Source organism: Phragmites australis, chromosome 18, assembly GCF_958298935.1.
Source record: "Phragmites australis chromosome 18, lpPhrAust1.1, whole genome shotgun sequence".
Classification (NCBI taxonomy): domain Eukaryota; kingdom Viridiplantae; phylum Streptophyta; class Magnoliopsida; order Poales; family Poaceae; genus Phragmites; species Phragmites australis.
In genome coordinates this window covers 21,150,610-21,222,698 of record NC_084938.1, presented here as the reverse complement: position 1 = coordinate 21,222,698, position 72,089 = coordinate 21,150,610, and the positions used below count along the sequence as shown (strand labels likewise).

Here is a 72,089-nt window from a genome sequence, read left to right as displayed (position 1 = left end):
AAACCACATCAGATTTCCAAACTAATTGACTCGATACCTATCACAGGTAACAACCCACCAACCGACCAATCCGAACCAAACCCATCCAACTAATCATGTGAGGATCCAAGTCTCTTATAACCGTGAGCATGACTGATATATCAGATTTTACACTTTGCAAAGATTGTCTAGCTTTCCCCATGAGTCATGATTTTCATGTTGCCGTGTTTGCAAGACACTTTACACACGCCTATGGTTTTTCACCCGAAAAATCACTACAAGGCCGCTGCAAAGCATCCTCCCAACAAGAATAAGCCCGCTAAGGTTTCACCACCGTCAAAGTGGTGTCACACCACATAGAAGCCCCCTTTTGCACCTTGTAGCTCTAGAAAGTTTCATTCTTCCCTTCCACTACACTACTAGTGGCTCATTCTATGCTGAGGATCCGCTAATTAATAGGCCAGGCTTGTCCTATAGCAGGATTCATGATTGATATGATACTTTTTGTGTTGTCACTCCATGAACAGGTCCTTACTTAGATCACTTAAGAAAATGTCAGATCAACAACATAACTATAACCACCATCATCAACACCTCTTTAGGTCATTAGTCCTGTTTAACCAACAACCCATCCAAACTCTTGTGCAAAGCTAAGCATAAGCTACCCATCATAACCACTACTGGCAACTAGGCGACATGGAACATATGGAAGATGGTTCTATAAGTAAATGGGATTCAAAATTAACATAATGCATGTTTGACATAAAAAATGCATTTGAAAATTGGGATCAAAATGTTCAAGGACACTTTTCTCTTCCAACTTGCTGCTCAGACTCTTCAAAAACTTAGTCCTGTAGATTCTCGAACTGCTCCTCGTTTGCTCTCGAAACACACCACACATAACAAAACTAACTAAGAACAATACACCAAATAATAGCTAATCTCTTTGAATAAGGTACTAAAAGATGGTACACGCTGCTACGAACGCGAGAGCGTGAAAATCATCTAAATCGGAGCTAGAACGAGAAAGTTACGCTAAAAACTAGATTAGGGTTAAACCTGAAAAAGACCTATTTTGAATAAAACAAAAATAGCATGGGCCTTTTATAAAAATAGAGGGACCTATTTGTAAATTTGAGAAAGTTTAATTACTGAACTATAAATATAGGAAAGTTCAGGGGCTAGAGTGCAAGATCGCCAATTTTCCCGAACTATAAATCGAAATGACTAGGAAAAAGCTTTGTTGTCGTGGTTGCTGATTGGGCTTGACATGTCGGCTCATCTGCTGACGTGGCCGATGAAGTGGACGATGACCTGGTGATGATGTGGCTCTGACTGGGATTATGAAGGGGACATATGGCGTCAAGCGATTGGGTGGCGAAGGGGTATTCTAGATCTAATCTGGATCGTGGCTTTTTGATCCCACAACCGAGATGCAACCGGGTTTCTTGTTTGGTTACGGCGACAGAGAACGGCGATGGCCGAAGGGGAACAATGGCGGCGAACTCACCGGCCCACAGACAAACCTCGTCACCGACGTCGGGATTCAATGGCAAGTGACAAAAAATGATGTTGAGGCTACGGAAAATCCATTTGAGGGTTTACCTTGGGTAGTGTGGCATGGGAAGGAGATCAGTGGCAAGAGGGTCGACGATGGCTCTCAGTTGTCGTTACCGACAGTGATGCTCCAATGACTGAGACGCGAAGACTAGGGCACCCAAGCACTTAGCCAGCGGCGGCGAACCTTGTAGGTGGGTCGCCGGTGGCAAATAGGCAACGGATCAGCGTGGCATCGAGCTCAGCATGATTAAGCATTCATTATTATCATGGAATTATGTTTATTCATATTCATTTGATAACTTGAGTTTAAACATGTTTCAAAAGTATTTGGAGATAGTTTAGTGCCCTTTAGGAAAAGGCTAATTGCCTTGGAGATGAAGAAGAATAGAAAAGGGGAATAGAATCAAGTTTTCAGCACAAGACCTCCCTCGCGGTCTGACAGGGATTCCCCATGGTATGACCGTCAGGGGGCAGCCACGTAGGCTTGCCACATGGGCTTTTTGTGGTCTGGTCGACACTTCCCGCGGTCTAATTGCCACAATGCAGATGCTCCACTTAAGCAAGTCAGCCAACTCTCTCTCACACTCTCATTCTCACTCACTCCTTCACCCACACCAAGAGAGCGAAAGACCACCTCGACGCCTACGATGATAGGAGATCGATGGAGGGGACTTCCTTGAGCTGCTCGAAGGCTTCCTCAAGCCCATCCCCTTCACCCTTATCGTCAGTGAAGTTTTCATGCGAGTTCATCCACCTCAAGCCCCAAACCACCCCGGAGCCCGATCTCAAAATCAGAGCTTCCCCGGAGTGATCATCTCCAATATAAGGCTTCCCTACACTAAGGTGAGCCATCCCCTACCAATTCTCCGTCATTCCCAAGCTCAATTTGATCCCCATGTCATTTAGACCCAAGCTTAACCCTAGCTTTGGGCTTGTCCGTGAAGTTTTCCAAGTTTGGCTCGGTGAAAATTATCCAAACCACTCTAGAAGCACTCCACTAGTTCCATAGAGTATTTTGGTGCCCTTCATGGTCGAAGGCCTTGTTGGAGCCTTCGGCGATGACCTCACCAAGGTGCTGCCAGTAAGGTCTCACGGTCTGACCACCGAATAGACCGGTCTGACCGCCGATTAAGAAAATCAAAACCTAGTCGAACCCATAGTCAAGAGTCAAACTGTCATTGGCTGGTCTGACCATAGAACCTCATGGTTTGATCACCGGCCCGGTCCGATCTGATCACCAGATGCCAAAACCTTCTGCACGCCGATGGTTTGACCGCCACTTCAACACTGGTCTGACCGCTGGCCACTTAAAGCTATATGCACTTATGTTTCCTCATCTGGGGTTTCAAACTTCGAAACCCTAATCATTTGGTGGTCTTTTGCAAATGTTTTTGAAATGCGACGCTATATTAATTTTTAAGCATGCATCATGTGCATACTTTTCTATCATTTGATTATTTTTGCAACGCATTCTTGATTCGTTTAGAGAGCATTACGCTGACAGTCCAAATGAGTGAAGGCAACACCAATCTACCGGAGTTCTATGAGTGTTGTGCCGGGAGTATCAGGCAACCGCCAGAGTAGCAAGGTAAGCATCTAAGCATACTCAAACTACTACTTTGGATCTCATATTGTATAACTTGATAAATTATGCTTTACGTATGTTTGCATTAGTAGTGAGTCCATTGTTGGGTTTAGATGGGTAGAACCTATGTTGATGAATTGCATTATCTCTACCTTGAGTTGTTGATTATCCATATCCTTGTAGCCTTGATAACATTGTTGATGTCTAACTTACAAGTTTGTTCGATAGGCTTAGCAATGCTTAGGTAATCGGTAGAAGTCGAGCAATGGTTCAACCATTGTTCGCGAACTTAGGACTTACTTATTGTTTATAAACACAATGACAATAATGTGGGTTGTATGAAATGTGAGGATGAGACGAAATATGGGCAGTGCTAGGGGCAGGTCGGGAGAGGAGCTCGGATGCCATAGATCGCTTGCATTGTTCAAGCACTGTCCATGATGCCATTTTTCTTTAGCACTTTTTGTATAACCACATATTCGAATAATAGACAAATGAGCTGAGTATCATACGTTGTACTGATGCTTGCCTTGTGGCCCTATGATGCGTAAGAAAAATAAAGGAGAAGCAAGGTGGCAGGGAGTCGGGTATGAGAAAGGTTGTCTCGGGGGCCAAGAGGATGGACTCGGATTGTGTGGGTAAAGTTATATCTCTACAGGGTGTAAGAACAATTCGAATTGCTACGCTCTCGATCATGAGCATGCTTCTGTCCATCCGCAATGATCGTAGTGTCGCGAATGTGGGATGTTGTGGTATGGCATGTTGGGTTATGGTTGAGATGGTTCTATTTACATATATGCTTATTATAGTTCTAGTTACATAGGTTCATGTAATAATTATGGGATAGAATGATACCTATGGTTAAATATAGAAGCTCACATGTGTATGTCAAGATGCATTTCGCTTATGAAATTTACTTGACCATGTGATCTATTCCTTGCTAATACCTCAATGCATTCTCCTTGGAGTCGGGCTATTATATGTACCCATTATGGATTAGGTCTTGCGAGTACCTTCGTACTCACGCTGCTCTTTCAGGTTCTACCGGTGAGGTGGAGTTCTTATTTGGCTACTTCGCGCTCGCCGATGTAGGTGGCGTGAATGAGTAGTGCCAACTACTCATGTGGCGTGCTTTTAGGTGGAGCCTAAGGGCGTATGGCTTCACCTAACTTTTGGTGTTGATAGATGTTACTTTTTCACTGTGTAGTTTCTCTAATATTTTGTTGTAAATGGTTGAATGCTTAGGAACTTGTAATATAATTTAATTACTCGCTCTTTCTTAAGATTTATTGTGATGTTATATGTTGAAAATGCATGTATTCTGACCTTGGGCATAAAACACGTGACGAGACTACCAAGATGATATTCCAGTTAATGATCGGTTGAGAAAATGATTGTCATGATGATTAATTAGAATACTATTTAGACGGTTCCTCACACTGGCCCAAGCGGGTGGCAGGGGAAGGAGGGAAGAGAAACGGACTCAGCCTAGGAGGGAAAGAGGGAGCATGCCAAAAAAGAAAAAGAAAAAGGGGATGGGAAGGGAAACTCGGCACAATGAGAGAAAAAAGATTTTGCTTTTATGGAAAATAATTTCAAACCTTTCCAAAATGCTAAACGATGCTCCGTGTGTTTTCAAAACAATTTTTTCACACCATAAAACCCTAATACCTAGTTTCAGCATGAATGCACTTCAACCAAGATATAACCTATGTCAATATTAAATTTATTTTAGAAAAATATGTTTTAACCTATTCTATTTATTTAAACTCTAATTAAATTATAGTTAAATTTTAGGAAATTATAAAAACAAGGGTGTTACAAACCTACACCCTTAGAATGAATCTCGCCCTTGAGATTTGGAAGGATCGGAAAAGAGGTGCAGAAACTCGACTTTCATATCTGATTCTCTTTCCTATGTCGCTTCTTCTTTAGAATGGCGTCCCCACTGCACCTTGCACATATGGATCCTTCGATTCCTGGTGATTCGCTCTGACGTCTCTAGAATCTTGATAGGATACTCCATGTTGGTGAAATCCTCTCCAACTGCTATTTCCTCTAGGGGCATCAACTCCTTGGGAAGTCATAGATATTTCTTCAATTATGACACGTGAAAAACATCACGAACATCTGCTAGCTGAGACATTAGCTCCAATTGATATGCTACTTCTCCACATTTTTCCAACACCTTAATAGATCCTATAAACCCGAGTGCAAGTTTCCCTTTGACTTTAAATCTATGAAAACATCTGATCGGTGAAACTCGTAGATATACGAATTCACCTGCTTCAAAAGTCAACTCATGACGTCAATGATCAGTATAACTCTTCTGTCATGATTGAGTTGTCTCAAGTTTTTCCTGATCTGCTGTACTTGCCTTTTTGCTTCTCTCAGAATTTCTGGGCCAAATACTTGACTTTCTCCAGTCTCATTCCAGTTCAATGGTGTTCTACATTTCCATCCATACAAAGCTTTAAACGGTGACATCTTCAAACTAGTCTGATAGCTATTGTTGTAGGAGAACTCTGCATACGGAATATTTTTATCCCAACTAGTCTTGTTTTTCAAGGCACAAGCTCTCAACATATCTTATAGAATTTCATTTACCCTCTCGGTCTAACAATCGGTTTACGGATGATAGGTTGAACTAAAGTTTAATCGGGTGTCCAATGACTCATGTAGCTTTTGCTAAAATTTGGAGATGAATTGGCATTTTCTATCAGACAATATGATATGAACAAGGGTTCCCGATCTTCCGAAAGGTTCTGGTAACTCTCGATTTGGTGGAAACGAGACACAAGTCGATCCGGCTTCCGAACAACACGATCCGAAACCCCGCAATCGCAGCACCACGTCTCCTCTGGTTATCAACCGGCGTTGCACGGTTGACCTCGCCAAGAAGGCTAAAATCCTTGCCTGCGAATCGAAGAACACAAGCAAGAACAAGGAAGAATGCAACCAAATTGCAGATGAATGATTAATCTCATGAGTTGGGGTCTCACAAACCGACGAAACGGCGAAACTGTTCTTGACAGAATAATCTAAGCAAAACCCAACCCTAATTAGGGCGGCGGCTACTGTATATAAAGGATTAGGGTCGGCCAAGGACCCCTGGACGTGTCCCTAATGGACTCCAACACGATACTTGGCCCAACGGACCAAAAACGGTGACGCAGCACCGGGACAGATTCTGGACGCTGACTTGTTTCGACGTTTCCCGTTGACTCAGAAGGAATTTGGACCTCAAACCAATGCCATTGGTTTCCTTATGAAATTATCTTTCCAACCATATGTGAATCGTCAAAAACGGAGTCCGGATGCGTCCTGGACGTCCGTTTTACTGCTCGCTGGTCCTGGAGGTCGAGGCTGATTCGGACTCGAGTTGGACTGGACCTCCTGCTGTTGTTGGACGTCCTAGCTGCTCCTCCACGCCTCCAAGCCTTTCTCTATGTGTCTCCTTGTCCTCTCCATGATTCCTAACCAACACATAATCATTAGGTAGTAATCTATTCTCAAAATTATATAAAGAGTTGCTTAGGAACGAGCTCACCTCTAAATTTAATTATCGTGCGCGAGCTCTTGTGATTGGACCTTGAAAGTTCAATGGAGGATCATTGTATGTATCCGAGGGAGTGATGTCCTCATCATCCTCCCCCTCTTGAATTGGAGTCGTCCTCGACTCAAGCTCATCATCGGCTCCCAAGTAAGGTTTCAAATCTGCAATGTTAAAAGAAGGACTAACCCCGAACTCGGGTGGCAACTCAAGTTTATATGCATTATCATTTATTTTCTCAATTATCTTATAAGGACCAGCAGCTCTTGGCATTAATTTAGACTTACGCAGCTCTGGAAACCTATGTTTTCTTAAATGTAACCACACTAAATCACCTGGTTCAAGTTTGACTTCTTTCCTACCTTCACTACCAGCAATTCTATACTTTTCATTCATCTTTTCGATATTTATTTTAGTTGTTTCATGCAACTTACGAATAAAATCAGCACGTGCACTAGCATCACTATGTGTTCTTTCAGTGGTAGGTAAAGGCAAAAGATCAATAGGAGCGCGAGGGGTAAAACCATACACTACCTGAAAAGGACTTACCTTGGTGGTAGAATGTGTTGCCCGATTATAAGCAAACTCCACGTGGGGCAAACATTCTTCCCACATCTTCAAATTTTTCTTCAAAATAGCTCTCAACATGGTACCCAAAGTGCGGTTCACTACCTCCGTTTGGCCATCAGTTTGTGGGTGGCAAGTAGTAGAAAACAATAGTTTTGTACCCAACTTATTCCATAGAGTGCGCCAAAAGTGACTCAAAAATTTAGCGTCGCGATCTGAAACAATAGTAGAAGGCATACCATGCAAGCGAACAATCTCTTTGAAAAAGAGGTCAGCAATATAAACGGCATCATCACTTTTATGACAAGGTATAAAATGTGCCATCTTAGAAAAACGATCCACAACAACAAAAATGCTATCCGTCCCTCTCTTAGTCCTAGGCAATCCCAAAACAAAGTCCATCGAAATATCTGCCCAAGGAATAGAAGGAACAGGAAGAGGCATATACAAACCATGTGGATTCAAGCGAGACTTAGCCTTTTGACATGTGGTACAGCGTGCCACGAACCGCTCAACATCTCTCCTCATCTTTGGCCAAAAGAAATGTGTGGCCAACATAGCCTCCATCTTCTTAGCACCAAAATGTCCCATCAATCCTCCTCCATGTGCTTCCTGCAACAACAAAAGACGAACGGAACTAACTGGAATGCATAGACGGTTAGCTCTAAACACAAATCCATCATTGATCACAAACTTGTTCCATGTACGTCCCTCTTTACAGTTCAGCAATACATCTTTAAAATCAGGATCAAGCACATATTGTTCTTTTGTTGAGTCAAGTCCAAAAATTCTATAATCAAGTTGGGACAACAAAGCATATCGTCTAGACAAAGCATCAGCAATTATATTATCCTTCCCTTTCTTGTGTTTGATAACATAAGGAAAAGATTCAATAAATTCAACCCACTTAGCATGTCTACGATTCAGATTATTTTGAGAACGAAGATACTTAAGCGATTCATGATCTGAATGTATAACAAATTCTTTAGGCCACAAATAATGACGCCACGTCTCTAAAGAACGTACAAGTGCATACAATTCCTTATCATACGTAGAGTAATTAAGAACAGGGCCATGCAATTTTTTGCTAAAGTATGCAACGGGCTTACCTTCTTGCATCAAAACACCTCCAATGCCAACTCCACTAGCATCACATTCTAGCTCAAAGGTCTTACCAAAATTTGGAAGTTGCAGCAATGGCGCGTGCGTAAGCTTGTCCTTCAAAGTGTCAAAGGATTCCTCTTGTGCCTTACCCCAATGGAACACCACACCTTTCTTTGTCAACTCGTGTAAGGGGGCAGCAATGGCGCTGAAATCCTTCACGAAACGACGATAAAAATCTGCAAGTCCAAGAAAACTTCTCACTTGTTTGATGTTTTGGGGCACCGGCCAACTCTTTATGGCTTCAATTTTCATCTCATCCACCTCAATTCCCTGTGGAGTAATAACATAGCCAAGAAAAGAGACTCGATCCGTGCAAAAGATGCACTTCTCAAGGTTACCAAATAAACGTGCATCACGTAAAGCATTAAAAACAGCACGTAAGTGATCCATATGTTCATCCAAAGACTTGCTATAAATCAATATGTCATCAAAGTAAACCACCACAAATCGTCCAATAAAAGTTCTTAAAACCTCATTCATCAAACGCATGAAAGTGCTAGGTGCATTAGTTAAACCAAAAGGCATTACTAACCACTCATATAATCCGAATTTAGTTTTGAAAGCTGTTTTCCATTCATCTCCAAGTTTCATTCTAATTTGGTGGTAACCACTACGCAAGTCGATCTTTGTAAAAATTACAGAGCCACACAACTCATCAAGCATATCATCAAGTCTAGGAATAGGATGGCGATATCGAATAGTAATGTTATTGATGGCTCTACAATCAACACACATACGCCAAGTACCATCTTTCTTAGGAACCAAAATCACAGGAACAGCACAAGGACTAAGGCTCTCACGTACATACCCGCGGTCCAAAAGCTCTTGGACTTGCCGCTGAATTTCCTTAGTCTCCTCGGGATTGGCTCGATACGCAGCACGATTTGGCAATGTTGCTCCCGGGATCAAATCGATTTGATGCTCTATCCCTCTCATAGGTGGCAGTCCCGGGGGTATCTCATCTGGGAAAACATCCTCATACTCCTGCAAAAGGTTAGTGACAGCAGGAGGTATCGAACTAATAACATCATCAAGCGAATACAAAACTCGTTTGCAAACCAAGGTGTAGCAAATATCATTATTAGAAATTTCAGCAAAGTCACTTTTTAGTGCAAGCATAACACCACCCTTCAATTTTATGCCATGTACCTTAGAACTAGGTGCAGACGTATCCTTTTTAGGTGGGTAAAGAGAATTAGCAACTTGCTGATTTTCAGATTTAGTATCACGCAAATTAGCAGCTCGTTCTTTATCAGCTTGTACAATTTCAGCAGGGGTCATAGGAACCAAAGTAATTTTCTTTTCTTTATGCATAAAAGTATATGTATTACTTCTACCATGGTGTATAGCATCATTATCAAATTCCCAAGGTCGACCCAATAAAAGTGAGCAAGCTTCCATAGGTACCACATCACAGTCAACATAATCAACATAGGAACCAATGGAAAAAGAAACTCTGCAAGTTTGTGTTACCTTAGCTTTTCCAGCATCATTAAACCACTGAAGATTATATGGATGGGGGTGTTGGCGTGTGGTCAAGCCAAGCTTCTTGACCAAATCTGAACTCACCAAATTATTACAACTACCTCCATCGATGATGACACGTGCTCGCCGATTTTGGATGACGAAGAAAATCTGGAACAAGTTATGGCGTTGCAGCTTCTCTGGTTGTTGTACCTTTGTGCTGAGCGCCCGCTGCACAATGATGCTCCTATAGGTCGCTGTGTCATCACTGCCCAAGATTTCGTTGCTCTCCTCAACAACTGGTTCTTCTTCTTCTTCAATGTCAGAGGCGCTGATGTACCCATCTTCCGTTGCAATGTATGCCCGCTGACTTGGGCAATCCTTCTGCACATGACCGAATCCATGGCAGCGACGGCATTGAATGCCAGAGGTGCGTCCCGTTGATGTAACAGAGGAAGCACTCTTGGAAGGTCCCTGCAAAACAGAATTTTTACCTGAGCCCGAAGGTCGTGTAGTGACAGGATTTGGTGTCGTAGCTGCTTGTTGCTTGCTCGCTGGTGAGGAAACCCTGTAAGTGGATGGTTTGGACAGCCCAAATGATGGTCCTGTGCGCGGCGTGTATGTGGTGCTGGCCTTGTACTTGCCCTGCTGCTCACGCCCCTGCAACTCCTTCTCTGCAAGCATAGCAAACTGAAACAACTGGTTGACATTGTTAAATTCTTTATAATCAATAATATCCTGGATTTCACGTTTCAAACCCGAATAAAATCGACAAATAGAATCTTCGTTTCCCTCTACTATGCCACCACGCATTAAGCCCTTTTGAAGCTCACCATAATAATCCTGCACAGATTTATCTCCCTGTTCTAAGCGCATCAATTTCTTACGCAAGTCTCTATGATAAGATGGGGGAACAAATCTATCACGCATAGCAACCTTAAGCTCTTCCCATGTACGAGGTGTGGCACCATCTGCAGCTAAACCAGTCCACCAAATAATAGCAAAATCTTTAAACTCACTAGTGGCTTGTCTAACTCTATGTTGTTCAGGTACTTGATGGGCACTAAATTTTTGCTCTACTGTCATCTCCCAATCAAGATATCCCTCAGCATCATAATGTCCCGAAAAAGAAGGTATAGTAAATTTAACCTTAGCATAAGGATCTTCAGGAGCTCGATTATACATACCTCGATGGTGGTGGTGATGTGGAACGCCACCCATACCTGTGGTGTTAGTGCGAAGACGACGCCGTAATCTGTTTTGCAATGTCGCCGCTGGATCAACATTAACATCGTCATCATACAACTCATCACCGGTGTTGCTTCCATTCACATCTTCGTTGTGCACAGGACGGTTTTCCAAAGCATTTACCCTGTCGGTGAGCTCGGATAACCGTTTGTCCACCCGCTCAACCGCGTTTGCGAGTTTCATCTCAATTATCGCTTCAGTGACAGCCTTGATGACTGTCTCCCTCATCTCCTTCTGAGCATTGTCTACAACAGCTTGTAGCTGCTCTTGGCTGACACACTCCTTGAAGTCCTTTGGCGTTTTATCTCCTTCAACTGACATTGTGGAAACAAACACAACAACAAACAGTGAAGGTTATCCCTAATAATCGTACTACAAAGATGGAGTGGTGCCTCTCAATCAAGATCAGCAAAGGTAGACACCTTACCAAGCTCTTACCAGGGTTCTTACCAGCAAAGCAAAGGATACCTGGAAGGCGTGCGAGCGATTGCAGGGATGCAAACCAGTGCTGTTGAGAAGAATCTGTGGGGCTTGGAAGGCACACAAAGAGAACAAATATGTATATGTGGAACTCAAATCAGAAACAGATAGTAATGCTGAATTATAGTCCCAAGTACTTGTTCTCGTTGCTGGCCTAAAGTGTTGCAAGTACCAAGTATGTGTGTTAAACAAGGTGGAGAAACAAGTATGATGGATAGCAAGAGCAACAGAAATAAAGAACTAAACAGCACACGCTAACACAGCTCACTTTGCCCTTCTCTATGTGCTCCTCTAGATATTGTTCCTCTTTTGCCCCTCTCTTTTTTCTATTTTTTTGGGTTGTCGTTGTTTTTTTGGGAAAATTCGACTTTTTATTTTTATTTTTTTGATATTTTTTTTTCACTTAGGAGCACACAAGAGGGAACCACAGAAAATTTGAGCTTAAACAAGTGAAAGACGTGACCTATAGAATTTTCTGAAGTTCAGCCGTAAAATGAGAAAAATATTTGGAAATTGAAAACTCAAACTTCGGAGGCGAATTTGGGAATTCTGATTTCGCCGAACCCGGCAAGGCGGGGACGAACGGATCCAAAACGCTGTTTCGATGCGAAAAACTCTATGACTTTTCTGAAAACGGAGTTCGTATGCGAAAGTTATGCCCGATTTGAGAAACGACTCCGAATTAGAGGACAAAACGGGAAGAAAGTGGGGAAAATATGCGACGGAGGCTAGGGTTTGATGGAAACGGTGGGGGAAAACACACGAACTGGACTGTAACACGACCTAACCAGCAACAAGACCTTGACCAGGACACAAACTCAACACGACGAACTCTGAAACTGAAATATGCAAAAGCTAAAGGCGCGGAAGGGTTGTAGGACAGGAAAAAAAAACGATATGGCAGTGGACTATGGAACGAAGGCGAAAACACTCGAAACTAAGGGTAGATATGAACCTGACGGTATACCTGAAGCTCTGAATACCACTTGATATGAACAAGGGTTCCCGATCTTCCGAAAGGTTCTGGTAACTCTCGATTTGGTGGAAACGAGACACAAGTCGATCCGGCTTCCGAACAACACGATCCGAAACCCCGCAATCGCAGCACCACGTCTCCTCTGGTTATCAACCGGCGTTGCACGGTTGACCTCGCCAAGAAGGCTAAAATCCTTGCCTGCGAATCGAAGAACACAAGCAAGAACAAGGAAGAATGCAACCAAATTGCAGATGAATGATTAATCTCACGAGTTGGGGTCTCACAAACCGACGAAACGGCGAAACTGTTCTTGACAGAATAATCTAAGCAAAACCCAACCCTAATTAGGGCGGCAGCTACTGTATATAAAGGATTAGGGTCGGCCAAGGACCCCTGGACGTGTCCCTAATGGACTCCAACACGATACTTGGCCCAACGGACCAAAAACGGTGACGCAGCACCGGGACAGATTCTGGACGCTGACTTGTTTCGACGTTTCCCGTTGACTCAGAAGGAATTTGGACCTCAAACCAACGCCATTGGTTTCCTTATGAAATTATCTTTCCAACCATATGTGAATCGTCGAAAACGGAGTCCGGATGCGTCCTGGACGTCCGTTTTACTGCTCGCTGGTCCTGGAGGTCGAGGCTGATTCGGACTCGAGTTGGACTGGACCTCCTGCTGTTGTTGGACGTCCTAGCTGCTCCTCCACGCCTCCAAGCCTTCCTCTATGTGTCTCCTTGTCCTCTCCATGATTCCTAACCAACACATAATCATTAGGTAGTAATCTATTCTTAAAATTATATAAAGAGTTGCTTAGGAACGAGCTCACCTCTAAATTTAATTGTCGTGCGCGAGCTCTTGTGATTGGACCTTGAAAGTTCAATAGAGGATCATTGTATGTATCCGAGGGAGTGATGTCCTCATCACAATATCCTCTTGCGTACTCCATGCAAACATACAATTATGATGATATACAACTCAGCAAGTTTAGGTCATGTGTATGTGGTTTTGACGAGAATAAAATGAGCAACATTTGTTAATCGATCCACAATAACCCAAATAGAATCATATCCAGATTGAGTTTGGGGTAATCCAACGATAAAATCCATACTAATTTCCTCCTATTTCTAATTTGGTATCTTCAAAGGTTGAAGCAGTCCAGCGGATCTCTAATGTTCAGCTTTGACTCTCTAACATATATCACATATTGCTACATACTCCACAATCTCTATCTTCATACCGTACCACCAATATCGATCATTCAGATCCTGATACATCTTGGTGCTACCGAGATGAATAGAGTACGCCGACTCATGCTTCCTGAAGTATAGTTTACTTGATAGATTTGATATCTAGGACACAGATACGCTTCTCAAACCATACCGTTTTATTCTCATCCTTGGTAATACCTGGGGCTTTACCCTCCTTAATACGCTGTTTGATTTCCAAAATCTTCTCACCCTCGAGTTGTCCTTTATGAATTTCTTGTTCCAAAGTCAAATCAACTACCATTACCACAGCTTCTGCATTGTTTGCCAATCTGAGATTGAGTCTTTCAATCTCTTTGCATAACCCGGGTCATCTGTCTTTCACGGTCATTATTATGAGATGAGTCTTTCTGCCCAAAGCATTAGCAACTACATTATCCTTTTCGGGATGATAATTAATTCCCAAATCATAATCCCTGATAAGCTCTAACCATTTTTGTTGCCTAAGGTTGAGATCTGGCTGAGTAAAGATATACTTCATACTCTTATGATCCCAATATATCTCACACCTTGTTTTCAATCAAGTAGTGTCTCCATATCTTGAGTGCATGTACCACGGCGGCGAACTCTAAATCATGTGTAGGGTAGTGTTCCTCATGGTTCCTCAATTGCCTTGATGCATAGGCTACAACATGGCCTTCTTGCATAAGAACACATCCTAATCCTTGATGAAAGGTGTCACGATAGATGCAGAACGACTTTTGTGTGTCCAGGCATGACTAATACTGGCGTAGATATTAGTCTTTTCTTCAACTCTTTAAAATTTACCTCACAATTTGTGGTCCATTTAAACATTTTACCCTTATCAAGTAACTCTATGATGGGCTTTGCAATCTTAGAGAAACCTTCTATGAATCAACGGTAGTAACATGCTAATCAAAGGAAACTATGGATCTCGAAGACATTCTAGGGAGGTTTCCAATTCAAAACATCTTCCACTTTTCTTCGATCAACTGCTATCCTCTGGGGGAGATGATATGACTGAGGAAAGAAACTTGGTCTAGCCAAAACTCACATTTTCTCAACTTAGCATACAACTCATTATCCCTAAGCTTCTGTAGAACCAATCTCAGATGTTCTACATACTAGGATGTCATTGATAAAGATTACTATAAACTTATCCAGGTACTCCATGAATACCTTGTTCATCAAATACATGAAGTAGGCATGGGCATTGGTCAATCCAAAAGACATGACCGTATACTCATATAGTTCATAACGGGTGATAAAAGCGGTTTTAGGGATGTCTGATGTTCGAATCTTCAACTGATGATATCCCGAGCGAAGATCGATCTTGGAGAACACACATGAACCTCTAAGCAGATCAAATAAGTGATCGACCCTGGGAAGAGGGTATTTGTTCTTGATGCTTATCTCATTCAAGGCTCAATAATCTATACACATCATTTGGGTACCATCCTTCTTGGGTACAAAAATTACTGGTGCACCCCATGGTGATGAACTAGGTTGGATTAAACTTTGCCTAACAACTCTTGTAATTGTTCTTTTAGTTCCGCTAACTGATTAGTAGCCATTCTATATGGCATTTTAGAAATAGGAGCCGTACCAGGTACTAGTTCTGTAACAAACTCAATGTCATGATTAGGTGGTATACCTGGTAAATCTTCTAGGAATACATCCGGATATTCGCGAACAACTTGAATGCTCTTTATTAGATTTTTGTCAGCTTGATTGATTGTCCCTCTGGCTATTGGCGGTACTGGCAACGTATTCCACTTCATTTCTTTCTTAAGAAATCAGTCGAATGTCTCTTCTTGCACAGTCGATAATTCTATTGAATTTGGTTAACCAATCCATTCCTAGTATGGTATCTATTCTTTTGGATTCCAAAACGATAAGGTTTATAGGAAATTATAACCTCCTTATTCTAGTACTAAGGTTAGGGCATGCATGTCTTGTTTTCATTTCTCCACCTGAGGAGCTAACAATCATTCTATGCTTCATAAGAGATATAAGTGAATTGTATCTTGCCACATACTTAGTCGATATAAAAGAATGCGATGCTCCAGAATCAAATAACAATGTAGTGAGGTTGGAGTTGATAAGATATATACTGATCATGACATTTGATGCATCCTGAGCTACATCAACTGTCACATGGTTCACACGGCCTCTAGCAACACTATGCTTTGCTTGATTCTAGGGTTGATTCCCATTGCGGTTCTACTGGTTTGCTACTTAGGCGGGTGGCTAACTTTGACGTCTCTAAAGATATTGGTAGGCAAAGTGTCCCTCTGCTCCACACTGGAAACAAGGTTTTCCTTTGGTGGAGGCTTGAGTGTTGATGCTAGTGTTGTTGTTTGTTTGAGGGGTCTGACTTGAAGTATAGGGCGCTTGAAAGTTGGAACGTTGGTACTGTCCTGCATTCCTGAAGGAGCTTTGATTTGTAGACTAGGTCCTGGGCTGACTGTATTAGTGACCAGAATAATTCATAGATCCAGACTGAGAGGAGTCATAACAGGGCCTGGTGTTGCTGCCTAACTGACCAGGGTGGTCCATTTTGTGCTTACGCTCAATCTTGTTTATCTTATGCTCCAAGATAAGAGAATGATCTACAAGGGCCTAGAAGTTCTTTAAATCATGAGAAGCCAGATAATACTGCAGTCCATCATTCAGTCCTTTCAAGAAACAGTCTTGCTTCTTCTCATCGGTATCCACATCTTCTGGTGCATACCGGGATAACTAAGTGAATCTAGTGACATAGCAATCATTCCTCCTTGCTTGAGCCTTTCTCTTGATTTTGATAGCTCCTTGGGGTACATGATGAGCATGAAAAGCATTCTTGAACTCCTGCCAGTTAATGATGTCAGGTTCTTCATGAGCAGTGCATAGCCATCCCACCAGTCTACGACAAGTCCCATCAGCTAGTGTGAACTTAACAAAACTTTCTTCTTGATGTTGCACTGAGCGACTGAAAGCTTCTTCTCAATGACCTTGAGCTAATCATTGGCATCCATAGGTTCAATAGCAGATGAGAAGGTAGGTGGCTTAGTCCTTTGGAATTCTCTGAGCTTATCATGGGGTTGTTGTGGCGGTACAACGGTGGCGGCAAGGGGATTTTGCTGCATATGGGCTATTGACTGGGCCACTCCTTATAGAATCTATGTTTGCACTGCTAGAAGCTGCTCAAGGGAAGGCTGTGGTGGTGGAGGCGGATTTCCATTGCCTTGTCCATCACAAGCATTGCCATTAGCGTTAGCGCAATTTGTTAGGTTCACCATCTAACATAGAGATGACAAGATGAGGAGAAGGGGGAAAAGGTAGAACAACAACAGCAAGAACAGACAAAGATAAATAGAGATAGATACCCAAACTAACTAATATATTACTATTATTATAAGGATGCATTCATGAAGAAGCTCTTCACAACACATCACACACTCAAACAAAGATCCAAATCATTACATAGCATACCACCAAACTCAATCAGCTCCCTAACTAACTCTATAGAAGCCTCATGGTGCTGGTGCTGGGAAACGATTGGCCCGGAGGCGGGGCGGAGAACATGGAGTCTGCTCCTTACACTCAAATTCAGAAGAAGAAGATGACCAACAGTCTGGGTGGTGGCGCTTCTTGTAGTATAGCTCACTCTGTGCCTGAGCTAGATTGCCTCTAACATACTGCAACTCCTTGGTAGTATGGTCCAGCTCACGACTCAGCTCCAATGCCAGGGAAGTCTGGTCTCCAAGCTTGGTAGTGCCTTCTGCATTGATGGGATGGGCAGTGATGTCAGTGAAGCTACTGATGTGCTGAGGGTAGTGGGTGAACTGAGTGAAGATCTGGTCGCCGTTGTAGCAGTGGTAGAGGACCAGAAGGGCTTGGCATGTGGCGTTGCGGATTCCAGCCTCAATGGTAGCTCTTGGTGATATGGCATGGTGGATGCTCGTCACCTCGTAGGCTCCACGCTCTGGTAGCGAACCACAGATCACCCCTTCAACTTTCCACTCAGCAGGAGCATCGGTGTACTCAGTTCTTACTCCTGCATACTCTGGTGCCTTCTCGGATCCCAAACTATAAAGTATCACCCAAAGCTTGGTGGGGAACACCCTGCACGGGGTCCATTGAAGTGGTAGACGTGGCTCCAATTCTGAACATGAGGCAGTTGTGGTCTTGCAAAAACCATAGCACGTGTCGGGGTCAACAATCGAGTAGGGAGATGACCACCTGTGTTCTTTCGTTCAATCTGACGGGTACGGGCCATCTAAAAAAATTTGGTTAGAGGAGGAAAAGGGTCAGTAATAGGGTTTAAATAGAATAAGCTAAGGAAAGCAAAGAAAAGATAAGGCAGAGTTTTTAAAAATAGTTTTCTTATCACATTAATCCTTAAAACTTGACCATTCTAACTAGGCTCACATCCTACGGCCAACAGGGCTCTGATACCACCTCTATCGCACCCAGTTAATAAAGGAATAAAACCAAATGTAAACCATATGTATGTCAAGATCAAGTTTCATACATGCAATGACTTCATCAGTTTATCACACATAATGTCATTATTGCAATATTTAACTTAAACAAGATAGAAAGACCCTAAAGTCTTTAATTAAAGTACACAAGCAAAACACAGCGAAGCTCCCATCTTCCATAGGCAATTGACTAGAGGTCCACCAGCTTAGCAATCTTCATCTTCATTGATGTAGTAGTCTAGTTCTCCTTCATTGTCTGAGCAATGTTTAATGTATATTTGGATAGATATAGCAAGTGTAAGTACATGTCATACTCCATAAATGTGGGAAATAAATGACATGCAATCTTAAATAAAGGAACATGCTATAACAGCTTAAATTTGCATAAATACCAATTGTGTTAACATAGAGATATAAAGCATCCTATTTAACTATGTGATTCATGACTAGACTTTAATCTCTTGGAAACATCTCCGTATGTTTAACAATTATCTGAAAACCACATTTGGTTCCTAAACCAACCAACTTGATACCTATCACAGGTAACAACCCACCAACCCACCAAACCAAACCGAACTCATCCAACTAATCATGCGAGGATCTAAGTCTCTCATAACCGTGAGCACGACTAATATATCAGATTTTACACTCTGCAGAGGTTGTCTAGCTTTCCCTACAAGTCACGATTTTCATCTTGCCGTGTTTGCAAGACACTTAACAAACACCTATAGTGTATCGCTCGAAAAATCACTACAAGGTCGTTACAAAGCATCCTCCCAACAAGAATAAACCCGCTAAGGTTTCACCGTCATCGAAGTGGCGTCACACCACATAGAAGCCCCCTCTTGCGCCTTGTAGCTTCAGAAAGTTTCATTCTTCCCTTCCACTACACCACCAGTGGCTCATTCTATGCTGAGGATCCACTAATTAATAGGCCAGGTCTCTCTCAAACTAGGCCTTGTAGTTGGTACGATACTTCCGAGGTTGTTGCTCTACGAACCGGTCCTTACTTAGATCACTTGAGCAAATGCTAGATCAAGAACATAACTATAACCACCATCACCAACACCTCTTTGCTCGAGAACAAAGGTTCCATGTTCCTATACCATTACCAGAATTTTCCAACTCATAGTTGCATAGTTCATTAGTCATGTTTAACCAACAACCCATCCATACTCTTGTGCAAGGCTTAGCTTAAGCTACCCATCATAACCACTATTGATAACTAGGCGACAAGGAATATATGGAACATGGTGCTATAAGTAAATGGGATTCAAAATTAACAGCATGCATGTTTGAAAAAAGAACGCATTTGAAAAACTGGGATCAGAATTTTCAAGGACACTTGCCACTTCTAACTTGCCACTCAAACTCTTCAAAGACTTGGTCATGTAGATTCTTGAACTGCTCCTCATCTGCTTTCAAAACATAATAAAAAAAATACACAATAAAACTAACTAAGAACAGTACACCAAACAATGGCTAACCTCTATAAAAAAGGTACTAAAAGATAGTACACACTGCTACGAATGCTAGAGCGTGAAAGTTACGCTAAAAACTAGTTTAGGGTTAAATCTTAAAAAAAAGGCACCTATTTTGAATAAAACAGAAAGAGTAAGGGCCTTTTTGAAAAAATAGAGGGACCTATAAGTAAATTTGAGAAAGTTTAGGGACTAAACTGTAAGAAGATAGGCTTCTTGGTAAATACAGAAAAGGTTAGGGACTAAAGTGCAAGATTGCTAATTTCCCGAATTAAACTAAATAAGAATGATTGAGAAAAAGATTTGCTGATGTGGCTGTTGATTGGGCTTAACACGTCGGCTCATCTGCTGACGTGGCTGATGAAGTGGACGATGATGTGGTGATGATGTGGCACTGACATGGATTATGAAGGGGACATGTGGCATCAAGCGATTGGGCGGCAAAGTGGTATTCTAGATCTAATCTGGACCGTGGCTTTTGGATACAACAGCCGAGATGCAATCGGGTTTCTCATTTGGTTCTAGTAACATAGAACGGCAGTGGTCAGAGGGGAACAGTGGCAGCGGACTCACAGGCGCACGGGCAAACTCCGTCGCCGACCTCAAGATTCAATGGCGAGTGGCAAAAAATGATGTTGAGGCTACGATGAATCTATTTGAGGGTTTACCTTGGGCAGTGTGGCATAGGAAGGAGGTTGGTGGCGAGAGGGACGGTGAGGGCTCTTGGTTCTTCGCCAACGGCGATGCTCTGATGATCGAGATACAAAGACGAGGGCACTAGCACACTTGTAGGTGTGTCAGCGGTGGCAAATAGGCAGCAGATCAGTGTGGCGTCGAGCACATCCGAGGGTGGCAATGGCGAGGTGGCAGGGAGCTATAGTTTCAATGGTGGCATGCTAGGGATCAGGATTCTAGGGTTTCGGGGGAAGGAAAAGAAGGTGCGGTCGGTCGCTATATATAGGTGGGAGTGACGCGTGGGTCCAGTAAGGGGCGGCAGCGCAACACGGGGTCTCCAGGTCAGGGATGTGTCTCATGGGCGGAGCTCGCACGTCAGTAGTGCTGGAGAGGAGTCGGGTCAGTGCGAGGCAGCATGGAAAGCGGGTTCGATTAGGGCACCAATAGAGAAGTAAGGAGGAGCAGCGGCCCACTGGGCCAGGGCGTGGCCCAGACAGGAGGCAGGGGAAGGAGATGAGAGAAACGGGCTCAACACAGGAGGGAAAGAGGGTGTGGGCCGAAAAAGAAAAAGGAAATGGGGAAGGGGAGGGAAACTCGGCCCAAGGAGAGAAAAAATTGAATTTTCTTTTATGGAAAATAATTTCAAACTTTTCCAAAATTCCAAATGGTGCTCTGCGGTGTTTTCAAAACTAATTTTTCACACCATAAGATATAACATATGTCATTATTAAATTTATTTTAGGAAATAGGTTTTAACCTAGTCTACTTATTTAAACCCTAATTGAATTCTAGGTAAATTTTAGAAAATTATAAAAACCAGGGTGTTACATGTGAGGAACCTTCCAAATTGTATTCTAATTAATCATCAGGAATGATCTATAACATAATCAGATCCATAATGATTAACCAGAATCCAATTCCGGTAGTCCCGGCATGTGTTTTGTGTCCAAGATCGGAACACATGTCTTTCCAACATATAACTTCACAACAAAACTTAAGAAAGAGCGAGTAATTAAAATTATATTACAAGTTCTTAAGCACTTAACCGGTTACACAATTTACAGCACAAAGAAGCTAGGAGGATAAGGAATAGATCACCTTCTAACCAAAACTAGAAATTACGCAGCGGATGATAACACCTATTAACACCAAAAGCTAGGTGAAGCCATATACCCTTAGGCTCCACCCAAAAGCACGCCACATAAGTAGTTTGTACTACTCATTCTTGCCTCCTATATTGGTGGGCATGAAAAAGCCAAACATGAGCTCCTCCTCACCAGCAGAACCTAAAAGAGCAGCGTGAGTACGAAGGTACTCGCAAGACTTAATCTATAATAGGTATATATAATAAACCGACTCCAAGAATTATGCATTTAAGTCATTAGTAAGGAGTAGGTCACAGGGTTAAGTGAACTTATAAGCATAAGCAACCTAATATCTATGTGTGAGCATTTATACTTAACTCAAAGCATATCTATCCTACAATATCAACCTACACATAAGTGTAGAAGGAACCACCTCATATAATCTATAATCCTCAACAACTAAACCCAACATAACCATGTCATATCCTCAAATTCAGAAACTCTACGACCGATACGGATGGACAGAAGCATACCCATGACCGAGAGCACAACAATTCGAATTGTTCTTACACCATGCAGGTGGTAACACTTTACCCACATGACCCGTGTCCATCCTCTTGGCTCCTGAGACAACTTTTCTCATATCCGAACTACCCACTTGCACATGCCTATATAGCACCGGGGTTACCGCGAGCCAGTCCTAGACACCTTCAGCTCTTGTCACCTTGCTTCTCTTTTATTTTTCTTACGCATCATAGGGACGCACAACAAGCTTCAACATGACGTATGATACTCGGTTCATTCATCTATTATCTGAATATGTGGTTGTACAAAAAGTGCTAAAGTCAATGGCACCGACGGACGGTGCTTGAACGATGCAAGTGATCTATGGCATTCGGGTTCCACTCCCGACCTACCTCTAGCACCGCTCATATCTCACCTCATCTCACATCTCATAAATCCCACATCATTATCATTACAATTGTGAACAATAAGTAAGCCCTAAGCTCGCGAACAATGGTTGAACCATTTCTCGTCTTCTACCGAGGACCTATATTGCGAAGCATTTCAAATAATTTATAAGTTAGGTATTAACCATATAATCAAAGCTACAAGGATATGGATAATCAACAACTCAAGGTAGAGGTAATGCAAATTAATATAGGTTCTACCCATATAAGCCCTATATTGACTTGCTAACCATGTATACATACGTACAACATATTAATTTAGATTCCATTCAATTCAAACAAGGTGCAATATGCTTAAATGTTTACCTTACTGCTCTGGTGTTTGACTGATACTACCGACGCAACACTTATAGAGCTCAGGTAGACTGGCGTCGCATTCACTCGCTTGGAACATCGTCACAACGCTCTCTAAATGAATCAAAAATGCATTGCATAAACAAATGAATGATGGAAAAAAATGTGTGAATGATGCATGCTTGGATAAAACTAGAGTGTTGTGTTTCAAAAACATTTGCAAAAGACCACCAAATGATTCGGGTTTCAAAGTTTGAAACCCCAGACAAGATAACCTAAGTACACATAGTCTTGAATGGCTAGCGATCAAACTGATATGCAAGTGGCGGTCAGACCGTGAGCGTGCAAAGAGTTTAGGGCTCTGGCGGTTAGACCGAAGGCATGATGGCGGTCAGACTGGCTCTAATAGTGATCTAACTCCTAAATTCAGATATTTTGAACTGGCTTACTGATGGTCAGATTGGCCCTAGTGGCGGTCAGACAGCCAGACCCTGCCGGTAGCACCATCGCGTGGTCACCGGCGAGGACTCTGGTGAAACCTTCGACAACGAAGGGCACCCAAGTACTCCATAGGACTAAGGTAACATATTCTATGATTGTTCGGACGACATGCAAGGTCCAAACATGTAAAACTCAAAAATGATATCTAGGCCTAGTACTCACTATGGTTTCATGGCGAAAATCAAAATGGTGGTCGCCTAGGGCTAGGAAACAATGGGAAAATGGTAGGGGATGTTTACCTCAGCGTAGAGGAACTTTTTATCGGATCGGAATCCTTCGGGGAAGCTTTGATCCACCGATTGGACTCCCGGAGGGTGAATGAACTCTCAGAGGAAGAAACGATGAGGAAACCCCTCCAACTGGGAGGAAAGAGGGAAGAAGCTCGGTGAAGTCCTCTCGAAAGCTTGTGGGAGTCCCCATCTCCAATCTCCAGCCATCAACATGTCGATTTGGAGCTCTCTCTCTAAGGTTTGTTGGAGTGAGAGAGTGAATGAGAGGGAGAGAGAGAGAGAGAGAGAGAGGGCAAATGAGAGAGAAGGAGTGAGAGAGGCGATCGACTGTTTAAGGGAGCCTCTATGCGCTGGTGGTCAGACCGCAGGAAGGGTCGGCAAACCACAGGAAGCCACGTGGCAAGCCTACATGGCTATCCACCTAGCGGTCAGACCGCGGTTGAGTCCGGTCAATCCGCGAGAAGGGTTTTTACTGAATTTTGTTCTAATTTCTTCCTCTTTTCTTTCTTCTTTCTTTTCTTCTTTTCTCCAAGGTATTTAGGGTCTTGCTATCTCTTACTATACCATTTTCACTCCCAAAATATTCAAAATAATAACTAATCATATAAACATACCGCCATGATGATTATGCATGCTTAATCGCGTAATTAGCGTTTTGGGATGTGACATTACATGACACCATCGGGTGACTAATGTATTTTGTTTCTTTTTCCACCGCATGCTAGTGGACGGCTATGCCCTTATATATACACACACGATATTTTTCGTGTCCTCTGATTCATAATAAGTTAGTCTTGACTTTGGCTGACCGAAGGGGGGAGATCAAGGCCAGGGTACTACCCTACTGTCTAAAGATTCTCGGCTTCAACCCCTAAAGTCAGGACCAAAACCACGAAGAGGTTGTTGGGGGATGGTACCACGTGGATCCCTATTCATTGACTTCAATCAGAATGTTCAAATCCCAAAAATCAAAATAGAGACTGATATCAAGGTAAGGATAATTCCCTTTATGTTCTGCAAGAGTTAGGCTCAGTAAGGTGTAGCGATATAAGGAACGAAGCTCGAAGTCGAAGCCCAAAAGACCGAAGGGGTGTGACAAATCCCGAAGGGTGAGTAGTGTAGCGGAGCCCTGAGGCCACAGGGGTGTGATGAGGCCCGAATGATGAAGGATGCTGCGAAGCCTCGAAGCCGAAGGGGTGCGATGAGGCTCGAAGGACAAAGTATTAGGCACAAGTCTTGAGATCGAAGGAAGGCAGCGCGAGACCCTTCGACTGCAGAGCGGAGGCTAGCTTGAAGAGGGACCCACAAGTCAATAGGGACCTGAAGAGGGAGTGACCCAAGAAAGATTGCTAGCAGTCCCGACGAAGGTCTAGTGCGAGACCCCAAGACACTTATCAAGATTTCGTTACTTAGACCAATGTATATAGACAATGATCACAATACACTTTGAGATACCTTAAAAAATTCTTTATTATTAATATAAATATTCTTATGGATAAAAAGCAAATGTATAATAACAATGAGAGTGATTAATATATATCTGTAAATATCCTCATTCATCCTATGTAAAAAAGAATGAACAATTATTGCATTAGCTATTACTATATTATTTACTGTGCTACCAGCCTACCATTACTGTCAAAACAAATATTGTTTTCGGGAAAAAACCACATACCACCACACGCGCCCGGTGAGCGGAAGGGCCAACTCGCGGCGCACACGCGGGCACGGCGGCAGAGGACTACGTCGGCGGAAGTCCGCTACTACCTCACTGCCGCCGCGCACGTGCCAAAGCGAGGCGCTCGTGCTGGACTGCTGGGTCGGAGCCTGGAAGCTCGCGAGGAAGCTTCGCGGCGCTGGGAATCCCGCGCTGCAGAGGAGATTCTCCATGCGCTCCGTAAAAAAGAAATCACGCAGCACCACCTTTTGAGAACGACGGCAAGTGACCAGCCGGTGGGCCAGGTCCGTCCATGTTGTCACTTTCCTAGCTGCAACTTGCTCATTGCTCTACTTCCTGACGTCGCTCACTAGCTCAGTAGTGTGTGCAAATTGCATCGACGCTTTGATCCGCACTTGCAATTATTTGGATTAGCTTTAGTTAATCATGGGGGATTTGGACTTCGACGAGTTCAGTGCAGGAGACACGAGAGCGAGGCACCTTTCCTAAATTAGTACTTCTTCTATTTACAAATAATTGTCATTCTTGTTTTTTATTGTTTAAACTTCAACTAACAATATTTATTCAAATATTTACTCAAGTAAAAGCGGAAAAAATATCATTAGATTTGTTATAAAAATACTTTAAGTATGCATTATATTTCTAGCTATTTGCATGAATATTTGAAGAAAAGTCGAATGATCAAACTTTGAATAGCGGAGTCAAAAGTGTGAGTTATTTGTAAATGGAGGTAGTACATGTCGTGGATAGCTGCTTAGCTCAAAGTGTTCAATGAAGGAAGCACCAAAATTTAGAAGTTTAGCAAGATTGTTTCCTGCCTAGTTCATAAATGAGACGAGAATTTAATAATCTTTTGATGTTGCGGATTTGAGTAAGGACCTCGGGTTCACCCCCAGCCTAGATAGAGGCCAGCTAGTGTGCAGAGTGGCGTTGGAGCTACAGGACTAGAAGGTAGGTGGTGTTGACGTTTCTGTTACCAAAACCTTTAATTAGGAGGCAAGCGGTTGACCTGAGCAAACTGAGCCTGACTTAAACCATCTCCAGCAGCTACATCAAATTTTTATCCTCAAAAATACTATTACAGCATCCTTTATCACTGTTACAGCGTCTCTTATTTTTTCATCTCCAGCAGCTACCCCATTTCCTATCTTCTACTCCTCTTTTCTCTCTCTGGACCCGTCTGTCAGCCTCTGTGAAAAGTGCTGCTACAGTACCCGACGTGTTTCCCTGCATCCGGGCCCACTGTTAGCCCCTGGGACCAGTGTTGCTACAGTACTGCTACAGTGATATGCACTGCTACAGTAGTCCGCAAAAATACAGACCCTGCTCTCTCTCCGCAACACTGTAGCGTCACTGTTTTGCACTGTAGCACTGGGTGCGGTACCTGCTGGAGTGCATTTTCCAGCTCAACGATCAATTTTGGGCGGACCGAGCAGCGGCACGACAAGACTCGAGCTTTTCCTCGGCCGGACCGAGCCCGGGTCATGCTCAGGTCCGACTACCCATAGTGGTGGCATCGATAAAAAAAAAGAAAAGAAGAGGCTAAGTGAGCAGAACACTGCGCGAGTCATGGAAACTGTATGCTAGAGAAGGTTGGATAAAACGCCTAGTTAACTTGTAGATCGACGCATGCGAATTTCATGTTTGGAAGCGAAGAGCATTAGCGGCGAGATACTCGGAGCTCCTCAGCCATCCAAAACAAAGCCTTGGACAGTCATCCAAACCCTTTCTTTATTCAGGAAAGGCAATAAACCATTGGACAGAATCTCTAGCCATTTAGATCTAGTACTTACCCCCAACATTGTCCATTTTTATCCAAAACAAAGAAAACTTACTAACATATACTAAACCAGGATACAAATATCTAATTTGAAAGTATGAAACGCAGGCCAAAAGCTCGTATTGGAGAAATATCCTAGCTCACAGATAATACTAAGGGGACGTCATCAAGAGCGTCTCCGAATCTCTCGGGCTCTGGACACCCTGCAGAAGTTAAGGCTTTCAGATGCCATAAAACCCTTAGGCCACCAGCTCTCGAAACAATGAAAGAAGCTGACCTTCGAAGAGAATATCAGCAAAAGGAGAATACAAGAGGCAATTGGCCTGACATGAAGTAATCGGCATTTAATGCCGGTGGAAGTGGTGGCCATCCTGACCTCCCTACACAAGTAGAGGCCACTCTGACAACCGGGGCAGTGCGGCGTCGCAATTAACGGCCGGTTAGGTACTGTGTCCCTAGGCCATTTGCACTACCGTATTTATCATAGTAGATATGACTTCTGAGCAGGGTAAAAATATTCTACCTAGACCCAGACTGTGCAATTTGGCTGGCCCTAGGTCCCTGTGGTGTAATAATAGCTTCTATCGTTATCTCTATAAGGGTATATTGTATATTTACATCTTAAATGACACTATAAATACAGATCCTTGGTCACTAGATCAGGGGATCCAAATCTTTTTACTATCAACATATTTTTAGTTCTCTCCTCTCCACTTCTTTTTCAAGCTTGAATCTCCTCTCTAGAAGAGACTCTCGTCGTACTTTGTTAATGGGAGTCATCTTCTCTTCCGCTAACAGTGCGCCGTCAGTGAGGACTTGAACATAGAAGTACAAGAGGAGGTAGGACACCACCAAAGACCATAAAAGCACTAGCCCAAGCAGCCATTCTATCACCACACCCATGCAAACGTATGCATGACAGTCGTGCCTGGGCATACCGTGTGCACCCACCAACTCCGCAGCTGGGTGGAATGGCGACCATCGGGCCACCGCTGACCCAACAGCTTGGGTTGGCACGGACACCCAAGCCGGCATGGAGGCATTCCAACAGCGGCGCAGCGAGGACCCTGTTGCACCCCAGGGGTTTATAGACGAGGTCGCAGCCAGACAGGCTGCCTTCCAATGGTTCTAGACGCTCGAGCCCAGGGGCACTCATGAGTGGGCCTGAGCCCTATATGCCTCCTGTGACAATGCACAGGGCACCTTCGTCGAGCTAGTGTGCTCTAAGAGCCTAGTCACCCAGTGACCTCGATGGCCTCCACTCGTGGAAGCAAGCTGCGGGGAGACCACCAGCCCTAAGGGCGCAGATCCCGCCAACATCCTTGGCGCCAACCATAAGCTCCAAAACCATCGGAAGGGTACTGCTGCATCCTGCACGGACCCGGACGTGGCCACGATAAAAACAGCTATAGAACCCTCATAGCTTTTCGGGAAGATTACCTCAAGAGGCAGACAGGACTCCTGGCAAGGGTAAAAAGCTAGTGACAAGCAACCCAGGGGTTGCAAGCCTGTAGTTGGCCACTAGATGGGCGGTTAAGCCTTACTTAGCCCCCTCAGTCTACTATGCCGCCCCTGGCATCACCGCCAATGGTGCAATACCCCAGCGATGAGGACTGAGTCACGAAAAGGCCCTAGCCATAAACAGAGTCCGGCAAGCCTACAACATAGAGGGCCCAGCCTGACCCTCCGGAGAGATAGGGGCCCCCAACGTGCCTCCCTGTCAGGTTTGACACTGGTGGGATTGGATGTGGCAAAGAGGTGCAGGGCTCTGGCAATAGGGCTCTAAGAGGACCGGATGCCCACGCAGCCCAAACCCTTCCGTAGGCAGCCTAGGCTAAAGAAGTCAACCCTTATGTATGCCTGCTTATGGACACCTAGCAATAGCTTACCTAGCTAGTTAGTATTTATACAACAAAGTGTACTATAAAAGTAGCTAGATTATCTGATTGAAAGTCCCTACGATAGATAGCTGCTAGGTAGCAACAGGACATCATAAGACTTAAGTTATATCTCTGTTCAATAATAAACAGTAAAACCTAAGTTATATCTACAATCAAAACTTAAGTTATACCTTCGCTGAAATAATGAATAGAGATTAAAAACCTCCCCACCGATGGCTTAGCCTCGGTGGCGGAGACATCTTAGAAACCTCCCCACTAACGGCCTAGCGTCGGTGGCGGAGACATCTAAAAAAACCTCCCTACCAATGGCTTAGCCTCGGTGGCAGGGACATCTTAAAAACCTCCCCCTCCAATGGCATGGCCTCGGTAGCGGAGATACCTTGAAAATCCTTCGACATGTCAAAGGCGAAAGGCCCGATACCGTAGAGGTACCGAAAACCCTCTGATAGGTCTTGCTCTATCTCCTTCTTCCTCTTCCCGGGGCCCCGGAGGGGTTCTTTGGCAAGCCCCGATGTCGTAGAGGTACAAAGAAATCCTCTGGCAGGTCATAGACGAAAGCCCCAATGTCGTACAGGTACTAGAAACCCTACAATAGGTCATAGGCATAAGCCCTGATGTCGTAGAGGTACGAAGAAACCCTGCAGTAAGTCATAGGCGAAAGCCTCGATACCATAGAGGTACTGAAAACCCTCCGACAAGTCATAGCTGTAAGTCCCGATGTTGTAGAGGTAAAAAAAACCCCTCTGGTAGGTCGTAGGCATAAGCCCCAATATCGTAGAGGTACTAAAAATCATCCTATAGGTTGTAGGTGAAAGCCCCAATACCATAGAGGTATTGAAAACCCTTCGACAGGTCGTAGGCATAAGCCCCGATATCGTAGAGCTACAAAGAAACCCTCCGGCAGATCGTAGGCGAAAGCCCCATACCATAGAGGTACTAAAAACCCTCGATAGGTCCTAGGTGAAAGTCCCGATACCGTAGAGGTACTGAAAACCCTCTGACAGATCATAGGCGTATGCCCTGATATCGTAGAGGTACAAAAAAAACCCTCCAGCATGTTGTAGACGAAAGCTCTGATGTCGTAGAAGTACTGAAAACCCATCAACATGTCATAGGTGTAAGCCCTGATGGTGTAAAGGTACAAAGAAACCCAGCGGCAGGTCATAGACATAAGCCCCAATGTCGTAGAAATACTAAAAACCCTTCAACAGGTCATAGGCGAAAGCCCCGATGCTGTAGAGGTACTGAAAACCCTCTAACAGGTCATAGGTATAAGCTCTGATGTCGTTGAGGTACTGAAAACCCTCCGACGGTCGTAGGCATAAGCCCCGATGTTGTAGAGGTACAAAGAAATCCTCCAGCCGGCAGAAGGCATAAGCCCCGAGCCGTAGAGGTGTGGAAAACCCTCTAGCAAGTTGAAGGCATAGCACTAATGTCATAGAGGCATGAAACCCCACGAAACCCTCTGGTAACTCGAAGGCGCTGGCCAAGTATCAAAGAGGTCGCCTCAGCCTCACCATCAGCTTCAGCGCTGACAAAACTTCCATGGACTCCAGATGGCCCTGCCTCGAGAGGGGGGGGTCACGGATTGCCTCCCTCAGCCTAGCCATCGGCTTCACCTCCGGCAACCGCCGTTGGGCTCTGGATGGCCTTGCCTTCATAGCCCCACCGCAACTAAGGGCTGAGGGGGTCGCAGACTGCCTCTCTTGTCCTAGCCATCGTCTTCACCTCCTGCAATCACCGCTAAGCTCCGAATGGCCCGGCCATCGGATCCTCGCCATGGCTAGGAGCCAAGGGGGTCGTGAACTGCCTCCCTCAGCCTAGCCATTGGTTTCATCTCCGGTAATCGTCGTAGGGCTCTGAATGGCCCCGTCTCTGGAGCCTCACCACAGCTAAGGACCTAGGGGTCACATACTACCTCCCACGGCTTAGCTATTGGCTTTACCTTTTACAACCTTTGTTGGGCTCTGGATGGCCCTACCACCTAAGCTTCACCGCAAATAAGGGTCGAGGGAGTCACAAACTGCCTCCCTCATCCTAGCCATCAGCTTCACCTCGTCCAACTGCCATCAGGCTCCGAATATATTGCTTTGAGTTGAAAATTTGGAACAAATTTGGAGAGGGGTCTGTACCGACATCGCATATAAGAATGTTTGTATCATGCTGAAACCTAATGGTAGCCAGGGCCGAGGGGGTCGCAAATTGTCTCCCTTGGCCTTAATTGTCAGCTTCGCCTACATCCACCGCCACTAGGCTCCAAAACTACCTCGCATCCGTCAAAGAACTTGTCTCATAGCCCTACTATCAGGTACACCTCTGTCAACGAGGTCAATTTCTCTCGCCAAATGCTTCAGGGTCCAAACCCTCTGCATGTCGATGACACCAACCTCAGTTGCGTTGAGGCCTAAACCTGTGTAAGACTTTGTCGCTTCAGTCGCCCCTAAAACACTAAAAAAAATACCGATAATCGCACTCTTCGGCCGCTAACAACTGCTGCGTGCGAGGGGGCCGGGGAAGGTGAGGCACTGGAGCTCAGGTGCATACACAAAAAAAAAAAAACATGCCTGGATGCATGCTCGGAGGATCACCATACACTTCAATTAAAGAAAACAAACAAACACTATGTGGACCCAAGGACTTAGTTATATTAATAATTTTCACATCAAAAAAATGCTTACATGCCTTTCTGAGTTCCTAGTATTTGGATTACTCAGAACCAAAAACACTGACCAAAGATGGGAAAGAAAACTACAAGCCCTAACAGCGGCGCATGAAGCGGTGTATGTGCTTCATCTGCGGCTTACCACTGCAGAATCTGATGCAGTAGGTAGACCCCTTGCTGCCATAGGACAAGGACGAGAACGAAGAGGACTCCTCTCCATCAGAGATATCGATAATCTCTACTGGAGTGACTAATCAGACTGAAGATCGAGACAAAGTGGCAGGGGGCGACTCTCTCTACAAGGATGGAAGCACGATGATTGTCGGCTCCAACCTTGCAAGCCCCTGCTTGTGGGACCGCTCGCCCTCGGAGGCACCACGACAAGCGAAACTGCCATCGACACCAGAGGTGACCTCGCCCCAGTCAAGCCAGTCGAAATCATTAACGATGAGTAGGAGGAGGACACCATGACCAAGCTAAAAGAGAATCACTCCCTTACATAGCAATGAAGGATCAACTGGGTAGACCTCAATTTTTATAGCCATGCCATTCATTTGTATACGACCAGGGAAGGAACAGAACTACCATGGGTGCCATCCCACAGCCTTCCCAATTATTATTCTGAGGGGCCGTGGCCACATCCCAGTCAAATTCGAACACATGCGGGGCAACTCCCTGCGGTAATGCCCTAGTTTTTTTGCATACACATCCTATTGCATTTATTATTTGAATCCCTTTCGGCGCATGCAATGGCAACCGACAGAAGACTCTAGGAGAACCGACACATTACCCCGTAATATGCACTGACATTACCACGCGTCATTAAGTACTTGTGCCAAAAAATGAGAATATCTTGCCTCTACGTACGATCTCCATTATGACGGTTCAAATGGCAAAAGGCTCGCTATCAGAGAAGTTGAAGAGCTTGCTCTTACCGTCGTAGGGCTTCGAAAAGGCCTTCGGCTCTAACGCCTCTATGCCTCTGGCCTCAGCATGGGCTTCGGAGCCTATTGCCTCCGTTCGAATCTTGATGGCCTTGGCTCCGATGCCTCTACGCCTCTGGCCGCAGCATGGGCTCTGGAGCGCATTGTCTCCGTTCAAACCTCGATGGCCTTTGGCTCTGACGCCTCTCCGTCCCCGGCCGCAGCATGGGCTCCGAAGCGCATTGCCTCCATTCGAACCTCGACGGCCTTTGACTCTAACGCCTCTACGCCTACAGCCTTAACATGGGCTTTAGAGCGCAGTGCCTCCGTTTGAACCCTAACATCCTTCGACTCTAACGCCTCTAGCCTTAGTACGGGCTCCGAAGCACATTGCCTCCGTTCGAATCCCGACGGCCTTCACCTCCAAAATATACTATGCCTCCGACCTCGGCATAGGCTTCGATGCACGTAGATCCTAGCAAACCCCCATGGCTCTTGGCTCTGACATCGACTCAACCTCAGGCGACCCTTGTTGGGCTCTAGACCGCATCATCCTCGCCAAGCTTCAGATAAACCAAGTCAATATCTCTGACTCTCATCATTAGGCTCCGAATCACGCAATTTCCTCCGGGTTACACCATCTCCAACTGACTTTATCACCATTGCTTACAGTTATCGCCGAGAGGCTCTTCAATGGCTAGAAAATCATATTAGGGTATCTTGACTATGAGGCTGGGCTGAAGCTAGTTCCTTCTATATCTGCTCGCTCCTCCACACCTTGGGGCCAACAGATGAGGGATACTATTGGAAGAAATATCCTAGCCTACAGATAATACTAAGGGAACACCGTGAAAAGCTTCTCCGGAGCTCTCGGGCTTCGTACTCCCTGCAAAAGCTAAGACTTCCAGAGGTCATGAACCGCTCAAGCGGTGCATCTCTCGAGACATGAGAAGAAGCCAGCCTTCGGAGAGAATATCAGTAAAATGAGGAACACCGAAGGCAATTGACCTGATACGAAGTGACCGATAATTAATGCTGGTGCAAGTGTTGGTCATCCTGACCTCTCGACGCAAGTGGAGGCCACTTTGACACCGGAGACAGTGCGGCCGCCCGTCGTGAGGTCGCACCGCTCGGCCGCCCTTGTCCGCGCAGCTCGACCGCCCCTGTCCCGCCTGACCTGCTCGACGCAAGGGGAGCCAGTGGCAGAGGGGCCCAAGGGGCGCGGCGGATGGAGGGAGGGAGCAAGCGGATGGCGCCGAGGGAACAAAGAGAGCCGGGAGCAAACGAAACAGATAATAAATTAAAACAATTTAATAAAGGAGAGAGAAGATAGTGTTGATTTATAAAATATCTGTTGGAGATAGTTGAAAAAGATAGTGCTGTAATAGTGATAGTAGATACAGTAATACCAACCGCTCGTAAATAGTAATGCAAAAGTTTGAAAGGTATTCAGAGAAACGAATTTGATTCCTACACGACAATAAGACCATCTTCAACCATATTCCCTTCATTTCGTTCCCTTCCAGATTCCTTTCCCCGTTCTCATTCCCTTTATTTTCTCTCATCTCCAACAGCTTCCCTTCGAGGGGAATCGCAAAGGAAAAGAAGAGAGAATCCCGTCCTAGAAGGAATGACCCTGGGAATCCCGTCGTGACGGGAACCGTGAAGGGAAACCGTTGGAGCGCTGAAGGGAATGAAAATCTCATTGTGAAGGTATTCTGATTTTCTTCACTGAAGGAAATCGTTAGAGATGATCTAAGAAATTTCAGCGTCTTTGAGACTTTAGCGATCGCAAAATATCTGACAAACCCAACGCATTTCATCATTTCATCTTTAGTCTAAACATTTCTGTCGCCCCCAAAAACTGTGGCCGCACTGATCCCGAGCAATAATTCCCGGGGTCCACCCCTGAATTAAAAGAGGGATTCCCAAGAATAACCCCACCTACCTCCCTCCCATTATCTCTCGCCCCATTTATAAACCAACCCCTTCTTCCTCCGCCTCCTAACTGCCTTCAAACACAAACACGAATCACCAGCGTAAGGCCTCGAATCGAACCAGAAGCATGGCCGCCTCACGCGCGCTCCTCCCCAACCTGCACGCTAGCGCGAGCCCCAGGGCGCGGGGCCGCCTTGCCGCCGCTGCTGCGCCGTCCTCGCTCCCGTTCGCGGCGCGCGGGGCCCACCCGCACGCGCGGCTACGCATCCGGTGCGCGATCCTGTCTTCGTCGCCCGCGCCCTTGGCGTCCTCGGAGTCGCAGCCGTGGCGGCGGATCTCGCGGGCCGGGTCGGACGGGGCGCTGCGGCCCAAGCCGGCGGTGCTGGTGGCCGAGAAGCTGAGCGAGGCCGGGCTGGCGGTGCTGCGGGAGTTCGTTGACGTGGAGTGCGCGTACGGCATGTCCCCCGCGGAGCTCCTCGCCAGGGTGGCGCAGTTCGACGCGCTCATCGTGAGGAGCGGCACCAAGGTGACGAGGGAGGTGCTGGAGGCGGGCCGGGGCCGGCTGCGGGTGGTGGGCCGCGCGGGCGTCGGGATCGACAACGTCGACCTGCAGGCGGCAACGGAGGCGGGGTGCCTCGTCGTCAACGCGCCCACCGCCAACACCGTCGCCGCCGCGGAGCACGGCATCGCGCTGCTCGCCTCCATGGCGCGTAACGTCTCGCAGGCGGACGCGGCGCTCAAGGCCGGTGAGTGACCGATCACGCGCTAGCTCTCGGTTGGTTGGCTAAATTGCTGGCTTAAATCAGGATTTCAATTTTGTTTTACAATTTTTTTCGTTCATCGGCAAAAAGACTGAAATTCGCGAAATTTTACCGAAATTTTGGTCATTATTCATCCTCCGCTCCGTACCACATGTGAGTGGAAGAAAATTCCGGAATTAATGATTTCGTTCACCGTCGAAATTACTGAAATTCGCAAAATTTCACCGAAATTTCGGCGAAATTTTAATCCCTGGCTTAAATTCGCTGCTTCCATCTCATTCTGTTTTATGCTTCTGGTGGTTAATCATGTTTATGCTTGAGTTGGCCAAATCATGAACTATGAGGTCATTTTAGTACATAGTTAGTAGTTAATTGGCATCGGTTCATATGCGAGCAGGTTGCTTGATGTCGCCGTCGAATCCCGCAAATAAAATAAGCCGGAGTAGTTAATAGTCTCTGGTGCTTAGTGATACGTCAAATCCATTACAACCTTTCTTCTAATTAGATACTATTTCCATTGCAAAATTGACTATAGTACTGACTTCTGTTGCCTTACGACACGAGCATCACAGCTTATGCAATAGTTTCGTTCTTTAAACAGTTTTGGGCAATTGTTTGATGTCGCCGTCGAATCTGGCAAATGAGCTAGCAAATAAAATAATGCTGGAGCTTAAATAGTTTATGATGCCTACTGCCTAGTGATACCCTAAATTGATTTGTTTACGCAAACCTTCTTCTAATTAAGTATATATTCCCACTGGAAAGTTAGTAGAGATAGCACCGATATTTTGTTGTCTCATGACAAGCAATAGCATCACAGCTTAGGCTACAGTTATGTTCTTAAACAACTTATGACAACTTGTGTTTTTGAACAAATTATGACAACTATGTTTGATGGCACTAGATAGATTTATTTGAAGATGGGCAAGTTCAATGAATCTGGTTCTGTCAACAATTGCTCTCCTGTGCCCGTCTTACATCGAATCATTTGTTGGATAAACTAAAGTGTAATGGTGGAGTCGATGGGATGGATATTCCTGCGGAACTACAGCGAGATGGCCCTGATATGAAGTGCAATCATTGGAAGCAACTGATGAATCTTGCTTCCGGTGCCTGAAGTATATTATTGGTCATAGCTCACAACCACCTTCCTTTTGCACAAATAGGCCGTTCAGGCCCTCATTTCTCTTACTAGCACCAGTGCAACACCAAAGAAGTTGTCACTATCAGTCGTTTTTATGTGTAGTTATGCACAGAACAGGTTCCTCCCCATTCTGTATCCCTTTTTTTTTTTTGCCTCTGATGCTGCAGATCGTTGATTTTACAGAGTACAGACATCAGGACAAGCGTACCTCAACTAATCAGCTAACCCTACTAAAATGTCTACTAGCGAATGGAACAGACACATTGCCTAAGACCCCATTAACCTACTGAAAATCATGCCATTAAATTGATTGTGATATTGGCCTGATCACTGTGGCAGTTGATTGAGCGTTTATTGCCCATTTTCAATAACGATAAGTCTATTTCAGATAATGACAATTCACCAATTTACTTTAGATTAGACAATAGCACCTTATCAGTTTGACCAAAAGAGATGCAATATAACCCAGGATGGGGGAACATGTTTTTAGAGTCTGGAGATTAAGATTGGAACCTCAACTATTCTGTCTTTCGAAATGCATTGCAAGGGATACAAAACCTTTAAACATGTTGTAATCATGACTTCCAGCGGGTTTTGTGAGATAAAAATGGTTCGAATTCACCTGGACGATGCTGACTGCTTATTGAGGAACCTATGAAAAACTACATAGGTAATGTGTCCCTATTGAACTTTCATTTTAAAAAGAACCTGGTGCCTCAGTTTAGTGGAGAATGTGTGTGTGTGTATATATATATGTATAGGAAAACTAGTTTGTAAATGCTTATATATATATATTTGCGTGGAATGTGTAGTGGAGAATATGATCCTTGAACGCTTGTGTCAAATCTAATCTTTTCGGAAAGGGACTTTAGCTATTTACAAAAACTTTCCTGCAAATAATGCTAGTTATATAAGCCAAAAAATATTTAATTATTTTGGAGACTTGTTGCTTCCTGGTTCTTATGACACCGGAACATTCTTTCTTTGCCAAAGTTAACCACGGTACACGTAAGACTAGCTTAATTTCAGTTGCCTTCCAAATTAGTACTGACAGTGATATAACTAAGGATAAATAGGGATAGTGGTGTTTGCCGTGTAAAGATTTAAACTGAAGTCATTACCGGGCAGTGGTTTTCAGAGAGGGTGTACTTCTGGCCTAAAAATGTACTTGTGACTTGGGTAAATTATATTCCTACCATCCTATCTGTCCTGTTTATGCTAATTATATGATGTGCTGATGAGGAATACAAAAGAAAGTGCTATCCTGGTTATGCTAATTAAATGGTGTTCTGTTGATTTACGAATGTTGTGTTAAGCTCTTGAAGTAGCACCGTAGCGGTGAAACTGCATTCTTGCCAAGAAATTTCTGAAAAACAGTTCTTATTTCCTGCAGGCAAATGGCAAAGAACCAAGTACGTCGGAGTTTCCCTGGTCGGAAAGACACTTGCTATCATGGGCTTCGGTAAGGTTGGTTCAGAGGTTGCGAGGCGAGCGAAAGGGCTCGGCATGCATGTGATCGCTCATGATCCCTATGCCCCTGCCGATCGGGCCCGTGCCATTGGAGCTGAACTGGTATCTTTCGACGAGGCCATAACCAGAGCCGACTTCATCTCCCTCCACATGCCACTGATACCGACGACATCCAAGATCTTCAACGATGAGTCCTTTGAGAAGATGAAGACTGGTGTTCGGATAATCAATGTGGCCAGGGGTGGAGTGATCGATGAAGATGCACTAGTGAGGGCCCTTGACTCCGGCAAAGTTGCTCAGGTGATCAGAATTTTCCTAAGCTCGGTGTTATTTTACCTCAATAATGTGAATATCGATTTTGAAAGCTAGAGCTTATTTTGCCAATGCGGAGCAGGCTGCTCTTGATGTCTTCACCGTGGAGCCCCCACCGAAGGACAGCAAGCTTGTGTTACATGAGAACGTCACCGTAACACCCCACCTTGGAGCAAGCACTGTGGAGGCCCAGGTCTGCATCTTACCTATAACCATGTCCTGCATTGATGCGAACTACTTGCTGCTGTCTCCGTTGTACTAACTTCACTGTACTTGCCAAAACTGCAGGAAGGCGTCGCTATCGAGATAGCAGAAGCCGTGGTTGGTGCACTGAGAGGCGAGCTCGCAGCGACAGCCGTGAACGCTCCCATGGTCCCAGCTGAGGTACCAAGCTTCTCTCGACATGTCAGAGTCACACTTCAATTATGCAACTTCGTGGACAACTCGATCTAAGGAATCCTTTTCTTTCTTTGCCAGGTCATGTCAGAGCTCGCTCCATATGTTTCCCTTGCAGAGAAGCTCGGTAGGCTGGCTGTGCAGCTCGTCACCGGCGAGAGCGGCATCAAGGGAGTCAAGGTGGTGTACACCACAGCCCGGGGCCCCGACGACCTCGACACGAGGCTCCTCCGCGCGATGGTCACCAAGGGCATCGTGGAGCCCGTGTCCAGCACGTTCGTGAACCTCGTAAACGCGGACTACACGGCGAAGCAGCGCGGCCTCCGCATCACCGAGGAGCGCGTCTCCCACGACAGCCCCGCCGCGGAGGCGCCGCTGGAGTCCATCCAGGTCCGCCTCTCGCAGGTGCAGTCCAAGTTCGCCGGCGCTATCAGCGACAGCGGAGACATCGTCCTGGAGGGCAGGGTCAAGTACGGCGTGCCGCACCTCACCCTCGTTGGGCCCTACGAGGTGGACGTCAGCCTGGAGGACAACCTGATCCTCTGCCGGCAGATCGACCAGCCAGGCATGATCGGCAAGGTCGGGAACATCCTCGGCCAGAGGAACGTGAACATCAGCTTCATGAGCGTCGGCCGCACGTTCCGGGGCAAGCAGGCGATTATGGCCATCGGCGTCGACGAGGAGCCCGACAAGGAGACCCTCGAGAACATCGGCAAGATCCCGGCGATCGAGGAGTTCGTATTCCTCGAGCTATGATGGATAGCAAGTTATCTGTAGGATGAGTAGTGCTGAACTTGGGTTTGACTTCTGATGGCCACAGGGAGGAACGCGATCCGTGGTCTGTCTTTCTCGGGACCTCTACATTTTTTACTTCAGAAGGAAGTATGAAGGGTGCCTTAGGATGGGCCCCTGTTTGAATAAGAAAGATGTATGCCGTTATGTGTACGTGTATGCCGCGCGTATCTGTATGTGCGTAATGCTGGGTTCTAAGAACAGCCTCACCGTGTCAGAAATCCAGACCTTCTGTACTGTATGATGCAATATATTGTGCTATTGTGTTACGAACCCAAATACTGGAACAATACTCATTCCGTTTTTCAATATTTGTTACTTTTAACCAAACACGCATACCAAGATATACTAAAAATAGTACAAATTTTAAATGTAAATGATAAAAATGTTTTTAAAAACTAGCTAAAATATTCTAAAATTTACCATAAATAAGTGGATAAGAGATATTTTATAGGGATAAAATTGAAAACTACGTCTAAAAAATGTGAAGTGACAAGTATTTGAAAACAAATAAAATAGTTAAAAGTGACAAGTATTAAAAGATGAAGGAAGTATATACTTTGGAGTATGAGAGAATATAACGATAACCTGGAAGGTTCTAGAGATTTATATAAGGAGAGGAGGCAAGGGTAAGAGGGATCATTTCAGAAGCTCGCCGCCGCTGTTCGGTTCTTTGTTCTGACCCTTCGATCCCTTTCTCCTGCCTCCACTTACTGCCCTCCTTCCTTGCCTTTCAGCTTGTCCCTAAGCTGTTGCCATTAGATCCTTGAAAAGCTCAGAATTTCCCGGTTCCCATACCAAATGCAGTTCCTTCCGGCTTCCTCTAATTGTTCTTTTTTTTTTGAAAAGTAGGATCTATTTTTATAGCCTTCATTAAAGATAGGGTAATACAAGACTGGGGGCTGAACCTCATGGGACTTTACCACCAGGTCGTGAGCCTGTTCACTAATTATTGGCGTAAGTACCATAGCAAAATTCCTCATAAAGTTGGACAATCTTAAAAATTCTTTGAATGCAGTAATGACGGTTATGTGCATCTTGATGCAGGAGTTAGGATAATCTAATTCCATTATTAAAAAATTGAAGCACGATTTGCCTTCATCACTGGCTGGTCCGCGACGTGAGTGAAGATGGTAGGACGCGTTGGCCGTTGGGTACGTGTGGGAGTCTGTAGACAGAAGGCGCCGGGTGGAGCGGGACAAACACGACGACGCGCCCCGGTTTCGCGCTTCCGGAGCTGTGTCGCTCGGTGCTCGTGCGCGTTGCCGCGCGAGACGGGCAGACGGCGAGAGCCTAGCTGCTCGCCCGCGGCATGCGGCATGCCCGCGAGAGGTAGCCGGCCTTTGTGGCAGCGGGCGGGCGACGTCAGGGGCCGGCACCGGGGCCTTTTCTCTCTCTGATTTTTAGGAGGGCCTTACTTAAGTGTGGGCTGAGTGCCTTAGCAGGCCTACAACCTCCCGCAAGGCCACGACACAGTCCGCGCTGCGTGTGACTGATTTCAGCCTTATACCTAACCATGGCTGCGTCCTGCATGCTAATCAGCTTCAAGCATCGTGCCATGTCAGAAATGAACAAAGACACGTCCAGCATCATGCCATCAAGTACGGTATTGAGGATCTGGGAGGCAGCATGGAATGTCGTCGCCGCTGTGTCTCGGAACATGCTGCCTATCTTGTATATCTAAACTCCATGAAGTTCTCCTGTAAAAGAGCCACTTCACGTCAGAAATCAAATATGAACCGTCTTATCTCTCCCATACCGAATAATCTTATCTTACCTTATTCTTAACTCCGTGAAATTCTTAACAAAAGAGCCACTCCACGTCAGATATTAAACATGAACGGTCCAATCTCTCCCCTGACGAATAATCTTATCTATCTACACTCTGTGAGGTTCTCGGCAAAAGAGCCACTCCGCCACAGATATAAAACATGAACCATCCGATCTCTCCTGTAAGGAATAATGGCCGTGGATCTTCCTTAATAAGACTATTAGGAAATTAGCTATCAGCGAAAGCAACGGATAGCTCTACCGAGATGATACACAAGATTATAGGCGATACCAGAGGTACGACGTTTGTTAACGAGATTCAGCTGAAGCCTGCATCCCTGGGACATGACCAAGAGCGCTCCTCCCCAACTAGCAACACCGGTCGATTCCCGGGGTTCCCAGCAGACTCACTGCCCCCTGCGAACCTATCGTTATATCGTCATTATTACAAACAGCGGCTCTCCTCTAATATTTATGAGAATGACAGGATATATGAGTCATACTAAGATTCCACTAGAGTCCTATTAGGATTCCACCATATACCGCTAATACAACTCTAAGTCATATACGTAACTAACTTTGTACAATTATTCGACACATATTTGCTTCTACTTGAGTTTTAAGTTGCGTTAGGTGAAACAAAGGAGAAGATCATCCGATTTAAAATAATTTGGTGAGGCACCTATTCATCCCCCTCTAGTCGTCAATATCGGTCCTACAGCCCGTTTGGTTGCTCACATGACTCATCCTAGCTCATATCTAGCTGAGTCAGGCTGAGTTGAGACAGACTAGGAAGATGCAATATGGTCTATTTTGTTGGCTTTATATGCTCTGAGAAGATATTGTGTTTGATTATCCACATGAGTATATGTTGTATTACAAAGTAACTCATTTTTTCACCAAATAAACTAGGGTTGAAAATATTTTTATAAATTTGTACATCACATGATATGAATATTAGTGAAATTTCCATGATTTTTAGGAATTTATTTGAGACATAAAAAATTACTAAAAATTATAAAAGTAGGCTTCTTCGAAGAAATTTAATTAAATATTGGTTTAGATTTTTTATCAAACTAATTAAAATAGGTAATGAGCTCTAATTTGCTCGTAAAAATGTTTAATTTTTTTGAAACACTCTTCTATCATTGAATAAAATCAAGATTTAAAAAAAAAATACAAACATACAGGAGCTACACCGATCGAGCAGGCTGACAAGAAACACGATCAAAATCCATTTCCCACAAACCTAGCCAACATAGGATTTGTGCACGCGTGGGCCTGAGCACTCGGCCAAGCAACCAAACACCAGCACTTGCACATGCAGGACCAGCTGAGCGCTCGGCCAGACAACCAAACCCGCTCTAACTGTATCAGCACGAGCTATCGCCTTCCTGGCATGAGTAGCTTTCCTCTTGCACTGACCGAATTTATCATTTAACAATGTTGTCTGTGAGCCCTTCCGGCCGCACCGACGTCACAACCATGCACGTTTTTCCTCCCCCTTCCGTTTAAAAATGGAAAATCTCTTTCCTTAGATTAATCAACTTGTGAATTATAATAGTAGATAACAAGAGTTATAGGTGAAAGATATATAAAATAACGTTCCCTTCCCCTTGTGCGAACATGCCCGTGTAAATAAAAAAAGGTTATACTAAGATCTTATTTGTTTTTTATTTTAATTATGGATTCTAGTTTAAAAAAAATAAACATACATAATATAAAAATTGATTTTTATAATCTATAAGCCAAATTGTACTTAAAAAATTCACAATCCACAATTGGATAGAAAAAATGTTCTATAAATTTTACATACTAAACTAGATTCTCATAGTCTAAAGTTAAAATAAATAGACCTAAGTCGCCTGAATTACTAACAGAACTTTAGATAAACATACAAGTTATGCCTAGCTGGTGTTGGATAATGGAACATAGCAATCCTTGTTAAGCAGTTCCGCAGGCAGGGTACAATCATACATGCATACGGGGCAGGCCGGCAGGGCACTCAGCGAAGGCAATCATTCGAGCGTCCGCACGCACCGAGACACTCGACAGTCGATCCGTACGTACCCAGCGAACCGGACGTCCAAGGCTGCAGAAAAGCGAAGTGGTACGAACGTGCCAATAATGGAGGGGCGCAACCGCACTGCCGCGCGCGATGTGCGGGCTTTTTATTTTTATATTTGTTATATTAAATATTTAAATAAATAGACTCTTATGGTAAAATTTACAGAAATATATGTCTACCGTTATCTGAAAGGGTTATAGTGGTAAAGAAACTATGCTAGCACATTCATCTCTTGCCGCTCTCTGAGAGGGCGGGCCATCGATCGCCCCCTTACCGTCTTATGAGAGGGCGGGTAGCTCCTGCCCGCCCAATAAGAGAATGGGTAGCCCCTTACCACCTTATGAGAGGCGGGTAGCCCCTACCCCCTAATAGTAGCCCTTAGCCGTCCTCCTAACAGGCGGTGGGAATTTTTTTTTTTAATTTAACTTTTGTATACGTCAATTACAAAAATAGTGCACATTCATTCGGTGAAAAATGTTAGTTGTCGATATTTTGAAAATTTTGGATCGAAACGGTAAAAAAAAAAAGGCCAAAAACGGCATCACGGAGTAGTTACTTTTTAGAAATTTTGGATCGATATAAATTTGTCAATATTTATCTATGTATTTTATGTAAAATTGTATAAGTAATTTTTTAGTGACGTATTGTTGGGAGGATATAAAATCTAATTTTTGAACAATTATAGATATGAAGCACTCTTAGTATATTACCTCGCACGGAGGTTACATACGGTGACAAACATTACATGGGACATACGGTAACAAATATTACATGGAACCCTAACCATAAAGATACGACGACAACAAATGATGGCATGTACGATACGCCTAAAGACCAATCTAATAGGTGCTGCTGCTAATCCTAACATGCCTTAGGGAGTGAAAATATACTGGGTTACATTATATACTCTCTACTGAGTGCATCTAAGATATTTGCCCTTTCTCAAGGCATCAGGGCCAGCCGCCTTAGCGCGATGAGCTCTTTCCCGCTTACTTGCCCTCTTAGCTTCGTGGGCTTGAGCCGCGGTATGGCCCTACGCTGTCTTCCTCATGCGCTCTTCTTCTTGTCGCTTTAGCCACAGTTCCTCCTACTGTTGCTCGTACTCCCAGCGTGCGTACGCTTCCCTCCTCCACCATATGCTCATGTCGACCCACCGCTTCTGGTCTTCATTTTGCTCCATATTGAGCCATTCAATGAAGTCACAAATAGGTGGAGCAGACTGGACAAATAAAACAAGATGTGAGATTAGTAAAATAGTGCGTGAAATCGGGAACAAGATGTGAAAAGTGCCACATGACTGATCTATATCGCTATACAGGTAAGTACTCATACAATCTATGTTGAGGCTTGTCGTATTGGTAGTTGGCACATATGAAGAAGCGTATGCCATAGGTGTAGGAGATGTTCTGGGACTTGCGAAGCCTACAAAGGTCGCCACAGAAGTACATCGGTGGTTCGACCCCTGGACCCTAATATTTCTTGGGTGGGTTTGGTGGAGCTGAGAAAAATATTGTAGTTGAGAGAGCTGATGAATGAGTGGTCTATCCATGGATGAAGGCGGGGATATTTATGGTGACTGAGGGCTAGTGCATAGACTGAGTGCATAGGCTTGGCGGGGGGTTGGAGCATTGGATTCCATGTTAAAGAATGAAAAAGGTGTGGAATTGATGCTGAGCAGAGATTTTCTGTGTCAAGATAGATGTGTTGTCATTTAATTTATAGTTAAAGCTCTCCCATGTGGTCACTTCATGTCTACAGCCTATGTCAGGACAAAGGTGTTGTCATTTCATGATTAAAGCTGAGTCGTGTGGTCACTTCTTGTCTACAGATTATGTCGGGATAGATGTGTTATCATTTTATGGTTAAAGCTGAGTCGTGTGGTCACTTCGTGTCTACAGCTTGCATCAGGACAAAGGTGTTGTCATTTCATGGTTAAAGTTGAGTCCTGTGGTCACTTCGTGTCTAAATCCAGACTCCCAACAGAGGTGTCATGTTGTCACTTTGTGTATAATTAACTTTGTAAGAAATGCTTTTCTAGCTCTGTTGTGAATGGTTCATACAAAGCCGAGGACGATAAAAAGTAGCGTGCGATCACGTTGGATTAAGAAATGAAACTAGCGTGTGGTCATGTTAGATTAAGAAATACAGTTATGACATGGTAAGTAGACCATAGAAAGTAGACACGTCCGAATATGTAAGACTAGTTCACGAATCGAAGATGCATCATGAAACAGACATATAAGTTACAAAAGCAAGGGTACAATCCTATTGTTGTCTCCCCGCTGTCATCGGCCATTCCCACCATCATGGTCCCGGAGCCGCTGCCGCTGGTTCGCCCTCACGTGGCCCTTAGAGTAGGTAAGGGCGTCCGGTGGACCAACCTGCCTGGTAAGTCTAGTAGGGATCAAAGGTGTCGAGGCCACCTCCTAGGTGTGCTGCGTTCGAAGTGGAGCACTGGGCAGCTAGGACTGCGCGATGACGTCTTAGTCCGGTGTGGCCCCGAAGAAGTCCCTCAAGAGGTCGAACGGGGGGTCTAGCCCAGCCTGATCCTCGTGACTTGGGTACGATGACTACGAAGGTTCCGCCGTCTTCCATGTGTACTCACTCGAGGGGCATACGAATAGATGAATTTATTAGATACGGTAAATGTGCAAATGAAAGTATTTGTATAAAATGCAATGCTATACCTGTATGATATGCAGGTGCAGCAGTAGATGGCCAGGCATGAGTGACGTAGTAGGGTGTGAACGGCGAACGGTGGATATACGAACGGTTGAGGTGTAGATGAATACGGCCCGACTTTATCACCATAGTAACCTATGAAATATATGAGATATAATATTGAATATATTGAATACGTCAATTTATTGTCGCCATTACCTGAGAGGCCTGCAAGCGGTGAGGGTGTCAGCGCTAGACATGGTCTAGATGGCAGTGTCGAGACGTATGTAGGTGCACCTAATATTTGTTTGAAATTAATGCATCAGTAACAAAAGAATATCGCTAACCACCGTGTGTATGAAAAATGCATACCTGTTATGTCCGGGCATGGAGGGCGTGGTCTAGGTGGCGGTGTGGATGTCGGTCCCGGTGGACGGCGTTGCACATCAGACCTCTTGGACGACTCTACATGGACCCCACTCGACCTGGCAGGAGCACCGGCAACGCCTGCAGTGGATCAGCAAGAGGTAAGCTTTAGGGCCCGCGTGGTCTTGTCAAAAACCCGCATGACAAACCCCGCTACATCCGTCGCACTAAGCTGCACCCCTTGCTTGAGACGGTCCATGGTTCTAGCTGCATCCCTATGGATATCGTAAATGATATCGGCCTGTTGAAACAAACATGAAATGAGATTTTTAGTTTATAGTGGTTCTTATGGGATTATATGAAAAATAAAAAATACATTAATTACACATACCGCTAATGCAGCATCCTCGTCCCAATGGCCCGGGTAGGCCTCTGTAGTCGACGTGACGTGCTGCCGGACAATATCTGGGGTGTAGGTGAGCTATGTACGTGTACGGGGGACGTACCACCGCAGGTTCTCCTCGAAGCTCAGCGTGGCGAAAGGACAAGGCTCCTCGATGACATCCTCCAGGGCATGGGATCATGCTTAGACGTATGGTGCCTAGTGCCAAGCGATCTGCCCAGAGGTTGCCACCTGGCTATCCCTTTCATGTATACCTGCAAGTCAACCATGTTAGATAGACTGTCAATGAGATGAATGCTATGGATTATTTATTTGATTTTAGTTACATGTGGACATGGCCCGGAACCGTATGAACATTGATGAGGGGGAAAGAAAAGCTTGGAAGCGTCCGAACTACCTCATCACGTGGTGGGGTGAGTACTCCTCAATGTAGATGTCGAAGATGAGCGGCTTCTTCATAAGCTAGTACTTCTCGTTGCGGCTACACAACGGAGACAAACCGACATGTGCACGGGCTTGGATGAACAAGTGGCTGTAGGGGTCCAAACCATGTCATCTAGATGTAGACGGTCGAATTGCGAACTAAAAAGCTCGTACGCGCTGTGGGCCTGCTCATGCGCCCAGTGCAGCTGTGGAGAAAAAAAGTAAGGAACCAGAACTAAAACATGTGGCAAGTGAAGCATAACTATATTTCATATGTACCCGACGTCGACACCACAGCGAGCCCATGGTGGGCCCGTCCTCCTAGGGTTCGTTGTACCATTCCTCAGGGTACGGGGACTGGTCCACAACAGGCCAGCCTATCGTGAACCGCTCGTAAGACCACAGCTGCAGCAGTAGTGGACACCCAACAAATGTGGCTAGTGGCTCCTTCTTCGTGCACGCATCGCATAAGGCCCGATACGTCACAGCAAGAACAGCAGAAGCCTAGTTCAACTAGGGGGCATCATCGGGATCCGCATATGCGATCCACCTCGCATATGAAACAAAGGTCCTCGACACTAGGTGGACTTGGCCGTTGGTGAACATAACCTAGCCAAACAACCGAAGCAGGTACGCCTCCAAATGCCTCGAGATCAAGTACAAGCCGGTCTCTGGGTGGATGTATGCAAGATACAAGTAATGCAAATGATGATGAGTGAACTAACTTTGAAATCGTAAAGTAAATGGGAGGGTAAATTGCAAGGTACCTGGAACTGGAGGATCCAATACTTTGCGGGTCCTCGTGGATCTAACAGGAACTCGGGCACGTAGGCGGGTGCGTCTTCCATCCGCTGAACAGGGGCGAGCCACTGATACATGACGTTCATCCAGTCTGCATCCACGTCGATGACTCCAATGGCAGCTTCGGCGCAAGGTAAACCTAACAGGTAGGCTACGTCCTGCAACGTCGGAGCCATCTCGCCGCAAGGGAGGTGGAAAGTGTGGGTTTCAGGCCTTTACCAGTCAACCAGTGCAGCGATTAGTGAGCGGTCAAAATAGAATTGCCTCGCCGCTGCCTTAGGGTTCTCTGTCGCTTGGGCCTCCACCAAACGACACAGCGGTACCATTTGGAATATAAAGTGAATGTAGATAAATAAACTAGCACATATGTAGCTAATTAGCGACATACCGATGCTTCCAACGATCGTCGATCATAAGTAGCTCCCTAGGGCCACGTGGTCGAAAAACCCTTAACTCTGTCTGGTGAACAGTAGACAAGAAGCTACGGTGCTTCTTATCCACTGCAGGGTCAAGAAGCTCGGGAGTCGGTGGGTACGCCATATCTGCATTGAAACCAAATATACATGAATATATTACAACATGTAGACAAGAATAATATACATTGAAATCAAATATACATGAATAATATAAACAGTCAATTAAATGAAAATATACACACAGTTACGTGAACAACATATAACATACACGTATACAAAGTTACATGAATATATTACAACATGTAGATACACAATCAAATACAAATGTAAGGTCCAAATGCAACGTAGATAACTAAGGCGAATACCTTACAAATGTAACATCGAGATACGCTAAATACATTCACACTTAACCGCCGTAATGACCCCACCTACACAATAGGTACATTTTTTGATAGTACTTGTATGTGTGAACTATTTCATCGCACTTGCTGCATCGCTTCACCCTTGGATTTGCCTCGGATTCATCCATATCATTTCGAATCCGCTGAGTTTGTCGATGTCACAGTGTGTTCTTCATCCTCTCAAAGTCTGGCACATAGATTCATGAGGGACTTGGATTACTTGTAAACGTATCAACAATGCCGTAGCCATACAGCTCATGGTTCGATATGTTCAGTATCTGATCCTTCATAAAGTACTTAGAAGCATATTGCCTGGATAGCATATTGTGCTCCCCACATGTAGCTATGACATGTGTACGCAGCCTGTATAGCAATTGTGGCTTCTGGCACGTACAGATGCATGTTCCAATCCTATGCACGTAATCTTGCACATGGCGCTCACGTTTGCCACCCCTACGACCCTTATCATGGCATAAGACACTAAACCTGTGCTCTGCAGTTCCCTCCTGATTGGTGCGGTGCATATATGCGTTCTTTGTGGCCTTCTCCAAGTACTAATATAGCATCGATTCATACAACATAATGTTATCTTTCATTGCCTTCGAAGCAGCTGCGTAGCGATCAATAAAATATCTGCAAGTCCCATGCATAATACCTTCTACAATTCCAACAAGTGGGAGGGACCTCATACGTCATACCCCGCGTGATCTAGTTGTAGATCTCAGCAAGATTAGTTGTCATTATCCCATACCTTGTCCCTCCAATATCGTACATCAAAGCTCATTTCTTTCTTGGCTTATTTTGTATCTACTGTGAAAAGTTCCTAAAAACTGACACTGACCTCCTTACTATCTGTGGAGTATCTGTTGGGAGTGGTCCAAGAGCAATCGGGTCTTCTCCTGTGGTTTCTAGCTCAACTGTTTGCTTCATGGTTAGTTTGTCTAGTCTTGCCCATAGGATATTATTGAACTTTCTCTGCTGGTTTTGGCTGCACAATTTCTTAAAAAGATTCATCAAGTATTTGTTTTTGAATTGTCTGTAAAAGTTTGCACCCATGTGCCTCCTGCACCACCTGCTCTTCAAGTCAGGCCAATTTGCTGTAACACACTGTCGAACACTACCATATTGCATATCCAGCAAAGCCTGTAACAGCCCTACATGTCTATCATGAATCAAGCAAACATCAGGCTAGTCCAGAACAATAGCATGCTTCACCCACTCAAGGAACCAATACCAGTTGTCCCTGTTCTTACTCTCCACGAAGGCAAACCCCAGTGACAGGACTTAGTTGTTCCCGTCCACCCCAATTGCAGACATATCTGTCCTTTATACTTCCTAGTGAGGAACGTCCCATCCAAGCAAATGATGGATCGACGATGCCTAAATGCTTTGATGGTTGCCGCAAATGCAAAGAAAGCACACTGCAATACTCACTTCCCGCTATACTTCACATCAGTCGAGGGGTAATGCTTGATGTCATAGTAACTTCCAAGGTTTCTTGCACATATTGTGGTTAATTGACACGGTAGGTTGTCATATGAATCTTCATATGTCCCAAACCTCATCTTAATAGCCTTCTGTTTCGCCCTCCATGCCTTGACGTAGTTTATTGTGTACTGAAACTTTTTCTCAATAGCACAGATTATTGATCATGGCTCATACTTCAGGTTGTCCACAATCTCCTTATATATAACATTGGCAACAAAAGCAGATGACAGGTTCTGGTGGGAGAACTCTATTTCCTCAATATGATAATTATGCTCCCTGACTATTGAGCACTCCCAGTAGTCAACCCACTTCCCCCTGAATGCGTGCACCCGCCAAGGACAACCAGGCACCAAACACTTGACGTAGTACTCCCTTATACTCGACTTCACAACCTTGAACTGCCTTCAAAGAGATAGCGACCAGAATTTAAGTACATTAATAACAACCTCCTTACTAGGGTACATAGCACTCTGAGACACCTCATTCTCATGATATTCCCACGATGTCCGATGAGCCTCACTGACCACTATATTTGAAAATTCCTGATTCCTCCACTCTGCAGGAACATGAGTATTTCCCTCCTCGTCGGATGAATCCTCATCGGCAATGGCTTCCTCCAGCTCTTGATCCTCCATTTCCATCTCTTCAATTATGCTAGGGATGTGCTCACCTCATCGGCTACACCCCTCGGTTGCATCTCATGCACATCCCCAACATCTTGCTCGTCCCTGACATTTGCCAGGGCTGCTTCATCCACCACTGCCTGATTTGTTCCTGCTACTACTTCCATAGAGTTTATCTCTGTTGGATCCACGCCCAGCTAGCAGAACAAGAGGGAGATTGCGTTCACATGATATATCTGCATACTTTCTCCAAGTAGATGTCGCATTAATCGGGATGAGCTCCACGAAGTATCCCTGATTAGCACGGCTTAGCACAGCTCTCAGCTTAAGCTCATGTTGCTGGGGATCCAGTTGAAAATAGCATATCAGCCACTTGCACACGCCCACTATGGTCTTCTCATTAGCTTTACTAAGTCCCTTGACGACATGCTGAAATTCAGAGAGATCTACACCGCTAGAACTATAACTAATTTGACCTTTACCATAATATATCTGAAAATATAATTTATCTGACATCCCTGGAGACATCCGAAAATATATCCAATGGTAATACCGAAAAACTATATTTCTGATTATCAAAACTCTAACAAAATTATCGACACCGATGATCACATAACAATAGATTTATTTAATATTGCCCTTAAGCAAACTAACCAAATTAAACTAATTAACCATCTGTCTATATAATAAAGTTTCTAATTAGCTATAATTATTACTTACATCATTATTCTGTAAAATCTAGTATTCAAAACTACCATACTCTAAATACTACTATGCATCTGATGGCTATCCTACCATATCGTAATTAATCTTTACTATATACTACAAAATACAGCATATCCTACATTTCTAAACCCTATATTGCATATAATATAACTAATGTTATGCCACTAAACTCTAAATCTAGTGGTACTTTAATTACTAATAAAAACATAAGCCTAAAAATATTACCAGAGAGCGAGATCCAAAATCCGTAGATCAAAAATAATAGAGCTTCGTCGCGTTGCCTCCCTTTCCTCTCCTCTTCTCTCCTCTTCTTTTCTTTTTTCCAGATTAAAATGAGGAGTTTTGTAGAATTTTGGCCATTATATAGTGGCAGCCCCTAACCGCTCCCTGAAACGACGGTAAGGGGGCTAACCAGCCTCTCAGAGAGCGGTAAGGGTGGCGGGCGTGAGGAGGTCTCTACCAGCCCTATGAGCGGTTAGGGCAGCGGGCGCGTGGCTAGTCCCTACTCACCGTCTGAGAGGGCGGTAAGGGATGAACATGCCACCATTGCTTCCTTACAGCTCTCAAAAAGACGGTAGACGCATATTTTTATAAATCTTGCTATCAAGAGCTTATTTATTTTAATATTTAATATAAAAATAAAAAATAAAAAAACTCACTGGCTGGTGCCGCAGTTGGTGGCAGCGCACGGCCCACCAGTTGGATATGGACGCGACGCGGCGTACACAAGGCCCGGCTCGGTTTGGCAACGTCCGTTCACTGCGTCATTGCCACGCTGCTGGGCACGCACGTACGTCGCACTCGATCCATCCGGCCACTCACGCGATGTGGCGCCCGCGGGGGCACGGGCGGACGGGGGACGGCCCGCCATCTCTCCATCCCAACCCGGTGCGGCGGTGGTCCTGCTGTGCTGCGTGCTTGCTCCTACTTGACGGCTGACCGGAGTCTAGCTAGCTTAAATGTGGCGCTGGGATGGTGGATGTACACTTGAACGCTAGGCTACTAGCTCTTTACCTGGTTGGGAGCAGCCGAACAACAAGCACGAGAGCTACATGCCAAGTACAAGTTGTTAAAGGTAAGTTGGAACGGCACATGCAAATCAAGTGATGCCTAAGTATGAACCAGGATCAACAAAGCTCAAAGGAATAACGTGAAAATATGAACACCAGGGTCTGGGACGTTATTTCACAGAACCACCTGTTTGGTGTGAAAATCGATACGTCCATCACATGCGATCCCTTGCGTGTTGTACGATATAGTTCAATTTCGGGTTCCCCTCATGCATGGTCCAAAGCTGCCACCCCCTTCGTTGATCAGCACGTCTCACGTCCAGCGGTTGCTGTGCCAGTACCCTTCCCTTTTCGGCATCTTTCTTCTTTTTCCGGCCACACACGGACACGGTGCCCTCTGCTTCAACACCTGAAGGACGCCGCTCCATTCGTCGCTCTCTGTCGCCTTCATTATTCCCCACGCTTGCCGCTGCGGTGCTGCCGTTTCCAGTGGCTGCTCCCCCCACCTCTCTGTCTGTCCGTCGCTACCACCTCAACGCTCAACACCTTTTGCTGGATTGTTAGGTTAAGCCTCTTCAAATGCATAGCGTCTATATAATTATTTCTTAGAGGTGAGAGAGTGTATTAAATTGATGTATATAAAGATAAACAACCTGAATGCATAGTGTCTATATGACTTCCTTTTGTTGGACTCATAGGTTAAGCCACTTCCAATGCATAGTGTCTATACTTATTCCTTAAAGGTGAGAGAGTACATTAAACACCCTAATATATAGTAGTATCTATGTGCAATGTCTATACGACGAATAATTAAATGGGAAAATATATTTCTAGGACACTAATTTCCTCCACATATTTGTTGGTTTCTTGTATCTTAGATACTGAGACTAGCTTATTCTCTCTTCTTTAACTGTCATGCCACATCATCTTTGTCCTAAGTGGATATCTAATCAAACGCTAACACAGAGAGTGACATTAGGTTGAACACTCCATCACCCATTCGGCCTTCAACATGGTTGGCCCAAAGTGATCGATTGTCCTCGTCATGGAGCAAGCCGTAACAAACAGACTCCCCCATCCCAAGCGTAAAGACTGTTACGCGCGTGAGCGCTTCTTCCCAAGAAGCGCGGCTAGATAGCTCAGTCAAAAGCGCGGGGTCCACAGGAGCCTGTCCCGATACATTGAACGGGGTCACGGCGGTTTTGGCTTCGCATGCCCACTGCACGCCTTGCGCCGGTTTGTGAGCGAAGAAGTGAGTCTTTTTTTTCATTTTTCTTTTTAAACTGATATAAGTTTTTGTTAGAAAAATTATTGATAAAAGTTTGTTTTAAAAAGTTATTGATAATAAATTTGATATAATTTTGTTACAAAACTTGTTGATATAAGTTACTAATATAATTTTTGTAATAAATGTTATTGATATAAGTTTGTTAAAAAAAATTTCTTAAAACTTTTTCTCGGTAACTTTTCGAGGTCATTTTTAAAAAAAGTTTTACAGTACAAGTTTTATGGATAAGTTTTGAGAAAAACTTTCGTTGCTAAGTTATCTCGAAAAAGTTATGTGTTCATTTTTTTAAAAAAGTTTGATCACTTTTTTTAGAAAACCTTTTTTAAAAAGTATTGTTAAAAGTTCTTTCGATAACTTTTTTGTTTAAAATTTTTTCCACTGACTTTTTTAGTAAGAATTTTGTCTCACCTTGTTGAGGGGAGATGAACTTGTTGAGCACTCCGCAGCTAGTTGTAAGCACAACAGGCACGCTAAACGTGCCAATAGGACCATGCAACCAAAGGCGTGGAGCTGGTCTTAAAAAAACAAAGTTCGCATTCGCGCGCGCCCGCCAATTAGAACTGTCCTAGCTCCACGCTTTGTCGTTTTGCATATCGGAAGAGTTGCGCAGAACGCTCTTGTCTTACGCGGATTAGTCATGTCCCATCCCAAAACACAACCATGGACGTTTTTCCTTCTCTCTCAGCAATGCAACTAATGGACTCGTGATCGTAGAGGGGACAAGAGATCGACACTTCGACAGGTAAAAGATCCAGAAACAAAAACGCATACTTCACCCTGTCCTGTCCAGCAGGCGATCCAGTAGAGAGGATCATGAACAGTACATCATAGCCGTCTGAATTACCGACAAGATTTAGGATGAACGTAGATAATGATGGTAGCTCCGTAGCTAGCGCTCGGTGGAGCGCTATCGTCGTTCTGCGGGCTGGGGCAATCATTCACGCACCGGCGAGTCGACACCGACAGTCTATCCGTACGTTCGCAACGAGGCAGATGTCCTGGGCAGCCGGTACGAACGTCCCAATAATGGAGGGGCGCAGCCGCACTGCCGCTTTGGTGCGCGCGGCTGGTGCCGTAGCTGGTAGCAACGCACGGCGGCCGAGTAGGATATGGACTGGACGCGACGCGGCGTACAAGGCAAGGCTCGGCTCGACTCAGCCCGGTACGTCGGCCCCTCGCTCCCTCCACTACAATATTGGCACGCCGCGCCCCGCGCACGTCGCGCGCTAGATGGCTCCATCCGGCGTGCACTGTACCATCATCCACCACCGCCATCGTCAGGGCCACCACTCTGATGCAGAGGAGCTTGTTGTCTCCTCCCGACGTTGAGGAGCCCGTGCTGTCGTGCACTATATCCTCGTTCACCACCGTTATCGCTGAGGACCACTACCCCAACGCCGAGGAGTCTGCCGCCTCCACCTCAACGAGCACCCCGATACTAAAGAGCACGCACTGCCGTGCCTTGCACCCTCGTCCACCGCCACCGTCACTGTGGATCACCACCCCGACGTTGAGGTAGGTCTCCTGGCTCCCCCTGTCTCCTTTTCTCCTCCGATTCCTAGGGTTTAAGTGTAAGTTTGTATAGATTCATGGTCGACTGCGTGTGTGTTCAAATGATAAGAACAAATGCTAGTGTACTGGTCCTTTTGTGTGTTAAAATGATAAGAATAGATGCTGCTTGTGGTCCTTTTGTGTATTCAAATGATAAGAACATGTGCTGCTTGTGGTCCTTTTATGTGTTCAAATGATAAGAACATATATGCTGCCTCGGTTCTTTGTGTGTTCAAATGATAAGAACATATGCTGGTTGTGGTACTTTTGTGTTCAAATGATAAGAATAGATGCTGCTTGTGGTCCTTTTTTTATTCAAATGATAAGAACAGATGTTGCCTTAGTCCTTGCTAGTCTGTACTTGTATACCGAGACATATTTCTTGTGTTGTCTTTGTAGTGGGCTACATATTATAATTTGATCCTTAAATGATGTGTTGCTGTAAGTTCAAAGATTGATTAACATATCAAATTCTGGATAAGGAAGTTGATTCGTCCTTTTTTCTGTCATTACTTGTATGAATCCTGCTGTTTAGTCTCTATTTCTATCTCGTAGGAAATTGCTTGTCCTTTTCAAAATTTGTGCTCTCTGATTTGGTATAACAGCACTGTCCATGATGATATTGTCTGATTTTTGAGAATTCCGTCTAGGCTCTAATAACTAGATGAGAACTTAGTAAATTGTCCAGCCTTATTAAGTTCACATAATAGTGAAAGAAGAAGGATTTATCTAAACTGTGGTCAATGTCCTTCATCTTCCCTATTATATGTGCCTAATAAGACCATTTGCTATAGCCACTGAGGCTATATTTCTTTTTAACTCTTGTTACATGTTTTATTAAAAAATACACTATTTTTATACTTGTTTTTCTTTTTGCAAATGATGAAATTGGAGACCACACATATGACTGCAAAGCTTGACTGGGATGGTTATTACACATGCACCTTGCACGCCTTTTCATATCCCAGTCGAGCTTGCAGTCGTATATAATTATCTCCATAATCTGATGCTAATGCTATTTTCATACTTATTTTATATATTTTTTTGTGTTAGTGTGGTTTGTAGTATATCATTTTTTGGAGTTAATGGATTTAAAGGAGCATGTTACAGAGAATATAAGTCCAAACAAAAAGCTGTTACGGCATGCAACAGTCAAGTCATCTAGGTCGAGCTAAAATTGGCTACCTTTGAAAATAAGGAGAATAAACTTGATTTCATGTGTAAATATGTTGTAATCCTAGTTCTTGTTGTAATTATTATTTTGTTATGTAAGATAATGTGACTTATAAGGTCAATGTGTCACTTATCAGTACCTTGTGCATATTTGTTTTGCTACGTAAGATGTGACTTTGTTTTGTTAAATGTGGTCGTAATGTACTCGATTATAATATTGTATGTGTATGCATTGTATCTATGGATTTTTTCATTGTTATCTCACTCTTTCGACAGGCTCTCTCCCTTCCTCGTCGGCTTTATCTCTATCTTCCTCCTTCATCAGCTCCCAATATGTAGAATACTCAATTGCTTGTCATCATCGTATATAGAACGCGCAGGAATGGATGACACCACCAACCACCTATCCGGCTTAGGTTCTAGAAGGACATGTAGTATCGACGTCAAACATTGAGGAAGGTAGCCCGAGGCACCACCTCAACCTGGACCAAACATACACATGTGGAGGCGATGAGGTAATTCATAAGTAGATGAATGCATCTATTCTACATATTGTCATATAGGTTCTCAATAGTTTTTTCGCTTATGCGCAATTGCTTGATGCTCCGAAGGATCATGACAATGAGCAATTCTAGGAGCGACATCGTGTCCGAGGTCACTCGAAGATGCCTATGGGACAATTTGTGATCACGGAGGTCTCACCAGCAGGGGAGCCAACTGCACCAAAAAGAGTTCTGGACCATACAAGTCACATTCAAGGGGTTAGGTCTACTTACTTTATCTTTCTTTCCAATTTTATGGTGGGTTTGATAAGAACCCACTAAGTGGCACAAGAAATGCCACTCTGCAATAGTGACCGACTTACTTGTTCAACGCTATATTTGGTTTCTGCTCTTCTAAAAGGAACGTCCGCTCTCACAATTCGATTAATCCGATTAGACTTCCCCCGGGGTAGCACGGAGAGTGACATAGAGCAAAGATAGTGGAGTCGAAGACCAAGAAGTGGCTTATTTGTACCAAGCACTATGGAATTGATGTTAAGGATCATGTGCCCATCAGCTACAGATTATACTGGCGAACGAGATAATCCACACATGGTACTTGATTCGATCAAGAATGACATCTTGTGGCCCAGGATATTAGAGAAGTTTCACTTCCCTGAAGAGACAGAAATAGAAGTAGTTAAGCATAAGACACTAATGATCATAGGCCTTTCATTTAAGAATTGGAAGGGCACACTGAACAGAACTGTAACACCCAAAAATTCAATATTTGCAATAATTTAAAATTTTGCTAGAAATTAATCAGGTGTTGCAACTTAGCTCAATAGGAAATTATTTTTCTAAATTTAACTTGGCCTAGGATAATTATTTGTATGCATTCATACCGTTGTAGATGCAATAAGGTTTTATTAGGTGGAAAAAGTTTACAAAATTTCGCTAGGATTCGCTGCTTTAAAACCTCATTTGGAATTGGTTTGAAATCAAATTGGAAAAAGGAATTCCTAAAAAGAAAATCGCTCTCGGGCCGATTTCTCTCTTCCCCGGCCCAAACCCCCCCCCCTCCTTCCCCTCTTCTTTCTCTCCCGCATGGGCCACCGGCCTTCCTTTCCCCGTGCCGGCCCGCAGGCTGAGCCGTCCTGCTGGCGTCCCGAGCTGGTCGCCTCCCTCTGCCGCGTGGGCCCCGCTCGAGCCGAAGCCAGCCGCCGAGCCACACTGCTGAGCCGAGCCGACGGCTCCCCTTCTCCCACCTCCGTCTGCCCGCCTGCCTGATTAACGCCGCCGTTTTCAATTGGAGCTGCCCCATTCATCTCCCCGCTATAATCCACCTCAACAAGGACCAATGTTCCGCCAACAGAACCATCATCAAAATCAGAACTAGCATCAGAACCAGAACAAGCTACAGATGCAAGCTCAGTGCTCAAACTTCCAAGCCCCTCGTTAGACCCAACCACCAACACCTCAACAGAAGTTTGGCGATCAGGCACCTTCCACCGGAAAAGCATGTTTCATTTGTGGTGAAGTAGGGCATTATGCCAATAAATGCCCGAGGAAGAAACCCAACAACCCTCCCATGCAGTATGGCAATGGGAATGCTCCAAAGCAAGGTCAGCATCAAGCTCCAGGCTGCAATGGGAACCCGGCACCAGCTCCAACCAACCGGGCTCAACAGAACTACGCATGTGGGTGAGTCAACCATGTCACTGCTGAAGAAGTCCAAGAAGCGCAAGATGTGGTGCTTGGTATGTTCCTTGTCAACTCAAACCCAACATCAGTTTTATTTGATTCAGGAGCATCGCATCATTCATCACTACAAGATATGTTGCAAAGTATAATATGCCAATTGTGCTTATGAAGCAGCAAATGATTATTAGCTCTCCTGGAGGAGAAATGAGGGCAAAGTATATATGCTCAAAGCTAAGCCTTTATATAAGGGGGGTAGACTTCTTAGCCAACCTTGTAGTTCTGGAATCCAGTGGAATTGATGTTATTTTGGGTATGGACAGGCTAGCGAAATATAAGGGAATCATAGATTGCGCCAGAAGAGCAGTTCAATTGACCAACAGAGAAGGCACGCAGGTCGGGTTTGTTGCAACTATACCCTCGGAAGAGGAATGCTCACTAAATCAAATGAAGGGTATTTCTATAGAAGACATCAATGTGGTGAACGAGTTCCCGGACGTTTTTCCCGATGATCTTCCAGGTGTGCCACCAGATCGTGAAATTGAATTTGTTATTGAGTTAGTGCCAGGAACTGCACCTATATATAAGAGACCTTATAGAATGGATGCCAATCAGCTGGCAGAGCTCAAAGAGTAAATCTAAGAGCTGTTAGACAAAGGGTTTATCCGCCCTAGTTCTTCACCCTGGGGAGCTCCAGTCATCTTTGTACCAAAGAAAGATGGAACGCAAAGGATGTGCATAGACTATCGGGCTCTCAATAAAGTAACTATCAAGAACAAATACCCACTGCCTCACATTGATGGTCTATTTGATCAGTTGAAAGGAGCGTGTATTTTCTCCAAGATTGATCTTCGGTCTGGATACCACCAGTTGAAGATTCGTGCTTCGGATATTCCAAAGACCGCGTTCGTTACCCGATATGGCCTTTATGAGTTCACGGTAATGTCTTTTGGCTTGACAAATGCACCAGCATACTTCATGTACCTAATGAATAAGGTCTTCATGGAGTTTCTGGACAAGTTCGTCATGATGTTTATTGATGATATCCTGGTCTTCTCCAAGGACGAGGAAGAACACGAGGAACATTTAAGGATGGTATTACAGAAACTCAGAGAGAACCAGCTATATGCCAAATTAAGTAAGTGTGAGTTCTGGTTGACAGAAGTACCTTTCCTTGGTCATATTATTTCATTAGGAGGTGTATCCGTGGATCCATCCAAAGTGAGGGATGTTCTAAACTAGAAAACCCCACAGAACGTTTCGGAGATCCACAGTTTCTTGGGTTTAGCAGGGTATTACCGCCGATTTATAGAAGGTTTTTCCAAGATAGCGAAACCAATGATAGAACTACTAGGAAAAGGAGCAGAATTCAAATGGATAGCCACTCGAGAAGCCAGTTTCAACGAGTTGAAGAAAAAGTTAACCACCGCGCCAGTTCTTATTATGCCAGATACCCAGAAGCCATTCTCTGTGTATTGTGATGCGTCTCGACAAGGGTTGGGATGTGTGCTTATGCAAGAAGGTCATGTGGTAGCATATGCATCCAGGCAGTTGAGGAAACATGAGGAAAATTATCTGACCCATGATTTGGAGTTAGCTGCAATGGTTCATTCCCTAAAGATTTGGAGGCACTACCTCATTAACAACCGATGTGAAATATATACGGATCATAAAAGCCTAAAGTATATTTTCACCCAACCGGATCTTAATCTTCGGCAACGTAGATGGTTGGAATTAATCAAAGATTATGATGTGGGAATACATTACCACCCTGGGAAATTGAATGTTGTGGCAGATGCTCTGAGTAGGAAGGGTTATTTCAATATGACTATGTTGCAAGGAAGTCAGCCGGAATTATGCAAGGAGTTTGAGAGGTTAAATTTAGGTTTTGTTGCTGACATGGATGCAACGGTAATAGAAATGAAGTCACAATTGGAACAAGACATCCTAAAAGGAAAATGGGAAGATGAGAAAATGAAGGAGATCAAAGAACTCATAAAAATAAATAAAGCATCGGGATTCTCGGAAGATAATCAAGGAATAGTGTGGTTTGGGAAAAGGATTTGTGTGCCCAACCAGAAAGTTTTGAAGGATTTGATTTTGCGAGAAGCACATGATTCTGCATATTCCATTCACCCTGGAAGCACTAAGATGTATCAGGATCTGAAAGAGTATTATTGGTGGTATGGTATGAAGAGAGATGTCGTAGAATATGTAGCTTTGTGTGACATCTATCAGAGAGTAAAAGCGGAATATCAAAGGCCAGCAGGATTATTGCAACCCTTGAAAGTTCCAGAGTGGAAGTGGGAAGAAATCGGTATGGATTTCATCGTCGGGTTACCCCGTACTCAACCAGGCTATGATTCTATCTGGGTAGTGGTGGATCGCTTAACGAAAGTTGTGCATTTTATCCCAGTCAAGACAACATATTCAAGTGCAAAACTTGTCGAGCTGTATATGTCAAGAATTGTGTGTCTACATGGTGTGCCCAAAAAGATCGTGTCAGACAGAGGTACCCAATTTACCTCTCGCTTCTGGCAGAAGCTACATGAATCCTTGGACACTAAACTGAACTTCAGTTCTGCATATCACCCCCAAACCGATGGACAGACAGAGAGGATCAACCAAGTGTTGAAAGATATGTTAAGAGCCTGCACCTTAAGTACAAGCAGAGTTGGGATAAAAGCTTACCATATGCAGAGTTTTCTTACAATAACAGCTACCAAGCCAGTCTCAAAATGTCTCCATTTGAAACTTTATATGGTAGAAAGTGCAGGACTCCGCTGTATTGGAACGAAACTGGAGAAAGCCAAGTGTTTGGACCAGAAGTTCTTAGAAGAGCAGAAGAGCAGGTTCAGACCATACGTGAAAACTTGAGGACTGCACAGTCCCGACAAAAGAGTTATGCGGATAATCGACGGAAATAATTGACCTTTGAAGTGGGAGATATGGTGTATTTGAAAGTCTCACCTATCAGAGGTCTCCGCAGGTTTAAGGTTAAAGGGAAATTGGCACCCAGGTATATTGGACCATTCAAGATAGTCGCTATATGTGGAGAGGTAGCATATCAACTTGAACTACCATCTGCACTGGCTGATGTGCATGACGTATTTCATATATCTCAACTAAAGAAATGTTTAAGAGTGCCAGAGGAACAGTTGCCCCTGGAAGAAGTGGACCCAAAAGAAGATTTGACATATGCAGAATATCCTATCAAGATTCTGGACACTGCAGAGCGAACGACAAGAAGAAAGGCTATTAGAATGTGCAAGGTTCAATGGAGTCATCACTCAGAAGATGAGGCAACCTGGGAGCGAGAAGATGATCCGAAGGTAGAATTTCCACAACTGTTTGAAGATCAACCCGAATCTCGAGGGTGAGATTCATCCTAAGGGGGGTAGGTTTGTAACACCCAAAAATTCAATATTTGCAATAATTTAAAATTTTGCTAGAAATTAATCAGGTGTTGCAACTTAGCTCAATAGGAAATTAATTTCTAAATTTAACTTGGCCTAGGATAATTGTTTGTATGCATTCATGCCGTTGTAGATGCAATAAGGTTTTATTGGGTGAAAAAAGTTTGCAAAATTTCGCTAGGATTCGCCGCTTTAAAACCTCATTTGGAATTGGTTTGAAATCAAATTGGAAAAAGGAATTCCTAAAAAGAAAATCGCTCTCGGGACGATTTCTCTCTTCCCCGGCCCAAACCCCCCTCCTTCCCCTCTTCTTTCTCTCCCGCAAGGGCCGTCGGCCTTCCTTTCCCCGTGCCAGCCTGCAGGCTGAGCCGGCCTGCTGGCGTCCCGAGCCAGTCACCTCCCTCTGCCGTGTGGGCCCCACCCGAGCCGAAGCCAGCCGCTGAGCCACGCTGTCGAGCCGAGTCGACGGCTCCCCTTCTCCCACCAACGCCCGCCCGCCTGCCTGATTAATGCCGCCGCTGCTGCCGTTTTCAATTGGAGCCACCCCCGTTCATCTCCCCGCCTGAGCGCCAAACCGCCGCGTGCGCATGCCCTTCCCCTCCTTTTCCCCGTCATCAATTTTGTGAAACGGTCGCCCGAGTAGCTCCGACATTGAAGATTCGGCTGGCCATGCATCTCTCTCTCTCCCCCTTCCCTTCTATAAAATCCTTGCCACTGAGTTCGCCATCCTTTCGAGCACCCCGTCCGCCCTTCTCCTCTTTCTCTCCCGCACGGAATCGACCCCGACGCCGGTCTTCTTCTCCGCCGCCGGTGAGAGCTCCCCGTCACCCTTGTTCTTCATGGCCGAGCCCTCTTTTGACCCTGGCTCTTGCTCTTGGGCATCGCAGGGCCTTCTGTGAAGTCTTCCGATGTTCCTCGGCTTCTCCCCGTCACCGGAGCACCGCCGCACCGAGCTCCGAGGCCTCCGACCGCCATTCTTCGCCGCCGGCCACCTTCGGATCCTCTCCGCCAGCAAGAAGCCCTTCGTAAGACTCCCTTTCGCCTCTTCTATCTTTTGCGCCGTTCCCCACCGAGGTCCGTGCTCGTTTGCGCCATTCCGGTGAAATTCCGGCGATCCCCGCCGCCGCCGCCGGTTGCCGCCCGTGCGTGCCTGTGCCGCCGGCCAAGCCCCCTTCAATCTCAGCCGCCCGATAAAGATCCGACGGCCCAGATTATTTGGTGCATACCCCTTTGATATCCGGTGCACCGTATGCATGGACCGGCCTTCCAGGCCGTGGTCCATGGTCCTGTAAACCTATTCCATATGATTTTGTTTTGAGAAGTAAATCTGGTATCATTTTATGACATCATAAATCCAATTTCCATTATAAAAACAATTCGGGTTTTCTCTGATAATAAGTAAAATTTGTAGAAACACCCCTGGAACTTCAAACGCTCATAACTTTTTGCTCGTAGCCCCGATTTAGGCAATCTTTGCACTCATATTCTCGTAGCGACATGTAGATTCTCTTTATAGGGGTTTTCCCTAGTTTTAGGACTATTTGGTGCACTGTTCTTATGTATGATTGTGTGCTCGTGTAGACGATTTAGTCCAGGAGTTCGGGAACTTTTAGGAAGAAGATTTTGAAGGACCTGTGCATCACTTTGACGAAGGCAAGTGTCTTGACCGTGTTGCGAACCCAGTTTTTTACATAAAGATAGTCTTTATCAAATATGCATGCTGTTTTACAAAATGGGTAGTATAGCAAACTCTAGTGTTAGTTTTAGATGTTTTATCCTTAAAATAACATCATGTTTATGCTTAGCCTTGCTTTTAGATGAACATGTAGTATGTAGGTGATGAATCATGAGTTATGAACTAAAATTTGATATAGGAAGTATGACATGGAAACTGATGTTGTTAAGGGAGTTAACAACAAGTATATTTGGGATTTTGGGCAAGAAAGAGGGTTATTCTCGGCATGGTTGGTTGATTGGAAATGTTTGGTAATCTACCCTTATGGGGTTATTGGCGGTCTTGCCCAGACCATTTTAAGGACTGGTTCATGGAGCGACCATCCGTGGCAAACAGAACAACCATGAGACCAATATGGTACGGCTTGGCCTAGTAATTAATGTTCTCCTAGTGTTGTATGAGCCAATTGGATGTGTAGATAAGGAAGGTTACTTCCCGATTCTACCCGGCACAAGAGGGGGCTTCTGGGGTGGAGGGTTACTCCACTTATGTACGGCGGTGAAACCTCAGTGGGCAAGTGCATACTGGGAGACTCTTTGGAAAAGCCTCGTAGTGATCTCTTGGCGCACACCCCGGAAGTGTGTAAGGTACCAGCAGGTACCGGCAACAGAGAAGATCACGACTCGTGGGTAAAGTGTACAAACTCTGCAGAGTGTCAAACTGAATATTCAGCCGTGCTCACGGTTATGAGCAGCATGGACCCTCACATGATTAGTCGGGTGGATGCCTTTCATGGTTGGGAATTTGGGAATTGGTTGAATTCTTGGAGGTTAAAGAAAATCTTTTTTGCATCTTTTTCTTTTTAAAATAAAAATTGCTTTTCCATAGTTCAGGGATAAAATCAGCTTTTATGCAAATGAAACCGTAGAGAATAGGAAACCTTGGTTCAAGCCACCATATCAAATTTAATTTTACCCCCACTTGTTGAGTATTGGAAATACTCACGCTTGCTGTTTCAGAAGGTGAAACTTTTGAAGAATTCCCTGAGGATGATTTCCTTGAAGATGATGCCAAGTTCTAGGCTTGTGGAACTCCCGATCGGCTGCCTGGTTGTGTGGAGCTGCGCTATTCTGTTCCGCGGTGGTGTATTTTCTTTTAGACCTGTGTGTGGTCATTTTGTAATAAATAGCGTTGTAATAAGAAGCACTGTGTCTGTTATGCACTGATGAAGTCGCTATATGTATGAATAAACTGATCCTGACATACATATAGTTTATATCTGGTTTTGATTTTAAAACCGGGTGTGACAAGAACCTATGTGCAGAAAGGTACAACGCCAGATTTTACGCAAATGACCACACTTGGAGATCATTGGCAAGCCTTAGCGGAGTACAAGTTGCCAGTCATGGATACGTGAGGAAAGCACGGAGGTTGAGTGAGGTGAACAAAGCAAAATCAAAGAAGAACCTCTACCCCCACAAAGTCGGCAGTTGTGGATACATGAGGAAATAATGGCAACAGCAACAACAGCTAGATAAACTGTGAGAGAGGTGTCATACCTGAGATAGAGGGCTGGAGAGAATGATCGACGTACTTCCTTCTTGGGAGGGGTGCTTCTTACTCATCCAGTGGAAGCTTATGCTTTACGACCTCCAAAGATCAAGAAGTGATGCAAACTCTTGCAAAAAAGCTTTGTAGAAGCCCACGAGCAGCCTGCACAAGGTTCTTTCAAGCCAGACAGGGGCGATGAGCTCACATTGGCACTGGAAAACAAGGAGCACAATGGTCGCACATGAGACATTGAGGTGATGGGTTGGAAATATGGATTCCTAGGTAACATCGACAGTTACAAGAGTTGAAGGAGATCCCAAACAGAGCGAGAGACACACCAAGCTAGGATGGTGGAAATGCTCGAACAAGCGATACAAAAGAAAAGAGAACATACAGAGAAAGAAATAGCACAAGCAGTACAACAAGCCCTCATGTGTGAACGGGGCACCATTGTGAGCGAACAGGAACGGCCGTCAACGTCTCCTAATTTTGCACACTCCAGCCCTGGTGGTTGTCAGAGTAGCTATGCGTCGATGGGAGTTCCAGGAGCTGACCCTATCACTTATTCCATGGACCTCATCATAGTACAGACACCGTGTAAACTACATATTGGTTCTAGGAATATTACCATCAATGTGGCTTCCGGCGTGACTTATCCCCATGGCTCCCATGAACATTTAAACGGATGTCTGATACTGGAGGGCTACGCTGCGGTCGAAGTAGATGAGGTAGTTGACTAATACCATCATGTTGAGGTGGACTACCTTGCAGAGAAGGGGGCGAACACTATAGGAGAGAATGAGCACATATTCATCATGTGGGAGAAGGCCTACGTAGTGTTTCCCCAAGGGACAGCTCCTAAGAACCTCTTCTCTCCATGACACCTTGGGTTGTCATCGCCTCAAAGATCTCCCTCTCCTCAGCCATCTCTTACAAGAAGTCCACCTCCTCAGCCATCGCCTTGAAGAATTCCACCGCTCAAGAAGCCAACCATCAGCTTGGAAAACATGATCAGATTCCATAGCATCCAAGCAGACGACATCATCTAAGAAGTCAGTGCCATCTAAGAGGCTTTTGGAACCCAAGGATGTCTATTCACTCACTACTGAGGAAACCAAAAAGATTGTGGACGCTAGTGTAACTAGACATTTCTATCCTCCACCACCTCTAATGAAGCCTGTTGTGCCAAGATACCATAATTTTTTTTATGAATATGGCCAAAGCTGAACATACGGGGGCCGCTTTAAGTAAGCTACTGAGTGACTATGAACATATCAGTAAGAAGCAAGCTAAGAGCAAATCAGGTCCAATCATTCAGGATGCTCCAAATATTAGAGACTTCTTGACTTCTTCTAGATTCACAACAGAAAAACTAGCACAGCTTAGTATGGGAGCAAATATTGCAAAGTTGGATGTTACATGGCCGTTTGAGTTGGACAAACCTTTGGTCAAACTAGATATAGAAAGAAAACTTACAACTCAAATGCGCCAATTACATCAGTGGTACTTGGAGCAGTCCAGGCATGGTTTTCAGGCGTTCCCCGTAAGATACATAGATGAATATTTCTTCAACAGGGATGGCTCATTCTGGATACAATTCTTGCACCTGTATGAATTGTACAAACAAGATGCCCTCGATGTGGCTATAGTTACAACGTGGATTCTGTACATGACTTATGCATATAATTCATGTTATGTGATCTTGTACCTTGAAATTGCATGGCTAACTTCTCTCTTTTGTAGAATGGAGTCCCGCGCATGAAGACAAGAATTAGATAATAAAGTAGGATTCATCGATCCTAGGCTTGTGAATGAGGAACTTGTAAGGAAGCGTCCAAACTTCACCAAGCACTACTTATTGAAGTGTCTGCTTCACCACCAGTACAAGAAATTTGTACTCTTACCCTACAGCTTTGAGTATGTGTTTGCATGCTAGGGTGTTATGCTTTTATGGACGACTCTATTCTAGTACTAATTTGCTATAGTGACATAATATTGCTACAGTTTTCATTAGATCCTCTTTGTCATCCACCCGGACTTGAGCAAGATTATTGTCTTGAACTTGCAAAAGAGAGATAAGACGACTTACCGAGACCTCATCGACATGCTAAACAAAAGTAAACTCGATCATTTAATCTTCTCGACAATTGCATCTAAATTTAATTGGTACTCATATTCACGTACAGGGCATACACAATATACCGTAAAAAGAGTGTTATCCACATTCCATTCAAGAAGCAGTATGATGTAAAAACCGACTTTTTGGTACATATGGAATATTCATGACTTGCATTTCCTACTGAATAAAAAGGTTTAATTCATTTCACTGACGAATCCTTTCCTCTTGAAGTGTATGAGGCAGCCACCTGATAATAATCTCTGTGGATTTTATGTATTTACTTTCATGCACACATTCAGTGTAGACGGAGAAGCTGTCAAATACAATGATTCTTTTCAATTTTTATATGTGTTGAGGCACTAATTCTTTCTATTCTTCAAACGCCGCACTCCAAACTACCCATAGGTGCGTTACAACCTGCAGAAATACACGCCCTTCAAGAACAGATCGTCGAGTTCTTCCTGGAACATGTTATCAACCCAAACAATGAGCTTTATGAACTGATCATGACGTCAACGTGGGAGAAACCTTCAGATGACACCGTACCTTCTAGTTGAGAGTATGCGACAAGGAGGAAGTCTACTAGGCGGTTAGACTGCTTATATATCGGCAAATGACACCATATTAATGAATGACATTAATTACTATGTATTAATGAAGGACATGAATTACTATGTATTAATAATGTGTCTTTATTATTGATTTACATTAAATGTGTCTTATTGTATGCATGTATTGAGAAGAAGAGAGAGATGGAGAGATCAAGGAGAGAGAGAGAGAGAGAAGAGATAGAGATATTGAGAGGGAGAGAAACGGAGGGAGAAGAGAGATAGGGAGGATAGAGAGGAGTGGGAGGAGAGGCAAAACGCTGCCGGCTGAAAGCTTCTACCAACAGTGATGCTCTGGATATCACTACTAGCCGAAATCACTAGCCGACATTGATACCATAACCCCTTTCAGCTGAAACCACCAGCCGATAGTGATGCCTATGGTAGTCAGTCCGCCCGACCGATAGTGATAGTCGAGGACTATCATTGCCCGTTACCCACTGTCGACTCCAAAATCGGCAGTGAAGGGGGTTTTGGAGCCAGCAGTGATGTACTGTTCTGTAGTAGTGGTGGCATACTTGCTCCAAATTAGCCGATGACCAGAATCAATCTTAAATGTGGCGCTGGGAGGATGTACACCTGAACAAACATACCCTGTGGAGAATATCTGGTTGGGAGCAGATGGACAAGCACAAGAGCCACTTGGGGTTGGGGAGCTACATACCAAGTTCAAGTTGGTAAGGGTAAGTTGGAACTGCACTTGCAAATCGAGTGATGCCTATGTATGAACCAGTAACACTAGTGAGAAATCAAGTGGAAATGTATCTTAGTTTACTTGTGATGAGTCATTGACAATGTTTATGTTGAGCTAGAAAAAAATGTACACACCGAATAATCCGGTGTTAGAGAAATTATACACATAGGATAATCCGGTGTTCAAATAAAGTTCACACTAGAGCATTTCAATTCAGAGACAAAATTTGAAGTGTTCACCGGATGGTGTTCAAGTGAGGAGCACAACAGACTATTTTCTAGGAGGTGTGTCAATGTGTGTCTGGAGATGTATACACATTGGATGGTCTGGTGATGAATAGACAAGAGCACCAGATGCTTTACCGGAGCATTTTCCAGGAGATTCTTTTTGGCTTGGTGGAGAGAAGCTTTGTACACACCGGATGGTCTGGTGATGAGGACGTGTGAACATCGGATGCTTCACCAGAGTATTTTTCAGGAGATGTGAAAAATGGCTTGTCTGGTGGGGTTGTGCTCACCAGATTGTCCAGTGCTTGAAGTTGTAAACACCGGAGGCATCACTAGAACTATTTCCAGAATAGAGGAGTGGAGAAGTACACATACCGGATGGTCCGGTGTTCGGACGCTGTACACACCGGATTATCTGGTGTTCACAATTTTTCTAGTATAAGTTTTTTTGATAGAGAATGTGGGGTTTGACTAATTGGAGATGGAATTGGAGAAACATGTGTGCTTGTCTCATGATGTGCAGGTGATGGATACAACTTGACGGTCGATGACGGGATTATCGGGTATAAGTAAAGTATTTGGTGCCAGACGATCAAGGAGGCCGGGTGGAGTCAAGGGTGATCCTAGCTTTATATGTGGAGATCAAGTAAAGTATGAAAAGGTAGATGAAGACAGTATGTTGATAAAGTTAAGAAGAAGGGATACCGGTGCAAGTGACAAGACGGTGAGGGATTGGGAGTGGGAGAGACTTACCGGTGATCAAGATTGCAAGATGTAGTACACGTGTCGATATCAGGTTGCTTGCTTGAGGTGTAAGCAAGTGGCTGTGAGTCACGCTTTGAGAAGCGTATAAGGCGGTTTTTCGCGATTTGGTCTTGAAACCATGGAACAGATGGAGTGCACGTGACATCATTGCGAACTTTGCATCAAGACGAAGCTAAATCATGAAGGCACCACAACGTTCGATGGACAGAGAAAAAGATTGACTAAAATACCCTAGGGGGTAGGTAGGAGTGTATTGGGACATAGGGGTATTTTAGGAAGAATCTATAAAACTTAGTGGTTAAGAAATCTAGGCTATAAATAGAGGAGCACTGATTGAGCCCTCTTAAACCAGCCAGTTGAGATTGTGTTCTAGGGTATTAGATGTGTGAGAGAGGAGTGCTTAGCCTATATGTTAGGTCGGAGCTTTTGTATGTAAAAATATTTGTAATCCATTGAAAATAGAGCTTTTCTCTGCAAGCAATGAAGTTTTATGCTCTTATGCTTATGTTCATCTCCTTGTAGTTTCTCTCTTGGTTCGCTTGCTTGGTTGCAAGTTTTTCGGTTTTTGTGATCAATTTTGTTTTTGTTGAAGAGCTGTAATTTTCCACCATGTTGGACGTATTCTTCTTATTGCTAGAGGAATAAGAATCATCTATAAGTTAGTCTTGAACCATCCCTACCTATACATCCATCAACTTAGAGATTTTCTTCACGCGATGCCTTGATCTTTGGATCTAAGTGTTTCTTCCTCAAGTTACAATCTTTCATGAGCGATGACACTTGGATTGGCTTTTAATAAAACGTTCAGGTCTATCAAGTAGAGTGATTTTTATGAAGATGTTTGTTGTGGGTTATGTCTCTCAGTTTTTAGCTTCCATACTTTTGTTTTGGAGTGCATTAGGTGAAAGATTAAGATAAATCATTAAAAAATTAGCGAGACTCTTGTTCACTCTCTCTAGTCACCTTTCTTTATTCTACAACTAGAGACCAATGTCAAAAGAATAAGGTGAAAAGATTAACAACAGGATACAGAACATTTCACAAGATCACCTGTTTCTTGTGAATCTCGGTACGTCCACCACAAGTCACAAGTGCCCTTTGCTTGTTCTACAACATCATGTGCACATTGTACATTACGGACTAGTACAATTTCGGTTCCGTGCCGATGTGCAAACAAAACTTCACAATACCTAAAAAAACAAAGGGGAAGAACTGAAGAAATGAAGAGAAACAGAGGGAAAATATAATCCGTGGTCATGGATGGAAGTTCCGGTCATAGTCGCATGTGACGCGGCGGCAACTTATACAGGTTCCAGGTGGCCGTCGTCATCACCTGATAGCTCCACTGAATCGGCCGTGCAGCCTCAGATACATTCTTACCGCAGCGCGCATGCTCTCCAGCTCGTCTGGCACAGTTGTTCGTCCCGTTCCCTTCTCAAAACCGTCGTTATCTCAGCTCGCAAGATCATTAGTACTCTAACCCTCCAACTAATCAATGGAACTTTATCTATAAAGAGGCCTTTTCCGTTCCGGTGGAAATTCATACGCAACTGCCTTTCACTTGGATGGAAAGATGACTTCATAAAGCAGCAGCGGCAGCAGCTTGCTTGTGCTTGCTGGATGGCTAATTGCTGTTTGGGTGGATCAATCATGCATGCACAACGCTCGCATCGCTTTTGCGTTCCTGTTCAATTCCCACAAATCGCCAGCCACTAGGCGTCCAGACCGCCAAATTGAAGCGGGAAAGGCATGGCCAGAACGGCCCAGGACGTCATCATCCTCCCCGATCGAGCTCGCGCGCACCTGACGAGCACCGTGCGTGACATGGAGAGCCACTGCCGTGCGCACACCTACTGCGGATGGTAAAACGGCTCTCATGCAGATGCAGGTGACCGTTTGACATTGTAGACTCTGCGGAATTTTCTAGATTTGGGTAAATGATCTGTGTAAATTCATGTCTAAAGTATTTGCACCATGCTTATCCATGAGGACGTTGGACGCACCATGAAGACTTGACGAATTCTGTGCTTTAAGCCTGTCGATCGAATTGGCTCTTTCAAGTCCCAACAACGCCACTAGGGATGATATATATTTGATGGCGTGTTAACATTTGCAGACACGTCACACTGCCGTCCCATGTAGTCGCTAGTGGCTTTGCATCAACTCTTAATGCTTAAGGTTCTCTTGGATGGCTCTTTTTAAATTTTTATATGTGGTCCAAGCGCAACACACTAGCAGACGCAACTATACTTCGGACAACTGAATGCATCATCAGTGGTTACCTTTCTGCAGTGAGCAAACTTTAGCTATGAAACTGAAACTGGTCCAGTTTTCTCAAATAAAAAAAAAACTGGAAGTGATGCACAGGACACAAGTTTGGCCATGAGCACACTCCTTGAATATAACTAGGAGATG

General features: G+C 44.5%; 1 protein-coding gene across 1 annotated transcript; it reads left to right on the top strand.

Moving 5' to 3' along the window:
- The first annotated feature begins 34,428 nt into the window (after positions 1–34,428).
- Positions 34,429–39,547, top strand: LOC133898695 (D-3-phosphoglycerate dehydrogenase 3, chloroplastic-like). Its single transcript, XM_062339368.1, has 5 exons — positions 34,429–35,139; positions 37,692–38,068; positions 38,163–38,273; positions 38,369–38,464; positions 38,558–39,547. The coding sequence occupies exons 1-5, from the start codon at positions 34,521–34,523 to the stop codon at positions 39,230–39,232; spliced, it is 1,878 nt and encodes a 625-aa protein (XP_062195352.1). The 5' UTR covers positions 34,429–34,520; the 3' UTR covers positions 39,233–39,547.
- The last annotated feature ends 32,542 nt before the right edge of the window (positions 39,548–72,089 follow it).

Coding starts and splice junctions, on each gene's coding strand:
- LOC133898695 (XM_062339368.1), top strand. CDS start 34,521: ATGGCCGCCTCACGCGCGCTCCTCCCCAACCTGCACGCTAGCGCGAGC. Junction 35,140..37,691: donor GGACGCGGCGCTCAAGGCCG/GTGAGTGACCGA, acceptor TATTTCCTGCAG/GCAAATGGCAAAGAACCAAG. Junction 38,069..38,162: donor ACTCCGGCAAAGTTGCTCAG/GTGATCAGAATT, acceptor AATGCGGAGCAG/GCTGCTCTTGATGTCTTCAC.